We start from the raw sequence: 72,089 nt of genomic DNA, 5'->3' as shown, positions 1-72,089 counted from the left end.
ATATCGTCTATATAGTGACCATCCTAGCAGGAACAAAGATATTGTTTTATTTATTTATTTGCTTATTTTGGGCCAGGGTCCTATGCATTCCAAGCCCACCTCAAACTCCCCAGTTGAAGAAGACCTTCAACTTCTCTGATGGTTTGCCTCCACTTCCAAGGTGCCACGACACTCAGTTCGTAGCTTCTGCAGTGTTCAGGACTGAACCCGGGGCCTCCTGCATGCCACACAAACACTCTGCAAGCCGAGTTACATCTCCAGCCCCTGACAGGTGAAGCTATTCTAGACACTTCTGCCCCCCTCCCCGATTTGTCTATCACACCAGTGAAATAATGGCCCCCATAAAATTGGAATCTCCCAATATGGTCATGCTGAGGGAAAGGAAGAATGGAGGCAGAGAGGAACGTGGGTCCCAGAATGCAGTTTCACTCAGCTCTAACAACTGCAAGTCCACCTGACAGGATGGACTGCAGTGATAAAGGGTGGGGTCACACACTTCCCAGGACTGCTCAGCTGCGTGTACCGAGAGTCCTCTTATTGATCCTGAACTTCATGTCAGGACCCCACAGTGTGCTTGGGAGCTATGGGAGATATTTGTTCCTCTTCCTGGTGTGACCACACCACCGAGTACATCTTTCTCTGCGTCTCCCTGTTATCCACTCTCTAATTGACCTGTTGGGGTGTAAGGGATGACCACGCATGCCTAGGTTGCTGGGCTGCCAGACCCCAGTCTGTGACCCAAAGAACTCTGGTAAGAATATTTGTCCCTCCAGTTAAAATGTCAAGTGCAAGAATGTGTATTTTTACTTACAGTTGGATCCCAGGGTCTTAGGGAAATGCTTTCATGTCATAAAGTCTAGTCAATATTTACTGAATGTGTGAAGGACTCTTACATTTAGGGTTAACTCAAGTACAAAACCCTAGTTATTTCCCTAGAATAGTTATGTGAAAGAATATGCCAAGAATGGAGTTATAATCACCTAGTGTAGAAGCAAGAACTCAGTGTGTTTCCTTACACTTTCAGTTAAAATAGACCACCACATGGGGGCAGGGGGCATGGTTGCAATTCCTACTGATAGCCACAGGATGGCACCATTGCTCAGTGTATTTTCTCTGGAAAGCAGGCTGGTATCAAAATTCTCATTTGTCAGCCCTCCTTCCCCTCCTCCTCCTTCTCTTTTCCTTCCTCCTAACACTGTAAAAATAAGCCCTTTCCCCAAGCTCTGAAAGAGAAGACACCAAGCAGGATACATTGCTCAAGACACCTGACTGGATCCATTAGCTCTGTCTTCTCTCTGGCCCAAAGCCCAGAGCCCTGCTGTTCCCAGCCCGAAAGGCAGCACAGGAACCTTCAGGAATCAGCTCCCTCCCCTGCCCCTGACATTCACCTTGAATCCCTAATAGCCCCGTCTCAGCAGCCCCCACCTACCCTTGGGTCTGACTTTGAGAAACCATCAACAGAGAGGTCTCCCCTTGGGGTTCTGTGGCCTTCGCCTCCTATTGGCCTAAGAAAAAAATTGTGTGATTGATGCCTTTGAGGCTGTGGGTGGCTGATGATATTTTGTTGTTGGGGAGCAAATTCCCAGGGATGGAGCAGGGTTACTAAAACAAGAGGACAAAAGGATTTTGCTAACCTGACTGATGACCCTGCTCAAAGCCTACAACTGGGGGCTTCCCTTTCCTGGGTCAGCAGAGCTCTGAGTGCCTGAGTTTGAAGGCTGTGATCTGGTTCTAGCCATTTGCCAGCCTCGAGAGTGGAAACCAGTAACCATCTCCAAATAGGGAAAGAAAAATAAACCACACCCACAGGAATTGTGGGTACTCCCCCACTTCAGGCTTACTTCCCCTCTTCCAAGACGCAGTCTAACTCTGACACAGTCGCTGCAGGGAACATGAGCAGTGCTCATGAGAAGGTCATTCAGGGTGACGATTGGGACAGTCATCAATTCCTGAGGCCCAAGAGTGACTCACTTAGCTCTGATGTGCACAGATCAAAGGACGGTATTTATGGTTTAGACACAAGCCGACCATTCTTTGCCATAATAAATAATATAAAGTCCTCATTCTGCTGCCTGTCTCTACCCCAGCTATGCCTGTGCTGAAATGAACACCCTTCTCTCTTCTCTTTACCCTTTCCCATCTTCAAAAAGGTCAAGACATTCTTTGCTGGCTCTCAGAGACTCGGCTGCCCCTGTGCCATAGAGAGAGGGGCTCAGATGCCCATGTCCCCAGACAAGAGCACAGGCAGGTCTAGGGTGGGCTTGGAGCTCTTCTGAGAACTTGCCTTTCTTATTCTGTTTGAATGTGTCTCTCAGTGTTTGGGCACGCTAGAAACCCAGCTTCCATTTAAAAGCTTTGTGACCTCAGGAGAACTGCCATGCCTCCACTCCCCAGTCTATAACATATGGATAATTAATAGCACAAAGTCTGGCTTCTGAGAATGACAAGATTAAAATATGGAAAGTGCTCAGCACCACGCCTGTTACAGAACAATGCAGTGAGCTCTGTTCATGCCTCAACATTCTTGTGGTATTTCCAAGAATTTGTGGATGCAGTACAAGCTGTTCTGTGTGGCCTCCTCAGTGAAGATGTGCACCCCACACCCCGCCCCCAGGCCTCAAGACTAACACTCTTACCGGAACCAAATGGCCAGGAGGGTACTGTGAGCAGGCCCAGCTCAGTTTCGATGTGGGCCCTTCAGACCAAGTCCTACCCAGCTGTGAGGCAGTGTCGGGTGCTTCTGAATGATGTAAGAAGCCACATCTCTGGCTTCTAATCCCTAGATGCCAATAGTGGCCTTCTAGTTGTTACCAAAGAAGTGTCTCTGACACTTGTCTGCAGAGGGCAGTGGTTACTGCAGAGACTCAAGTGTGCTGAGAAACAGTGACTGCTGAGGGTTCACCAAAATGGGAAATCTACATCACACCCCCACCCCAAGGCTCAGGGAACATTGCAGAAGAGGGGGTCTGTACTGAGAATTCTGGAATTTTGGTTTCTTTTAAAAACCCCGAAATATTATAAGAATATGTTTTTGTTTTAATACCAACTATGGTGATACGGAGGCAGCATCTGCCTATGTCGTGCCCCGTGCTCTAGCAGAGGGGTGGTTTTGCCAGCTGCAGATACTTTTTGTGATTGTGTGACATTTGGAATTCTGGGGACTTTTTAGAGGGTAGATAAATGCTAGGGCCTGTTGGTTGTTGGTCATACAGGGGTGATTGTGTGCAGTTTGTTAGTAGTTGTGCTCAAAGAAGAAACAAAAGGGAAGAAATTAAATTCTGGTGTCTCTGTCTCTCTGTCTCTGTCTTTGTCTCTCTGTCCCTGTCTCTTTGTCTCTGTCTCTTTGTCTTTCTCTGTCTCTCTTTGTCTCTGTCTCTGTCTCTCTGTCCACTTCCTTCTTTCTCTCCTATTATGTTATGGGGGTGAGACAGGGGCGATACAGTGGTGTAGACCTGGGAGGAACGCTGTGGAAAGTCCTCTGGACAGGACAAGTCTTCTGTACCCATAAATTCAGATCAGCTGTGGCTGTTTCCTTCACCAGATCAAACCAGCTGATGCTCCCGCATTGATGGCTGTGACTCTGATAAAGCCCCACCCTTTCCTCCAGAGCTAAAGGGGCATAATGGGGTCTTTGGGAGGAGGAGGATCCTGGTCCTCAGTGGTATGAACCTGGTGATTTGCCTTCCTCCTGATTTGAGAGGTGGGGGACTGGGGTTGACACAGGGTTTTTCTGTGTAGTCCTGTATGTCCTGGAACTTGTTCTGTAGACCAGTCTGGCCTTGAGCTCAGGGCTCCACCTACCTTTGCCTCCCTGGTGCCGGGATTAATCCTATGTGCCACTCAGTTGCCAGCTTGGTAAATTGCCCTTGCTCAAGAAAATAACTCCCAAGTTGTGCTCATAGAAACATAAGACAACCCTAATGAATCAGAGTGGACTCTGGGGATGGGGGAGGAGCATACAGGTAGAAGAGGGACTGGGGGTGGGGCTCGAAGTGCGGGTGGGAAGGGAAGGGGATAAGAGAGGATAAAGGGGGATGTGGTCAGAGTGAAAAAATACTGTAAAAGAGTGACAAACAATGGCTAGGGAGGCAAAGATGCCTTGCAGGGGAAGCACTGGCCTGGGAACCAAGCTGGTAGTGGAGTGAATGTGTCTGTCCACCATGTCAGAGCTCATGGACTGATGATTTCCAAAGCCTTGTCGTCAGCACTTTGCCAAATAATCTGGATTTCCCTTGACCTCTAACTTCTGACAGAGCCAAACAGGTTCTCTTCTTCCAACTCTTCTTTTGTTTTTGTTTTTGGTTTTGGTTTTGGTTTGAGATAGAGTTTCACTATGTAGCCTGGACTAGCTTGAAACTCACTCTGTAGACCGGGCTGGCCTTGGACTCACGGAGATCCACTTGTCCCTACTTCCTGAGTCCTGGGACTAAATGTTGTATACCACCACGGCTGGCTTTTATTCTAATCCTAGCATTCTGATCACAGATTTTACCCCACTTAGTAACAAAATTCTCAGTGTTACAAAACGGCCACCAAAGGATTAAAGAGGTTGCAGCGTTCAAAGGAGCCTTCTGGGTGAGGTGCAGGGTACCACATCTGAGTAGATAGAAAAATAGGCAGATGGAGAGTAATGCAAGACTTTCCATCAAGCACCAGGCATGCAGAGCTGAAGCCACAGGGACAGTTGGGAGTTCTCTCTCAGTCCCTTGATGCACATACGGTTGGATTCAGGTCACTAGGGCTCTCCCATCTATCTCAGTGTTAACTGCCATTTATGGGGTCCAAGTGTGTCTTGGTGACTTTTCTATTCCTGTGATAAGACACCTTGACCAAGGCAGCCTATGGAAGAAAAGGTTTATTTGGGGCTTATAGCTTCAGAGAGTTAAGGGTCTGTGACCATCATGGCAAGGAATGTGGCTGCAGGTAGGCATGCAAGGTGCTGGAGCATAGCTGAGAGCTCACGGCTTGAGACAGAACGACAAGACAGAGCTAACTGTGAGTGACATAGATTTCTGAAACCCCAAAAGCCAGTGACACACCTCCTCCAACAAGGCTAGGCCTCCCAATGCTTTCCAAACAGTTTCACCAACTGGGGACCAAGTATTTAAATGTCTGAACTATATGTATAAGGGCCATTCTCATTCAAACCACCACAAAGTGAGGCCATTGCAAACTTGGTGTTATTCTGAGATGTTCACTAAGTCTGGGGGCCTGGGTTCCGATATGGTTTTAATATAGTCATGTGCCCATAGGTTCCCAGTCTACTTAGATGGGCTCATAGTTGGCCCTTTTTTGTTTGTACACATGAATTATTGGTCAGCACCTGCGAGTTGGTTCAAGAAAGGTCTTGGCATTTATGTGCCCAAGTGCAATTCAGATGGACTCTTAGCTCAGACTGGAGCTAACTGTTGATTTGTAAAATAAATTCACTCAAGAAAGGCTTACCCTAAAGGCAACATAAAATGTGGACCAACCACCACCTGATCTCCATGAAGGAGTCAGTGGATCCTAAGGCTCCATTCAGACAGTGGCCTGGAAATAACTCCCTGGGATCTTCCCTTGGTAAGGATGTGGCCTGGCCTTCTTGGGAGGTAATGCTCCTTAGATGCGGACTCTTAGCCTGAACCAAAATACACAAAAAACCTCTAGAGGCCTGAAAAAAAAAAAGTGCCCTGGAGGCACTGATACTCACTAAACAGGTTCCAGTTCTACCAGGCCACTCGCTGCCTGAGTGAGTTGCCTAAACTCTGTGCCCCACCACCCTCACTTGAAAATGATGTTGTTAATAACATCTGATCTGTAGAGACGTCTTCAGCATTAAATATCTTTGATTGGAAAAGTGCTCAGAGCAGAGCCAGGCACATAGGAAATAAACAAACCCAACGTGGCAGGAGATAGCACCTTCTCCAAGTACTGGTATCCAGCCAGGTCACGACCAAACATCTGGCAGTGGAGTCTCTGTGGGACCTTGGCCCTGTACAGGAGGGGGTCGGGGGCTTGGCAGGACAGGCTGTGTGTGTGTGTGTGTGTGTGTGTGTGTGTGTGTGTGTGTGTGTCCCTGGGGACTTTCTCAGAAGAGATTGTTCTGAAGATCAAAAAACTCAGTGCGCAGGCCCGCAGGCCCTGAGCTTTCTCATTTCACCCCCAAGGGATTTGTCTCTCTGTTAAGAAGAATATTGAGGAAGGAAAAATTTCCCTTCCCAATTTAGATTTGAGTAGGGGCCTGTGAACAAACTGACCTTAAACAGACGGAAGAGAAAGCCTACTCGAGTGTGGAAAGAACTAAAGGCCTATCTATATGCAAACTCAACGAAAGGGTTGGCTTTGAAAGGCGGAAATGGCATATTTACATAATTGTTTTTGGACTAGTGTGGAGTCCAGACTGGAGGCTTCTGGGCAGGGAGCAGGTGTGGCGCCTGATTCAGTCAGATAGGCAAAGTTCCCTGAGGATTTCTTGCTACATCTGCTATTGAGATTTCAGTCTGAGGCAAGGAAGAAGTAAGTTTGGAGAGCCCTAATATTTCCTTTCTGGCAGAGCCAGCAAAACTCCAGCCTAGAAGCCTTCCCAGACACAAAACTTGGAAGCTGCCGAGCTCTGCCAAATGGCTTGGATGACTTATCTGCTCTGTGCAATAAATCACCCTCCAACGCAGCAGCTCAAACAAACAAAAACCCAACATATATCATCTCCCACAGTATCCAAGCAGCAGGAATTTGGAAGTAGTTCAGTTGGGTGGTTCTGGCTCAGGGTTCCTCCTGGAGTTGTAGTCAGGACACCGAACAGCACGCAAGACCTTGATGGGGCAGGAGGGTCTTTTGCCACACTGATTCTTCACATGGTTATTGCAAGAGGGTTCCATGCCTCCACACATAGTTCGGACACCATGGAAGTTGCCAGATGCTGCCCCTGAGTAAGGCACTTATGCTATGTTTTGGTGGGCATGCGTCATGGAAGGAGCCCACACGGGAGCATATGGACTAGGAGACAGGGATCTCACTCCACCATGGAGACTAGCAACCACAGGCTTCACTCTCCCCTGCACCATCATGGCTCTGAGTGAGACTCAGGGCACCTCTGCTGCCCCTACCTGCCTCCTCAGTAAACAACACACCCTCTAGATCTGGCCCAGTCCCCCTCAATGATGGGTTTGAGACATCAGTAGGAGCTTAGCTTCTGAGCTATATACATGCTAGTTTAACAGAGTGCTTTCTTGTACGCTCAGGTTTAATCTCCAGCACCACATAAATTAGGCGTGGTGACACATACCTGTAATCCTAAAACTACGGATGTGAAGGTAGAGGAGCAAGTTGGAGGGCATCATCAGCTGTGTTGCCAGCTTAAAGTCATCTGGTACAACAGGAGACGCTGGCTCAGAAAAATAAAAATAAAGAGGGTTTGTTCCACTGTCCTGTCTCCATGTCAAGACTGGGACATGAGGCTTCCACACCAAAACCAGGCCAGTCGGGAAATGTGCAGCTGTGAATGGAGGCCCCAGCTTTCTGAGGGAACCAAGGCAATTCTGCTGGCTTCTGTCTCTTCTCAGTTAATGACAGGTTGAAAGCATTAGGCAGTTCTTCCCCCAGACCCCTGTTGATCCCAAATGTAGCTGTATGACTGACTTCTGGCATCTAGTGCCCTCACTATTCTGGGCACGGCTAGAATCTGCTGTTCTTGCAATCGGACCATACCTGTTGTTCCTGTCTTGTTGTCTCCAAGAGTCTTCCAGACTCAGCCTTGCACCCTTCAGTTGGAGAAACACCTCTGATGTTTTCTATTTGATGTCATCTCATCTCTGCATCTCGAGGAGGTGTTCTCTACAAAGCCCCGCTGGGCCTCACACTTGTGTGCCTTGCTCCTCAGGAGAACACCCTCCAGGGCAGATGGCTGCAGTGCCCAGTCTCAGCACCAAGAGCAACATGTTGGCATAAGGGGTTGGAAGGTGGAAGAAGGATAGATCAAGAAGGCTAGAGAGATGGCTCAGCGGGTAAGAGCACTCATTTCTTTTCCAAAGGCCCTGAGTTCAATTCCCAGCAGCCACATGGTACCTCACAACCATCTCTAATGGGATCCAATGCCCTCTTCTGGTGTGTCTGAAGAAACTGAGAGAGCAAGAGTGTACTCATTCACATACAGAAAAATAAAGAAATTGAAGGAGGAGGAGGAGGAGGAGGGGAAGGGGAAAAGGGGAAGGGGAAAAGGGAAAAGGGGAAGGGGAAAAGGGGAAGGGAAAAGGGAAAAGGGGAAGGGGAAAAGGGGAAGGGGAAAAGGGGAAGGGGAAAAGGGGAAGGGGAAGGGGAAAAGGGGAAGGGGAAGGGGAAAAGGGGAAGTGAAAAGGGAAAGGGGGAAGGGGAAAAGGGGAAGCGAAAAGGGAAAAGGGGAAGGGGAAGGGGAAAAGGGGAAGGGGAAAAGGGGAAGGGGAAAAGGGGAAGTGAAAAGGGAAAAGGGGAAGGGGAAAAGGGGAAGTGAAAAGGGAAAAGGGGAAGGGGAAAAGGGGAAGTGAAAAGGGAAAAGGGGAAGGGGAAAAGGGGAAAGGGGAAGGGGAAAGGGGAAGGGGAAAAGGGGAAGGGGAAAGGGGGAAGGGAAAAGGGGAAGGGGAAAGGGGGAAGGGGGAAGGGAAAAGGGGAAGGGGAAAGGGGGAAGGGGAAAAGGGGAAGGGGAAAAGGGGAAGGGGAAGGGGAAAAGGGGAAGGGGAAAAACGGGGATGGGCATGGCATGATAGTGCCACATGATGTCTGAGAATGGCTTTGGTACTGAAGCAACTATCAATGTGGTGAAGTATTTGTCCCCAGGTCTCTTGACCCTGCTAGAGGTTGTTCAAGTTAATGACAGGTCCAAAGCATTGGGCAGTAACAAATCTGTGGGAAAATCTTGTTATCCGTCAGTTTCTCCAAGAACACTGGACAGGGCTTCAAGGAAGCCAGACATCTGTGATTAAAGCAGGTCAAGGCTGTGGCACAGACAGGCCCCAGAATGAGACACACAGAACAAGGTTGAAGGTTACAGGATTGAGGCACAGGCTTCCCTGGGAGCTGCCCAAGGCTGCCTCCCCCAAACCCAGTACCCTGATGGCTTCCCCCAGAGTGACTGTTTCTCTGTCTTCTCTGATCAGGCCCTGGCTGGAGCTTTCTCCTCTTGCCTCGGGCATTAAATATTAACCCAGGTTCTGTTTTGGTTTAGTGTTTTGTTTATGTTATGTAATTAACCTGCCCACTGGGCTCAAGGAATACTGGCTTTATTTGAATAGGCAGGACTCACTTTTCTATCCCTCCACTCACGGCCTGATCTTATATTCCCCTTCTGCAAAAAAAAAAAAAAGTCATTCCTATGATTTTTGTGTCCTACCAAGCTGTTTTGCTATTGGCTTAGGTTTAAACAAGTACACAAGGGGCCTTCACTGGAACTTTCTTACTGTCTGTTAGCTTTTCCCAGTACAGATCACACTCTGCAAATGCTCCAACATCATGTAAGTAGAAGTGTGCCTTTCATCATTTGATATAGCATTTTATCCACTGACATTCCTATTAATACGTTTCCAGATGTTTCCATTCACACTACAAAGACTCTGCTTTACAGACTCCCCACATCTTGCTGAGCCTGGCCGAGTCTCAGGGATGGCACAAGTGCAACTGAGTGAGATGTGTCTGCATCATTAGTTCTCAGAGAGGATCCAATCTCTGCAATCAGCTTTTAAGCATTTGCCAGTGCCCCAGGAATATAGCTGCGCCCACATCCTAATAAGATGCTCCTGGGTTTCCTCCATTCTCCCTGTTGTTGACTTCCTGGTTCATAGTGTTAATGTGTTGGTCTTGGGAGTAGGCTTTTAATCAGGTTTGCATTGTCTGATATAAATTTTCTACAGTGAAGCCAGCCTCAAATCCAATCAGGAAGAAGTTACCCCAACACCCGCCACTATTGTGCTGGTTCACTCATCTTGCCTAGCTGATTAGTAAGTATTATTGCACAGGGTTAGTAAGTATTATTGTTACAGGGTCAACCTGCGATTGGAGCCGTCATAAACCCTACTGAAGAGGCTACTGCTGTTGTGCTATCGAATGGATATGATGTGCCTGTCTTAGTTAGGGTTTTACTGCTGTGAACAGACACCATAATCAAGGCAACTCTTTTTAATTCTTTAATCATTTTTTTTAGAGCCCATACCTCATCCCCCTCCCAGTCTGCCTTCCAACCACTCCCATACCTCCTCCCCCCACCCCCTGGGGTATCCAAGAGGATGTCCCCTACCCCACCAGGCCTCCCCACTCCCTGGAGCCTCCAGTCTCTTGAGGGTTTGGTGCATCTTCTCTCACTGAGTCCAGACCCAGCAATGCTCTGCTGTATATGTGTTGGGGTTCTCATATCAGCTGGTGTTTGCTGCCTGGTTGGTGGTTTAGTGTCTGAGAGATCTAGGGGACCCAGGTTAGTTGAGACTGCTGGTCTTCCCATGGGGCTGCCCTCTTCCTCAGCTTCTTCCAGGCTTTCCCCAATTCAACCACAGGGGTCCTTGGCTTCCATCTATTGGTTGGGTGCAAGTATCTGCCTCTGACTCTTTCATCTGCTTGTTGGGCCTCTCAGAGGGCAGCCATGCTAGACTCCTGTCTGCAAGCATACCACAGGATCAGTAACAGTGTCAAGGCCCTGAGCCTCCCTTTGAGCTGGATTCCAATTTAGGCCTGTCATTGGATCTTCTTTCCCTCATACTCTTCTCTATTTTTGTCCCTGCAGTTCTTTCAGACAGGAACAATTCTGGGTCAGAGTTTTTGACCGTGGAATGGCGACCCCATTGATGACCTGTCCCTCCACTGGAGGTGGACTCTACAAGTTCCCCCTCCCCACTGTAGAACTCTTCATCCAAGGTCCCTCCCTTTGAGTCCAGGTCTCTAGTACATTCTACAGGGTCCCCTCACCTTCTACCTCCTGAGGTTGCCTGCTTCCATTCTTTCTGCTGGCCCTCAGGGCTTCAGTCCCGTTCTCCCAACCAATACCTGATCATGTTTCCCCCATCCCCTCCCTGTCCCCTCTCCCACCCAGGACCTTTCTGCCCAATGTGACTGCTTTCTTCTCCCTCCTAAGTGAGATTGAGGCAGCTTCACTTGGGTCCTTCAGCTTAACCTTCTTGAGTTTTGTGGATTGTGTCCTGGGTATTCTGTACTTTTTTTTTTTTTTTTTTTTTTTTGGCTAATATCCACTTATTAGTGAGTACATACTATGCATGTCCTCTTGGGTCTGTTTATCTCACTCAGAATGATATTTTCTAATTCCATCCATTTGCCTGCAAAACTCATGATGTCCTTGTTCTCAATAGCTGAGTAATATTCCACTGTATAAATGAACCACATTTTCTGTATCCATTCTTTCATTGTGGGACATCTGGGTTGTTTCCAGCTTCTGGCTATCACAAATAAGCCACTATGAACATAGTGAAACACATGCCCCTGAGGCATGGTGGGGCATCTTTTGGGTATGTGCTCAAGAGGTATACCTGAGTCTTCAGGTAGATCCATTTCCAATTTTCTGAGGAACCCCAGATTGATTTCCAGAGTGATTGAACCAGTTTGCAATCCCACACGCGATGGAGGAGTGTTCCTCTTTCTCCGAATTCTCACTAGCATGTGCTGTCACCTGAGTTTTTGATCTTAGCCATTCTGATTGGTATAAGATGGAATCTCAGGGTCATTCTAATTTGCATTTCCATGATCACTAAGGATTTTGAACATTTCTTTAAGTGTTTCTCAGCCCTTAGAGATTCCTCTGTTGAGAATTCTCTGCTTAGTTCTATACTCCATTTTCTAATTGGGTTGTTTGGGTTTTCTGGTGGTTAGCTTCTTGAGTTCTTTATATATTTTTAATATATTTTGTCCTATTGACTATGTCCTTTGCCTTATAGAAGCTTTCCAGTTTCATGAGGTCCCATTTATCAATTCTTGATCTTAGAGCCTGAGCCATTGGAGTTCTGTTTAGAAAATTTCCCCCTGTGCCAATGAGTTCAAGGCTCTTTCACACTTTCTCTTCTGTTAGATTCAGTGTATCTGGTTTTATGTGGAGGTCCTTGATCCAATTGGACTTGAACTTTGTTCAAGGTGACAAATATGGATCTATTTTCATTTTTCTACATACAGACTGCCAGTTAGACCAGCACCATTTGTTAAAGATGCTTTCTTTTTTCCATTGTATATTCCTGGCGTCTTTGTCAAAGATTAAGTGTTTGTAAGTGTGTGGTTCTATTTCTGGGTCGTCAATTCTATTTCATTGATTGACCTGTTGTCTCTGTACCAATATGTGTGTTTTATCACTATTGCTCTGCAGTAAAACTTGAGGTCAGGGATAGTGATTCTTCCAGCCATTTTTTTATTGTTAAGAATAGTGTTCGATATTCTGGGTTTTTGTTTTTCCAGATGAATTTGAGAATTGCTCTTTCCATATCTTTGAGGAGTTGTGTTGGGATTTTGATGGGGATTGTATTGAATCTGTAGATTGCTTTTGGTAGGATGGGCATTCCTACTATGTTAATTCTACCAATCCATGAGCATGGGAGATCATTTTTTGAGGTCTTCTTTGATTTCTTTCTTGAGAGACTTGAAGTTCTTGTCATACAGGTCTTTCACAAGAAATTTTATATTATGTGTGACTATTATGAAGGGTGTTGTTTCTCAGATTTTTTTTCTCAGCCAGTTTATCATTTGTATAAAGGAAGACTACTGATTTTTTAAATTAATTTTATATCCAGCCACTTTGCTGAAGTTGTTTATTAGCTGTAGAAGTTCTCTGGTAGAATTTTTGGGGTTGTTTATGTATAGAACCACATCATCTACAAACAGTGATACCTTGACTTCTTTGCCAATTTGTATCCCCTTGATATCTCTCTCTCTCTCTCTCTCTCTCTCTCTCTCTCTCTCTCTCTCTCTCTCTCTCTCTTTCTCTCTGTCTCTCTCTTTTTAATTTATTGAGCTGGCTAGAACTTTGAGTACTATATTGAATAGATATGGGGAGAGTTGGCATCCTTGTTTTGTACCTGATTTTACTGGGATTGTTTCAAGTATCCATTTAATTTGATATTAGCTGTTGGTTTGCTGTATATTGTTTTTTTATTATGTTTAGGTGTGGGCCTTGAATTCCTGACCTCTCCAATAATTTTAACATGAAGGGGTGTGGGATTTTGTCAAATGCTTTTTCAGTATCTAGTGAGATGATCATGTGGTTTTTTTCCTTTGAGTTTTTTTATATAGTGGATTACGTTAATGGATTTTTGTATATTGAACCAACTTGATCATGGTGGATGATGGTTTTGATGAGTTCTTGGGTTCAGTTTGCAAGAATTTTATTAGTATTTTTGCATCAATATTCATAAGTGAAATTGGTCTGAAAATTTTTTGTTGTGTCCTTGTGTGGTTTAGGTATCAGAGTAATCATGGCTTCATAGAATGAATTAAGTAGTGTTCCTTTTGTTTCTATTTTATGGAATAGTTTGAGAAATATTGGCATTAGGTCTTCTTTGAAGGTCTGATAGAATTCTGTACTAAAGCCAGATGGCCCTGGGCTTTTTTTGGTTGAGAGATTTTTAAACGACTTCTTTTATTTCCTTAGGGGATATGGGCCTATTTAGATAGTTTACTTGCTCTTGATGTAACTTTGGTATCTGTCTAGAACATCATCCATTTCATCTAGATTTTCCAGTTTTGTTGAGTATAGGCTTTTGTAGTAGGAGCTGATGATTTTTTAAATTTCTTCAGTTTCTGTTGTCATGTCATGTCTCTCTTTTCATTTCTAATTTTGTTGATTTGGATACTGTCTCTGTACCCTTTGTTAGTTTGGCTAGGGGGTTATCTATCTTGTTAATTTTCTCAAAAACAAAACAAAACAGCTTTTGGTTTTGTTGATTCTTTATATCTTTCTCTTTGTTTCTATTTGGTTGATTTCAGCTCTGAGTTTGAGTATTTCCTGCTGTCTACTCCTCTTGGGTGTGTCTGCTTCCTTTTGTTCTAGATCTCTCAGGTGTGCTGTTAAATTGCTAGCTTAAGATCTCTCCAGTTTCTTTACCAGAGCACTTAGTGCTATGAATTTCCTCTCAGCACTGCTTTCATTATGTCCCATAAGTTTGAGTATGCTATGACTTCATATTCATTGAATTCCAGGAAGTCTTTAATTTCTTTTTTTATTCTTCCCTGACCAAGTTATCATTGAGTAGAGTTGTTCATTTTTCATGAGTATGTGGACTTTCTGTTGTCTTTGTTGCTATTGAAGACCAGCCTTAGTCGTGGTGATCTGATAGAATGCATGGGATTATCTCAATCTTCTTCTATTGGTTGAGGCTTGGTTTTTGACGGGTTATATGGTCAGTTTTGCAGAAAGTACCATGCGATGCTGAGAAAAAGGTATATCCTTTTGTTTTAGGGTAAAATGTTCTGTAGATGTCTGTTTGTAGATCCATTTGGTTCATAACCTCTATTAGTTTCATCGTGTCTCTGTTTAGTTTCTGTCTCAATGACCTCTCCATTAGTGAGAGTGGGGTGTTGAAGTCTCCCACTATTATTGTGTGGGGTTCAATGTATGTTTGGAACTTTAGTAAAGTTTCTTTTATGAATGTGGGTGCCCTTGCATTTGGGGCACAGATGTTCAGAATTGAGACTTTCTCTTGGTGGATTTTTCCTTTGATGAATATGAAGTGTCCATCCTCATCTTGCTTGATAACTTTTGGTTGAAAGTCTATTTTATTGGACATTAGGATGGCAACTCCAGCTTGTTTCTTGGGACCATTTGCTTAGAAGACTTTTTTTTCAGACTTTTACTCTAATATAGTGTCTGTCTTTGTTATTGAGATGTGTTCCTTGTATGCAGCAAAATGCTGGATCCTGTTTGCATATCCAGTCTGTTAGCTTATGTCTTTTTATAGGGGAATTGAGTCCATTTACATTGAGAGATACTAAACACAGATGATTGTTAGTTCTCGTAATGTTTGCTGTTGTAGGTAGCATTATGTGCATGTGATTTTCTCCATTTGGCTTTGTTGTGAGATGATTAATATATTGTTTTTTCTTAGGTGTCGGTACCCTCCTTGTGTTCAAGTTTTTCTTCTAGAATCTTCTGCAGGGCTGAATTGGTAGATAGATATTGTTTGAATTTGGCTTTGTCCTGTAATATTTTCGTTTCTCCATCTATGTTGATTGAGAGTTTTGCTGGCTATGGTAGCCTGGGCTGGCATTTGTGTTCTCTTGCATGACCTCTGACCAGGCTCTTCTGGCTTTTAGTGTCTCTGTTGAGAAGCCTGGTATAATTCTGACAGGTCTGCCTTTATATGCGACTTGGCTTCTTCCCTTGCAGCTTTTAATATTCTTCCTTTGTTCTGCGCATCTAGTGTTTTGATTATGTGATGAGATGATTTTCTTTTCTGGTCCAATCTATTTGCTGTTCTGTAGGCTTCTTGTATGTTTATGGCCATCTCTTGCTTTAGGTTGGAGAAGTTTTAGTCTATGATTTTGTTGAAGATGATTTTGGGCCCTTTCAGCTGAGAATCTTTGTTCTCCTTTAGTTGCCCTGGCAACTAAGTTTGCATTGGAGCCTGGGCAACTAGACAAACAGGCCCAACAAGATTATTCACCTGAGAGTTATATATATATGTATATGTATATATATGTATATATATATATATATATATATATATATATTAAAAAGTGGTGAGTGAATAGCGCTGAGATTTTTAAGAAGGGAAAAGTGAATAAGTAGCGCTGAGACAAGTCACGTGACGTGACTCCAGCTTAGAAACGCTGAACCAACGAACCTGCCTGCAGACAGGTCAGACAGGTTGCCTGCTACAAGGAGTTAAGACTGTCCTGTGTCAGAGAGCCAAAAGAATAGGCCTCCATTTTGATACAGATACAAATTTATATTAAAAAGTAAGTTAGTAATTAAAGCAATAGATAGGCCAGGATCCCTCAGACACCTAGATCTAGTGCCCAATATAGTCACTAGATAAATCTAGCGGAGGAATATTCTTCCCCCTGATAAAAGCCTTTCTTTCACAAGACCCTTGCAGGTTCTGGTCTTCAGAAGTGAAAAACAAGAGAACATTTTTTTTTTTCCAGAAAAACTGGAAAAAGAATGTTCCCTCAGACATGGAGACATGGGGACCCCATCAATTGATCAGGTTGTGGCCAGCAGCAGGTTACAGAAGGTAAGGGACACCCAAAGGCCCATGCCAGATCCCGTTGATAGATCTTATGTAAGAACATGAGACCCCACTAATTTTTACAAACGCACGTGAGGTTAAGCAGGGATCAGATGAGCTGCCCACAGCCTTTCTAGACATTCTGTCAGTATAGACAAGGCTTCAGTGGCTAGAGAGACTACAAGATAAGTCGTTAAAAGATTTAGTATAAGTCTGGAGAAGAAGGAATAGACAAGATAAAAGATTTAGTATAAGTTGCTGAGAAAGTCCAGTGGAAAAGAGGAGTAGAGAAGGTTTAATATAAGTCTAGGAGAAAGGAATAGAGAAGATTAAAAGATTTAGTGTAAGTTGCTGTGAAAGTCTAGAGAAAAGGTTTAGTAAGTCTAGAAGAGAGAAATAGAAAAGATAGACTAGAAGATAAAAGGTCTAGTGTAAGTTGCTGAGACTAGAGAGAGAGGTGAAGAAAGAGAAAGGTGACAAGAGAAGAATTTACAGAAAGCAGAGAAGGACTCCAGTCAAAAGGAGATAAACTCTTTGAAAAAGACCTGTGTGCACATTGCAAGTAAATGAGCCAGCTTCAGGGTCCAAGAGGGCCCTAACAAATAGAAGCCAGGGCCAGGAAATCCCAGGCCTTGAAAAACACCCCAAATGGCAAAGATATTAGCTCTGTGTGAAGACAGCTTTTGAAATAGACGGGGCGGCTTGGAGCCACCCAACTCTTGATAAACACAGGGGCTTCCTCCAGGCCAATGGGCCAAAATGTATTCATGGACTACCTGAAAATGGTGGACTAAGAGATGGGCTGGATATCCCATTCATTTATGGTCATCCTAGACTGCTCCTATCCCCAGTCGGGTTGAGACTTACTCCCTAGGATGGACATCCAGATACAATATTTCCTACCCGACGGGCTGCAACTAGCTGACAAGAATTCAATGGGTAGAGGACTGACTCCAGCCAGGAGCCAAGGTTACCTGCTTTACAGACAGGAGCAGTTTTCTCCATGCTGGTCAGAGACAAGCCAGCGCTACTGTGGTAGACACAAATGTCATCTGGACTGACTCCCCACCCCTGAGATCATCGGTGTAGAGAGCAACCTTGAAACCTGGGGCCGACAAGCAGATATGCTTTTGCCACAGCCCATGCCCGCAAGGCTATATGCCAAGAGAGGAAACCCTGATGAAACCGGAAGCTGTAAATATTTGTTGCCCAGGATACCAAAAGGGAGGGGACTCCAGCCTGAGACAATAACCAGACAGATCAAGTGGCTTGATACAGGAGCCCTTCCCGGCTTTGGGGCCAAAGAGATGGCCTCACTTAAAGCAGTGAAAAGAGAAAGAACTCAAATTGCTAGCCATCCTGCCAGCTACTATCTAGAGGAAAAGAGACAATGGTGCACACAAGAAGGGAGAACTATACTCCCCAGAAAGCAAAAGACTTACCAAGCTAAATGCACAGATGGACTCTTAAGATATGAGCGCAACCAAGCAGCCAAGAGATTTAAAGTGTATAAGAGACCTCAGGTTTTGAGCCAGAGAAATAATAAGACTTAGAGTAGATAAGAAATACCTAGGAAGAAAAAAAAACAGCCTAGAGGTTTCAAGTGTCCTAGGTAATTAGATCAGATAGCAGTTTTAAGGTAAGTCAGGAATTGTCAGAGATATTAAAAGCTCCACTGTTTATACTATCTCCAAAGCTCAGGACAGGTAGAGAGGACACTAAAACTAAACTACCTTCGGGAACTGGCGCTGGCTAGAGTGTCCCTTGTCCTTGTTCCACACCTAAAATGTCCCTTTTGTGTGAGAAATGATTTTTCAGGCTACTAAGAGACTTCCTGGTGCTGCTGACCATCTGACCTCCTTGAAATCCACCAACACGTGTGCCTGAACATCCAGATGCCAGAACAACCTCCTGCTGTTTAGCTCAAGGTCGTCTGCTATTCTACAAGGCCAAAGAGCAGGCCTTGACTCCTGAGACATCCCACCCTAGAGGCACAGGGGAAATGCTGCCTTAGAGGATGGGGCTTAGGGTGTATACACCCAAGGTTAAATGACAGCTTGTGATTACAAGATTGAAATTGGAACGTGAATCTAGAGTTATATATATATAATTCCTTTTTGCAATTTCTCTTTATTATATATGTGATTTTATGTGTATGTAGGCAACTATGTGCCACAAAATGTGTAAAAGTCAGAGGACAACTTTGAAAGTGTGTTTGAAAGAAAAAGGAAATGTTCTGAAACCCCTAGTCAATAGAATAGAGCCCAAGAAGCCCTGCTAACAGATACTTAGTTCCTAAGATTGATAAATGGTGAGCTTGAAGTCAAAGATTATTGTGTACTTGTCCAGCTAGTTCCCGCAGGTACTCTTGAACTGAGTTTGAGATACACCCTAGATGCTTCTGCACAGAGCCTATTTTCCTTGACTCTAGCTGTTACATTGAGACTAGGAGTGGCCATAGGTATAGAGACAGTTGTGGCTACATTGATACAGACACCTCATTATTTTCATCAGCTGAGAGCTGCCACTGATGTAGATTTGAGAGCCCTAGAACAATCCGTTACAAAGTTAAAATGTTACTTCTATGTAGACCATTCAGGAGTGACTAGAGAGTAAATTCAGAGAAAGGTTAGACCAGAGACAAAAGATAGAGAGGAACAGCAACGTTGATTCGAGAGTTGGTTCAATCCTCCCTTGCTGGACCCCTTGTGATTTTATTCTTACTTTTAACCATAGGCCCTTGAACTTTAAATAGATTAGTAACTTTTGTTAGAGAAAGGATAAATGCTGTTCAGCTTTTTGTGTTGCGTCATCAATATAGAGCTTTAGGTCAAGAAAATGATAATTATGATGACACTGGAGTTTAGACTTTTCTAAAGATCCAAATTGGAAAAAGTGGGGTGAGACTAGACTTATTAATAATTGAGTTTTTATGATTAAAAACATAACCAAATCAGAAAAAGTAGGGATGTAGAGTGAAAAATTATAAAGGCCACTTTATGAAATATGTGTAGATTTTTCGCCTTAGACCTGAGCAGGAAAAGTGCAGATTCCAGTACGCAGAACTGAAAATAAGATTTCAGGCCTTCACTTTCCCTGGGGCACACTCCGGGTGGAAAAGGCCCAAGGCAGGAAGGTATTCCTGACCACAGATAAAAGATGCAAGCCACGTAGGTGGGGCTATAGCAGGAAGAAGTAAAGATAGTTAATCTGAAATAGTTGATAAATGACAGGGTGGGACACAGTGACGTGGTAAACCATTCAGGGTGGGTTTCTCTGGAATGTTTCTCTATTCTTATGTTATGTATCCTTGGCAACCCCTCACCCCCGCCCCACTCCCCTGGTTTGTGGTTTTTCTCTTTAAAACGCTCCACGGACTGGATGTTGGGGTCGGACCCTACTCCTGCGTGAGTACGTGGTCAGACCGCTGGCTGCCAGCTCTTTTCCCTAATAAACCTCTGCTGATTGCATCCAGGTATGGTTTCTTGTGATCTTTGGGTGGTCGTGATTTCCTGAGATTTGAGGAAGGGTCTCCCAAGTATGGGGTCTTCACTATTATTCTTAGAATTGGTCTTTTCATTATGTCCTGGATTTCCTGGATGTTTTAGGTTAGGAGTTTTTTATGTTTTGAATTTTCTTTGACAGTTGTGTCAATATCTTCTAAGGTATCTTCTACACCTGAGATTCTCTCTTTACCAGATTATCTCTTGCATTCTGATGGTGATGCTCACATGTATAATTTCTGACCTCTTTCCTAGGTTTTTCATTTCAAGAGTTGCCTCCATTTTTGTTTTCTTTATTGTTTCTACTTCCACTTTTAGGTGTTGGGCTGCTTTGTTCAATTCCTTCACTTATTCAATTGTGTTTTCCTGTATTTCTTTCAATGAGTTATTTATATCCTCTTATAAATATCCTAAATATATATATTTATAAATATAAATATTTATATCCTCTTTAAAGGACTTTATTATCCAGGGCTTGCTGTGGTGGGAGAACTGGGTTCCGATGGTGCCAAAGTATATTGGCTTCTGTTGCTTATGGTCTTGTGCTTGCCTCTCACCATCTGGTTATCCCTGGTGTTAGCTGGTTTGGGTGTCTCTGTCTGGTGCCTGTCTCTTGTGTCCCTGGGTTGCTGCTCATCTCCTGGTAGGCCTGTCACCCTGGATATAGCAGACCTCCTGTGGGGCCTTCAGACTGTGGTGTCTTCAGAGGAGCAGATCTTCTGAGAGTCCTTCAGACTGATGGGTCTTTGGAGGAGCAGACAAACTGGCACTCTGCCCCAGGAGAAGATACTGGACAGAAGAGGAGTGGAATTCAGGGAACAGAGGGTTTGATAGGTGATGTGTCCCAAGACCAGTGGGTTCCTCAAGAGTCCCAGTGGGTAGTGTCTTCAGAGGAGCAGACAAACTGGTGATCTACCCAGGCAGAAGGCACTGGCCAGAAGCACAACTCTTATAAAGGACAACATTTAATTGGGGCTGGCTTACAGGTTCAGAGGTTGAGTCCATTATCATCATGGCAGGAACATGGAAGCATCCAGGCATGCCATAGAGGAACTGAGAGTTCTGTATCTTCATCCAAAGGAAGCCAGGAGAAGACTGGTTCCCATGTGGCTAGAAGGAGGGTCTATCACTCCAACAATGAGACACTTCTTTCAACAAGGCCATACCTCCTAATAGTGCCACTCCCTGGGCCAAGCATATTCAAACCACCAAACCCATCAAACCACATTTTTTTTTTTTTTTTTTTGAGACAGGGTTTCTCTGTGTAGCCCTGGCTGTCCTAGAACTCACTTTTGTAGACCAGGCTGGCCTCGAACTCAGAAATTCACCTGCCTCTGCCTCCCAAGTGCTGGGATTAAAGGTGTGCGCCACCACCGCCCAGCCTCAAACCACATTTTAAATAGCTGTGTTTATGGACTTACATTAGTATTGTAAATCTTGGTCAGTGAAGCCCCTTTTGGCAATGATCACAGATGGCTTCAGAGACTGATAACTGGTCAATGTACTAACAGTAAATGATTGGTTAAATGTCCAACCATATGGAGTATCAATCCCACCTCACAGAAAGCTTAAGGAATGTTATGGAAGAAAGGGCAGAGCCAGAGGGAGTCAGAGAGTAGTGTGGACATGAACTTTCAGGGATGACATGGATGTGGCTCTTTTGAGCTCACAACAGCTGTGATTTATTACCTGCACAAGATTGGGCTGGTCAACACTCTGTCATGAAGGGAAGGGACTGTGGGCTCTACCCCTCCCTGAAGATTTATGTGCAGTTAGTGATTGATAGAGGAAGGAGAATCTGTTTCTTAAGTGGTGTAGCCACTGGTAAGAAGCCTGTGCTCCTGTCAACAAACCTTACTCGTGACTTATTAGGTCATACATATGTACACAATGGTGTCAGTGTGTCCTGTTCTCACTGCCTTCTGGGAATCAGCACAGTGGCAGAAGCAGGGGGACATGCCTCTTTCTAGCTATTGAGTTTCAAAATCCTGGAGTGAACTAAAAAGGATTTACAGAACAGAAAAGGGTCTAGAAGAAAAGCATCATCTGTAAGAAATGAAGAACAGGCAGCTCCCTCTGCCCAGCCCTGCTTGTACAACCATGGCCAGCTGGGTGATGGAGGATGTGAGAAGTAGGAAAATCTCTGTCAGGAAGGCTGAGGCAGGTACACACAGGTTGCGACCAGGGTCAAGGGCAAGCCAGGCTGCAGCCTGTGGACCCAGGTCAGGCCTGCCCAGAGCACCTTCCGGAGTACCTCTCAGTTCTAGCTGGTTTTTGCAATGTGGGAATCTGGCCATATGTTTTTGGATCCTTCACAAAAACCCAAATTGAAGTTTTATTTGGAAGCTCTCTTTAAAAAATAGTTATGGAAAACAAAGCATGTTTTAAAATAAGCGGGGCATATAAAGCCTCTTGATATCCAGTCCCCATGTTTCAACACGATGCACAAGAGCCAGTCTCCTCATTGTGTCCACCCACTTCTCTGGCCCCATTATCTCAAAGCAAAACCCAGATCCATCATTTCCTTTGTAAAGTCAGAAACTCTTAAGGTTCTGTCTGCTTAGTTGCATCCATTTGTTTGGTAGGGTTGCTGTGGTTCATGTATGGAGGTCAGAGAACAATGTGGAAGGCAGTTCTCTCCTACCTGTGGGTGTCCACGGTCAAGCTCAGCTGTCAGGTTTGCATCCTGGATAGCTCGTGCCTTTACCTGATGAGCCATCTATTCAGTCCAGGATATGTCACGGAGTTCTCTACATGGCTAACACAGGGATAGAACTCTGATATTCTGGGTTTGTCCTTTACAAAAGAGAAAAGATCTTGAGTAAAGCTCCCGGTTAACTTGTAACAGATTTCATTCTGACCTGAGCTGTATGTTCACCCTGAACTTGGGGCATATGTTCATCTGAACCAGGGGTATATATTCATCTGGACTAGAGGCGCATATGTTCACTAGAGCTGGGGGTGTATGCTTGTCTAAACGGGGGGGGGGGCATATGTTTTTAGCAGAACAATTTTTACTATATTTGCTATTTTGTTAATAATTTCCTGATTTTATATTTATTTTAATTTTCATGTTTTGACATCTTTTCCCATTGTCTCTTTTGCTTATTCCTCTCTTGTAATACATTCTCAGCACTAACACACAATTATCCTAAAACAAACAACAGACTCTTTTTTTCCCCCTATAACAACAATCATTTCTCTTCCAGGAGGGGAAAGGGTATTGTCTACCCAATAAAGGCAAAGGGTATTCAAGTGAATTTTAAAAGATCATATAGTGGAAAATACTAATGTATTTGTTTAATACATTAGTACATATTTAATACTAATATATTTATTATTAATGATAAATGTTAAGAACTTTAAACATATACCACCTTGAATATAGCTGCAAAATGCACACAGTCCACTGGAGGGGTAGGGTAGCTCAGTGGTACAGTAGTTTCCTAGCATGCTCAAGGCCTTAGGCCCATCCTAAGTTTGATCTTGGGATCAAACTCCTATTGTTTCAAGCTTGTACTGCAAGAACTCCTACATGCTGAGCCATCTTGCAGGGCCCTATAGTAAGAAATGTTAATGAGGACGGGAGTCCTCATTTCAGCTGCATGATAACAGAAACCCAAATACAGGTTAGTGTCTCTCCTGCATCACAGGAAGTCCCACAGGAGGCCTTCAGGGGAGGGCTGCAGAGGACAGCAGGGGCTCAGATTCCTCCAGCTGTGCTGTCCTTAGTCTCATTTCAAAAGACAGAAGTTGTGTTCCCAAGCATTGATTTTGCATTCTAGGCACATGTGAAGTGTTGAAAGAACTCATGAGCAACAGCATCTCAGGAAACCCCACCCAATATCCTCCTCCCTTCAGGTCTTGTTAGGCCTCAGCTATGCCTCATGGCCACTCCTGACTGTAAGATGTTTGTTTGTTTGTTTTTTTGTTTGTTTGTTTGTTTTTAGCTGTGTGCACTTCCATCCTGCACGAAATTAGAAAACGTCTGACTATATGAGGTATTGTGTCACAGAGCAGCCCCTTCCCTCACAGGTCAGTAAGCTATTGTTGCAGGTTCGATGCCTTGTGCCTGCCATCACCTTCCTATGGAAGCCCTCCCTAATCCTCAAGTGATGCCATTTGGAAATGGGGACTTTTAAAGGAAATTTGGTTTACCAAGGGACACATGGGTAGCGTTCTTATGCTGGGTTTGGTGGCATTATTTAGAGGAAAGAGATCTCTCTTTATGAGCATGCCACATAAACATGCATAGCCCAAAAGTAGTTGTTGACAAGCCAGGAAGTGCGACCCTCCACAAAACTCCACAAGCCAGGATGTGGGACCCTCCACAAACCCACAAGCCAGGAAGTGGGACCCTCCACAAAAGTCCACAAGCCAGGATGTGGGACCCTCCACAAAACCCACATCAGCCAGGAAGTGGGACCCTCCATAAAACCCACATTACCCAGGAAGTGGAGTCCTCCACAAACCCACAAGCTAGGAAGTGGGACCCTCCACAAACCCACAAGCTAGGAAATGGGACCCTCCACAAACCCTCATATGCCAGGAAGTGGGACCCTCCACAAACCCTCATATGCCAGGAAGTGGGACCCTCCACAAAACCCACATCACCCAGGAAGTGGGACCCTCCACAAACCCACAAGCCAGGAAGTGGGATCCTCCACAAACCCACATCAGCCAGGAAATGGGACCCTCCACAAAACCCACATTACCTAGGAAGTGGGACCCTCCACAAACCCTCATATGCCAGGAAGTGGGACTCTCCACAACCCCACAAGCCAGGAAGTGGGACCCTCCACAAACCCACAAGCCAGGAAGTGGAACCCTCCACAAAACCCCACAAGGCAGCAAGTGGGACCCTTCACAAAACCTCACATCAGCCAGCACCTTGATGTTGGTCTTCACAGCCTATAAAAACCAGGGAGAAATAAATGTCTGTTGTTCAATCCCATTTGTGCCAAGATGTTAGAGCAGACTAAGAAAAATCAGCCAAGAACAACCTCCATAACCCCAGCTCTAGGTTATGGGTCCCGCATATGCTCTGCCACAGGGCGTGGCCGCTCAGAGAGGCAGGATGCAGGAAGTTGACCATGCTTGCCCCACGCAGGTGTTGGGCTGTAGGGAGCCCAAAGACACTGCCCCTGGGGGTGAGGAAGCACAGTCTGAGGTGCAGGACAGCCAGAGCTAGTTCAGGGGTCCCCGAGCCTTAGAAGAAGCTGGGGTCGTCTAGTTCTCAGACTCTCGGACATCCAGAGGCCACTGGATGAGCTCTGCCCTGGAAGAACTGAGAACTGAATGGAGGCCTGCAGACTGGATCTAGCCTGGGGCGAGGGGGGGGCATGGGGTGGGGGGAGGGGGAGGCTCCAGTTGGTTCCTTGTAGCGGTTGGCTTGGACTTGGGCTTGGTGGTGGCCGTGGCTGGGAGCGCAGAGAGACCTTCTATAGGAGATTATACTGGCAGCTCTATAGACAAAGGCCTTCTCCATGGCTCCCCACCGTGGATCCCAATGAAAAGAGGTAGTCTAGGATTTTAAGACATTTATTGTCATGGCAGAAAGTGGATGAGTAAAACCTCGACCCACTTCTCAGGGTGGGCCTGAGGTTAAATGCCTTTTACAGGAAGGAGTGTCTGGGAAGGAAAGCTTATTGGCTAAGCCCTCTAGGCCTTTAGGTGCCTCATTAGTATGAAGATCTGTCTTGAGCCTATGTGACCACAGGTCACATCCTCTACCTGTGGAAGGGCTTGGGGCGTTGCCCTTATAAGACTGATGGCCACAAATCTATGGGGGGGGGGGGGCAGGCTGTGGCTATTAACAGGGGCCTGGTGACAGGTGAAACGCCTACTGTCCCTTCAAGGTCTCTAGGGTTTCTACCTTTCACAGTCCCATACCCAGCCACCCCAACCCTTCCCCCCAAAACAGGGAAAGGCAGTGACGTTGAGATGTGCAGAATAATGTGGAAGTAGAACCAGCCTAGGCAGTGCAGTGGTTGCATGGCAGCCTTGAGTATGACTTGAGGTTTACCTGACTTGAACTTTCCATCCCCTGATGATTTTTTTCAAGAAAAGGTCAGTGCACACTCTGTAGGAGGAGGGGTTACATGTCCAGTCCGCTGTGGTTTTATTCATGTCTACTCAGGCCAGCTCGAAGTCTGTGATCTCTGAAGAGATGCCCACAGTGTGCCTGGCATTGGGAACATCAAAGCAGATCATGGATGAGCTCTATCTGGGAACATGACCGAATCTGATTCTGTTTGTGGGAACAATGTACCCAGCAAAAAGCCTCCTAGGCTTCCCTGCAACTGAGGCTGGTCATGTGGCCGAACAGCGGATATCCAGATGATGTCTACAAAGAGATTACTCATAGGGCTCTCCCTGCCTTTTCTGTCCCACGAGGGTAGACACAGCAGCTGAGCTCTGGCAGCCTCCCTGGAGACTGGCAGTAATGAAAGTATGAAGCATCCTGGGAGTCAGGCTCTGGCAGCCATGACAGCTCTGAGCAGCCTTCCTGCAGGAGCATTTTGCCCAAGAGAATAAATCCAAGATATGGGACCACATTTGCTCAGGGCTCCTGCTGTATACAGGCAATTCAAATCCTACCAAAATTGGGGATCTTTGGTGAAATCCACACTCCCCATATCTTCTTACATCTCTGCCTGATTATGTAAGGATGAGGATCTGAGTTGGGCCCCAGAATTCCCATAAAAGAGCCAGGTGTGCCCACAGGCTTGGATTTCTGTGTTAGACATGCATATATCCCTGGGGCTCGCTGGCTATCCAGCCTAGCCTGTGGTGCACTTCAAGTCCTAGAGAGAGACTCTGTTCTCAAAACACAAAGTGACAATTCCTGAAGAAAGACACCCACGTACATACACACACATACAAACATATGAACACACACACACACACACACACACACACACACACACACACACACACGGCAAAGGCAAACCTCAAAGAACCAGGCAAGTATTTTGATCAAAATCAAACAGAAGAAAGGCAGAGGTGATTTCCAGAGTCACCAGTCACTCAGAAGGTCCCCTGATCACCTCAGCAAGGCTTCCACTGCACAAGTGAGAAGACAGTGTCCCAACGCTCTGTTCTGAGGGTTGTGTCAGAGAGTTCTCCAGGATTTCTAGAAGGTCTGATCTCTGCACAGGCTTGTTTCCCTTGCCACACTGTAACTTCTGTAGCAGGCTCCTGGCCCACCAAGGGGTCCTACAGCCCAGCCTGGCCACTAAAAGCACATTCCCTTCTCTGGAAACTTTCCAAATTTCTCTCTCTCTCCAAATTTGTTAACGTCAGACTTTTATATTGTAAAATGTTTGTTCTTTCACTGTGTTCAAATGTTACTTTTGTATTTTACTTTTTGATTTTCAATGTATCCATAGGCATCCTCTTGCTGAATTTTAATTTTATTGAATCATGGATTTTCTTTACAAATGCTTAACACGTGGTTCTCTTTATTGGGGCTACGTAACCTGGTTTTCTCTTTCAGTCACCTCTTACCCTCTTTGCCATGGTCTTATCCTGCCTTCTGCTTTGGGTTGTTGGCTCACTATTTTCCCAATACCATAAAGTGAATGCTTTCTAAAGTATTTTTTTTTATCAACTACCAAAAAGAAGAAAAGTTCAAATTGTAAAATTTCCTTAGAGTGCAATTCTGTGGACACTCCAGGGACCATGGCAGTGTGTTCTAACCGCCACTGTTTTCTGAGTAAACTTTCCTGCTCTGGATTTCCTTCCTAGATCACTTGTTGATTCAATGAGTGCTTTTAAATGTCCAAGTAGTTGGTTTATTTTCATTTGTTTTGTTGTGATTTTATTCCACATCCTATGTTCGTCAGAGAATGTAGCACACTTTGTCCTCTTTTAGAACTGACTGTGCTCTTAATTGTGGAAAAGGAAAAAAGACTTGTTAGAGAGGCAATATATTTTAAAAGATTAAAAACCACTGATCTGGGGAATCCTTACATATGTCCATAATGAGCCACTCCCAAATCTTATACCAGAATACAGGAGATGGATTTCACATGCCAGGATGCACTGTTCCGTGAACAGAGAGGATGACTGAAGGGGTTAACATGAAGTCAACAGTTAATGGTAACGAAATATCACACACACACACACACACCATCACTGAATTTAAAAATGACCAGACAACTTCTACAGAGGATGAAGAAGCTATTCCTCACATTTCAAAAAGAAATTGTGATATAATAACCAACTTTCGAGTTTCTTAAAGACATGTGTTTACCATTATACAAAGCATACACCATCATTTAAAACAGGAACATAGCAAGACCAATAGGCCAGTTCCTCCTTCCTCTACCCACTTGGCAAGCTCAGGGCCCCTGCAGTGACAGGGAGGCCCCACAATAGAAAGCCTTCTACTGCTCCTCCTGACCAGAGTCCATATCAACAGGGACATCTTGTGCACAGCAGTGATCCCCAGAAGCCAAGCCAAGCACTCCAAATGTCTCCATCAAGCCTCTACTAAAATACTATAGAATGAGTTGTTGAAATAGCATGTTTCCAGAGGCTGAAGAGATGGAGATCAAGTGGATTTTGTCTTAAGGGCCTTCTTCTAGCTTGTAGACCATTTCTTGTTGTGTTCTGGGATCTCAGAAAGTGTAAGGAAGCCCCCCCCCCCCCCAGGGAATTTTCCTAAGGACATTGATGGTTAACGTTTGTTGTGGGAAGTAAAAACAAAACAAAACAAAACAAAAACGAACCTGCAGACTTCCTGAGCTACTGCCAGCTACTCTCTGTCTAATATCTAATATGGAGTATCTAATATCTAAATATTAGATAGGGAAATTTCTGCTTCATATCACCCTTTCTGTTAAAATAAAAAAAAAAACTTTCTCTCAAATATAAATTGAGCACAACTATTACCATTTTGTAATTTATAAGTTATAAGAAGGACCTAATACCCAGTCCAACATTTTTTTTTTTGTCAATAAAATAGAACACTGTCCTCTATTCTAACTTAAAAGATTATAATTCTGCACCTGACTTATGTCCTGGCTTTAGATTGTATGTCATCCAAAAACCATCCTCTCAAATCTGTTCTGTCACAGTAAATAGCCTGGGTTGGCTATGAGACTATAAGTAGTCTTTCAAACCCATCAGAAATCTGAGAATGACCAACATAAACTGAAAATATATAGGAAGCCTAACACAGCTTCCAGAATTGAGATAATTTGTAGAGGTAGCTGCCTACCTATATAGCCCCAGTATGTCAGAAAGTTGGAGCATCAGTCTTCAGCCTTCTGGTCCAGGATCATCTGACAGACCTTTGAAAAACAGGAGTTTCTAAGGATGAGCCTATTCTGTCTCTGCAGAACTAAGCTGTCCTAACCTGTAATTTGTGTCCTTTTTCTGGACAGTATTTTGTCTGTAGATGAATCGAGGCAATTCTTGCCTAGTGACTCTCTCACCACAACTGGAGCAACTCCATTGTTGCTCAATTTCTTCTATGAATCCAAGAAAAGGATGATGTCAGAGCACACTTGTCTCTACAACGAGTGAATAAATAACATTAAATGTCACATTCTGTGGATTTCTGTCATTTTTGGAAACCAACTATCTATGTAAAGTAATCTGGACTGTTCTCTGTTAACTATTCTCAGCTATTTCTAATTAAAATATCTGAAAACACCCTAACAATAAACTCAGAGCCATGAATTTGCTATTTGGCCCTTAACTCGCTGGCTTAATCATCTCAGATCAATTTATAATAACAGTTATAGAAGGACTGGGTCTAAGCCCTGTACTTTTAATTTTTTTTGTAACAATAGAAGAAAGTTATACCAATGAAACCCTTGATTTTACATCAAAATAAATTCTGTATCACTTAAGAAATTATGACTTCAACTTAGTAACAATTATAAAGATTTCTACCAATTGAGATTATGGCTATACCATCAATTCTAGCTATTTCCTCCCTGTTCCAATTATGACCATTTTTACATTGCCTAGAAAGACAACCAATAATAACCACCTCCAGCCCCAAAGCCCGGGAAACTGTGGCGGCAACTCTTCATAACTTCTTTAAGCTGAATATGGGTGTTGAGATATTTTGAAGGAGCAGGGGAAGGGTAGAGAAAATAGGGGAGTTGGTTGGCCTTAAGAAGGCCAAACCAACAACTGATTTAGTCTCTTATGTCTGTGTCCTGACTGGATCTGACTGAACGTCCAAGACATCAGAAGTTCAAGCAGGTCAGTTCAGCATGTCTGACGAGGAGACTCACCAAGGCTGTATATTCTGTAATATACAAATCTCAAAACAAAACTTTAGTATCATCAAGATAACTTTCTTGTTTGATTCTCTGGAATCTAGCCCTCTGGGGGTCTCCCTTCATCATATCTGATCCATATAACCCTGGAAGATGTATATACACTAAACACCTTTTTCTAAAATTTCAAAGACAAAACCTTTTTCCAAAATCAGAATATCCTTGAGCCAGTAATCAGAAAACTCTTTATTTAGACCTGTCTCCCAGAGGAATAATATAACCACAAAACTCAAAATCACACCCGTTTTGAAAACTAAAACAATCTCAAACAAATGAAATAAACTAAAATACCGTATATACCTATCATTAGGCCTTATCTTTTTTGCCAAGCAGGAATATAAGCCAAGATTCCGGTGGAGCCCATGTTAGACAGAATTTGAGTATCCTGTGAGGTATATAAAGCAATCTTCATACCATCTTACAGTTCGACCCTCTGCCTAGAGCAGCCATCTTATTATACCATTTATCTGTTTGGCTCTCTACCTGGAGCCACAGACATTTATTTTATAACAACCTGTTATAATAACTATCTGTATATAAATCTTTCGCAAAAGTAAATAATCTCAATATTATAACTTCAAAGTTAAATCAGTATCTGTCCTAAGAAGTAGGCTTTTTCATTCTCCTTCTCCCTCCCGAGTCAGAGCAGCCTGCAACTCCCCACAGCAGGGGACCTCAGAGCTGCTTTGTTTCGGTTCCCCTGGTTGAGTCCATGGGACTCATTTTAGCGCTACTCAGCTACTCGCTTAATAAAATAATAAAATAAAACTCTAACTCTCAGGCTAACAATCTTAAATTTCTAGTAGATTCTTGCCCTACACGTTGGTTCACCACCTGTTATGGGAAATATTTAAAAAAAAAAAAAAAAAAAAAAAAACCCTCCAGACTTTCTGCACTACTGCCGGCCACTCTGTCCCTGCAAGGGACCGCCGCTACTCTCTGCCCACCAACTCTCTGGCTGAGCTGGAGCTCCTGTGTTCCCTTCGCTGCCATGCCAGCCCCATGCAACAACTGTCCACCCCGCGGTCAGCCATTTACCCGGTAAAAACTAAACTCTTGAAGCTTATTGCGTCACGCTACCTCGCCGATAAGGAGCACGTCACACTCAAGATTCTTCTGACAGCGTCTTTTATTGTTACAGCTCTTTTAGTTAGAAGGATGCAAGATGGAGAACAAAGGAAGGACCCCAAGCCCCAGAATGTACTGACTTATATACTATCAAAGAGACATGATCTGTCCTCATTGGCTTACAGACTGGGGTCTCATTTACATATCCACTGATAGTACTATCAGCGGGAAAATTCGCGCCTACGAGTGCGCACAGCTGCAGACACCAAGGCCAAGAAGAACCAGGAACAGGAAGCCAGCGCCATCTTCTAATGGCGAGCGTATAGCTACTTCAGCAAACGCAGCATGGCTCCTAACAGCTTATAATTAACCGGTCAGATTTATATATCAGTAAATTATCAATTCACAAGACGCCCATACAGATTAGACAAGTTATCCCAATCATTCTATCCCTACACGATATTCATAACTACCTGTGGCTATTTAAGACCCCATGGAATCAGGATCTTCTTCCTGTCCGTCTGCCTCCATCTTGGCTCTTTCTCCTTTCTCCTCTATCCGTGTCTCTCTCTACAACTCTTAGCTCTGCCTCCCTTTTCCCTGTCCAATCGCAAGCCTCCTGCTACACTAACATATAAATAGATTGGACAGGGAAATTCCTGCCATAAATCTTGAGTGTTAATTTAACTGGATTGAGAACAGCCTAGAAGAGCAATAAAGCCCGTGTTGGAGTCTGTGAGAGCCTTTACAGAGAGGATCTGGTCACCAGGGCTCCATCATAATAAATGATTTGCTCTGCCAATGGTTTCAACATTTCAATAGACTATTGGGAAGTGATGAAATGGGAATCTTGGTTGGAGGAAGTGGGCAGCTGTGGGTGTACCTCCAGGAGCTGTATCTCGTCCTGGCCTCTTCCAGTCCGTTTCTCCAGGCCCTTCTGCCACAATGGACTGAGCCCTCCAAAACTAAGTAAAACAAGCCTTTGCTCCTGCCAGTTGTTGCTGTCAAGTCCTTGGTTGCAGTGAGAGAAGAGAAACCAATACAGACACTGATTCCATCCATGACTGCTGCATCCAGCACTGTGCCAAGGATAGCCTGACTAGGGAGGGGAGGAATGAAGAGAAGACACACAGAAAGTGGGGTCAGGTGGACTAGTCTCTCCGACAGAAAAATTGCTGCATTTCATGTGTTTATTATATATACAAATGAATAGAGAGGTGGGGTTATTGAATATAGCTGTGCAAGATGGGGTTATTACACACAGGTAACAAGGAAGCAGGGTTATTAAACACAGCTGAACAAGAAGGCATGTTTAGCTAATCCAAGTAGGAGTAGTCTCTGACCCATAAACATCCAAAAAGAGATGGTTCTGAGGTGAAGGTCCTTGGCATGGCCAGCTCACGTCAATAACACACCCTCCACTCAGGCCTGCACACACTTGGGGCTTCCTCCACCCTCCGACCCTCTGACTTTGCAAAGGCCTCACCTCTCAGTAGTCAGATTATAGGCTAGGATTTCAGTATGGGGACTGGGATGGGGTACACACAGATTCAGAACTCTGGACTCTTCTGGATCTCTGAATCCGATCTAATCTACAATGGCCTTGTTTCCAAATAAGGTCACATTCTTAAGTACTGAGACTTGGGATTTCAACATACAATTTTCTGGGCACAGAAGTCAGCTCCTGACAGGTAACCTAGCAACAGCTCACAGCGTCAGTAGTGAGGACAGGAAAAAAGACCAAGGGAGGAAACTCAGCCAAGCTGATGTCTGGGGAACTGCCAAGCTCACTCTTCCAGAGGTCATCAACAGGGCACATGTCCCACATCCACAATGAGACCACTGTGGTTTGATCATTACACCTGCCTACTCTGCAGTACACCCCAACACCTCCTTAAGTCCGAACACCTACACAGCCACCCACAGTGAAAGTTGAAGCAGAGGTATCTGGCCAACCTTGAGCCACAGACTCCCAGTGAATTTCCAGCAAACAGGAACTAGCAGAACTATAGGCTCAGGTGGAGGTGGACACCTGCTGTAGAGTATGTGGGTCCCTCACGGGTGCCACACAGACAGAAGGATCTCATTACAGGACCGTTTGTCACATCCTGCGCACCTATGGCTTTCAGTGTGTGGAACACTGTCGATATCCTCTAGAGATCTTAGCAGTGTAAATTATTGACCCCACCCAGACCTACCAAGAAACCACAGTTGCTGGACCCAGTGGACTTTGCAACAACCAGGGTGGTGGTGGGGGGTTGAGAGGTTCTTTATCTTTTCATTTCCCTTGTGTATAGCTCAAAACAATGCTGCAATATTTAAAGTGTACAATATGGTTACTTTTGATATGTGAATAATATACCCTCATGAAATCACCACCATCGTCAAAATAACTCATATGCTCATCACTCCTTGAGCTTCCCCACCCCCCACCCCTTTGTCATCATCTCTCCTTCTCCCCCCAACTCCCACACACTCCCAGTGTCATCAGGGAACACTGATCAAACACTATAGAGCAGTTTACAATTTTTATATTTTACAGTCTTTTATACATGAGAATAATAAATCTCATGTTAGCGATATGTAGGATATGTAGTCATTTTTTATAGTCAGTGTTCCATGATATAGACATGATTTTTTAACTATTTCTGTACCCTCGGATCATTTCCATTTCTGTTCACTAAGTAGAAGCAGAGCCAATGGTGGGTACAAGTTTATCTCTGGAAGAAACTTTAAAACCCTGCTTCCTTTCTGTTTGTTTGTTTGTTTGTTTTTGTTTGTTTGTTTTTTATTTCCTTTCTATTTCTATTTTAGGGGGTGGAAAGATGACTCAGTAGTTAAAAGCACTTGCTGTTCTTGCAGAAAGACCCAGGTTCAGTTCTCAGCACCCACATGTCCGCTCACAACTGCCTATAAGTCCAGTTCTAGGGATTCATTTTCACTTCTGACCTTAGCGAGCTCTTGCATACACACGATGCAAAAACATACTCTCAGGCATGCAGAGGAGTGGTTCTGATGCTTTGACTTAATCGGGAACCTGTGTGTACTGACGCTGAAGATCCCTGTCCCTAATTGGTATTGATCTATCAATAAAGATGCCAGCAGCCAATAGCTGGGCGCAGGGTGGGACACTTAGAGTTGCGTGGGTAGGACACCAGGACTAGTGGAGAAGAAGGTGACATAGTAGCAGAAGAAGATAAAGCCAACCGCCATGTGAATTTTCAGGTAAATGGCCACTGGCCATTTCCGAAATTGGGCCTAGAGTAGAAGGGGAAGGTTTAGGAGTGCCTGGTCACTGAGTTAGCCAAGGTATTTTAAGATTAACTGGCGTATGTGTGTTTCCATTCACAGATCTGAGATAGCTCCTAGGCAGGTGCACACCTGTAACTTCCCAGGAGCTCAAAGCAGTGCAGCCAAAAAGAAAAAAAAATCACCTCAACACAGGTATACACACGTCTACATACAATAAAATTAATATTTGTTTGTTTTTATTTTATGTGTACGGATGTTTTGCCTGCAAGTATGTATGTGCATCATATGTGTGCAATGCCCAAGGAGGCCAGAAGAGGTCACTGGATCCCCTAGAGCCCTTAGACAGTTATGAGCCACCATGTGGGTGCCGAGAACTGAACCCGAGTCTTCTGCAAGAGTGGCAAGTGCTTTTAACTACTGAATCAACTCTTCAGTCCTGAGTCAAATTGTTTTACAAAGCCATCGTTCTGTGTTGCAGGCCTTCCAATTCCTGCTCACATCATGTTGGCGTTGGGATCATAGCCATTCTGACAGATATATAGTGGAACGTGTAGGCTTTATTTACATATCCCTAATGCCTAAAACCCGACTATCTTCTGTGCTCATTTGCCACATCTCTTCTGGTAAATTATCCGTTGGGACACAGGACCCCCTTTTACTGATGTCTATAGCTTAATAAAGTTTCTCGTTTTGTGTGTTAACCAGATTAGCCTTCAACTCATGATACTTCTCTCTCTGAAGTTATGGGTGTGGTCCACCAAACTTCCTGGCTTATACTAGTAATAACTGATAATAATAACTTAAAATGGATAATAGTTTTAGAGCTAAAATGTCCAGAAGAAACTGTAATGGAAAATCTCAGTAGTCTTAGACTTGACAGGTTCTTAGGTATGATCAATAGTCATAAGCTTTAAAAGGAAGCATTGCATATCCCATACAGACACACACATGGGATATATGTTTTATATAGCTGTATATGTATATATAAACATATATACATTATATGCATTATATATACACTATACATTACAAATAATTTATATATAGCCTCAGCAAATGTGGTAGAAGTTGGAAAATTAAGAACTCTTTCTCCACATTGCCTCCCTTGCTTAAAATGGGGCTGAAGAGCTATTATTTTAAATACGCAAATATACACTACAAACATAATCTAGAACTTAGAAAAACCAAAACAAGTCAGCATGGTACTATATGCCTACAACCCCAGCATTTGAAAGGTAGAAACAGGCAGATTAAGAGTTTAAGGTCATTCTTGGCTACATAGTGAGATTGAAGTCCTAGAAGGTTACATGAAATGTCTAATCACAGCACGGAGGAGATGAGACAGGTGGGTTTCTGTGAGTTCCAGTCCAGCCTGGTCTATATAGTGAGTTCTGGGACAGCCAGGACTACATTGTTAGATCCTGTCTCAAAATAAATAAAAATAAAACACAAACAAACAACAAAGCCTGAAGAAAAAGTAGGGCATAGTGGTGTATTGCCAGAATTTGAGAGGCAGAGGCAGGAAGATCGTCACAAGTTCAAGGTCAATTTGTTCTACACAGTGAGTCCTTCCAAGGCAGCCAGATCAAGGTGAGACCCTGTCTCAAAGAACTAAATAAACAAAGAAATCCATAAGCATGAACTATAATTCATAAAAACTGATAAAACATAAAACAGTTGGGTAAAGTAGGTGGATATGTGATTCAGTGTGTATTCAAAATGTAACATGATTCCTTTAAACTGATAAGAACTTTTAAATAAAAATAAAGTTCCTTTCATGCTAGCAACTTAAAAAAAAACATGGAATGAACATTTCAGATATATCCATTGCTAATTAATGTTTTTTTTAAAGCCTACCATTTATAGTTATTCATGTAATCAATAGAAAATGTCCCAGAAATATGGGCTGTTTTGCTTTCCCAGAAGAGCAGAGGGAGGTGAAGATCTCTTTTTAGGCACTGCATGAATACAGCAGTACATAAGAAAACCTTACAACCCTGCATATGGATTCCCACTGTGCCTACCTACAGATACATTTGTTTACCAGTATAAAACAGCTCACGAGGTAATTGCATAAACCTCATAGCAGATTTATAAAGATGACAGGATTTCGGGTGATTTTCTCTTTTTAACATTGTTTAATGTTTTATAATGAGCACTATTTTCTAACTAAAAGGTAATAAAGATATCTTTAGTTTGAAAAGAAATGGAATCTAAGGAATGTTGCTCATGAGGTGAGTAAGGATGCCTTTAAATCTAAATTGGGAGCTGAGGAGATTTTAAAACTAAGCTTAGTGGCAGAATTGGTGTCCATGAGGGACCAGGCTCGATTTCCAGTTCCAGACCCCCATGCCATCACTAAGTTATGAGAAATGGAAAATAAACAAATGGAAAATAAACCATGTTCCTATTTATAATTATAGTACATTTGCATACAAATATAATAAAAGGCAAATTCCCCAAGCTATAAATATCTTATTATATAACACTAGAGGACCCTTTGAAAACAAAATACTTCCTGCTAAAATATTTACTTCCTTCTCTTGTTATGAAAACTACAGATTACAGTGGTACAAATGGAAAATGTGGGGGCCCTATTTTCAATGAGGTGGAGAAGCTGCTAGAGTCCCCACCAGCACCCCAGAAGCAAACCTGCTGGGTACCACAAGGTGGGGAGTAGAAGGGGCCAGAGGTACCAGGTACTTGCCTGCATAAGATCAGATCAATACAGTTCCCCATGGTAGAAGCTTAGATAATGGTGCTGCGTCTTCATCTAGATGTTGTGGTGGCACAGGCCCAGCCCCAGAGACTGAGAATCCTTTAGAGGTAATCAGGCAATGCAGAGTATCAGGGAAGGGGGGCTAACCTCCAGCTAAGATACGTCCCACAAGTGAGCACCTTGGGAAGATAGGCCTAGGACTGTAGGTAGGAACCTTGTGTGATGAACCCCAGCATAATAAAATAATAACTTTTGTTATAGTAACTATGCATATTCTACATCCTTGCTCATGACAAATACAATAATTTAAAGAATAAACATGAGAGAGCTTTCTTGAAATAAAGATGATTTGAATCTGCAAATCAAAAAAATCATATTTATTCTAAGAAAATCTACATAAGTAATTCAACACTGATATATTCCTACTAAAGTTATGCAATGCCAAAGATAAGAAAAATGGTTCATATCACAGCAAACCTGCACACTAAACGCAGATGCAGAATGGAGCTGGTCTGTAACCTTCAAAAGCCCAGTCCCAGTGATCACTTCTATCAGTGAAGCCCCACCACCTACAGACAGGCTCTACAGTCTTCCTGAACAGGACGACCAGCCAGGAGGTCAGTGTTCAAAACATGAGCCCCAGGGAGCATTTCATATGAAGTCACAATAGCTCCACGCAACATAAATGTACTTTGTCAGTCATGGACCTAGAAGTATCAGTCAGGGTGTTGGCAGGCCCTGCTCCCTGAGGATGCTCTGGGAAGGACCTTATCCCTCTTCCGACTCTCCTGGGCTCAGATGCTCTTTGATTGCACCAGGAGACCTCCAGTTTTCAGACTGTTGTGTTTTATAAAAAGATAAAGGGGAGAGAGAGAACTTGTTTGGTGTAAGTGCAGTAAGGTGTGGGGGAAGGGGGTGCCTCCATGGCCCATGCCGAAGCACCCACACACGGTATAGTATAGAATAGTTTATTCAGGGCATGGGAAGGGGAGTTGAGAGGGTAGTAGAGACAGAGAAAAACAGAGAGAAAAAGAGTAGAGGGGTAGAGGCCGGCCATGAGCATGTGGAGAGAGAGGGGGGAGGGGAATGGGGAGAGGTGGGGAGGGGAAGAAGAGGACAGAGGGAAAGCAAGGAAGGCAAGAGACTGAGGAGGAGGCAAGCAGCCCCTTTTATAGTGAGTCAGACACACTAGCTGTTGCCAGGTAACTGGGGGGCGGAGCCTAGACTAAATGCTAACACAGACTGCGTCCTCTCTAGCTCTTTATGTGTCTGTGTCCAAATGTCCCCTTTGCATGGTATTATTTATAATAAGGCCCACTCCACCGACTTACCTCATTTTAACTTGGTTACCTCTTTAAAGACCTTATTTCCAAGTAAGACCTATTTGAGAACAACACACCCTTTCCCTCTCCTCTAGAGAAAGACACTTCAATCCGTAATTCTGAGATAACACAGATACAACGAGTCCAGAACACAGCAGCAAGAAGAGCAGTTAGAAAAACAAACAAACAACAACAAAAACTGAGGTAAGCCTTAATCGTCAGCAAGGGAACCAGATCAGCAGTGTGACACCAGCAAGTGTGGATAATAGCTTCAAATGGAAACTGGGTTTGAAAAAAACAGTAAATTCAATTTCCTAATGGATTTTTTTTTATCTGTCACTGGTCTTAATTCTAGAATAATTTATCCTTAAAGAACAATTATATCTTGACTTGAAGAAGCAACCAGTTTGATGATTCTGAATTTTGCTTTTTTTTTTCTACTGTTCATTCAAGTAAAAATTACTGTTTTTCATGGAAAGTGACATGAAGAATATGATCCTAGTTTTACAAAATTGTACTTGTCCTACCTATGGAGTCCTAAGTCCTGCTTCAAACGATGACGAGGGTTACCTGGGCACAAGGAGACTTATAGTAAAGGGTTTTCAACTTTGTTATACAATTCTGTATACTTGAGCCTTTATTGTGACTACGTTGCTTTGAACAAAACCTAAAAATCTATTCTCTCTCATCCTTTCTCCCTCCCTCTCCCTCTTTCTCCCTCTCTCTTCCTTCTCTTCCTCTCTATTCCTCTCCTCTCTTCCTCTCCCCCTCCCCCTCCCCCTCCCTCTATTCCTTCCTCTCCCTCCCTTCCTCCATCTCTTCCCTCTCCCCCCAATTAGGAGGTACTTTGGATACTCTAAGGGACCCAGTCCAGAAGTTGGAGGCAGGGTTGGGGATGCTGTGGCAGCAAACAAAAGATGTCAGCATTGTCAGCAGGATGTTCTCAAAGTGGCTTCTGTCTCACCGTGTTGTGATAGAAGAGTCCTTTAACTGTAGGTGCACCTCATCCCTTCAATAACAGCTACACATAACCCCTGAAGAGCCACATAGCCTCCAAGGTCAGCAGAATGAGGCAGAGCTGCTGCTAACATTTGAAAAATTAGGTATAAGCCAGACATGATGACACATGTCTTCTCAGCACCCAGGAGATTGAGGCTGAGACAGGAGGATCAGAATTTTAAGGCCTTCCTGCATTACATAGTGAGTGTGAGAGTATCCTGAGCTCCATGACATGCTAGAAAAGGAGATGGTGAGAAAGAAAAGGGGAAAGGAAAGGGGAGCAGAGGGGGGAGTGGAGGGGGGAAGAAGGGGAGAGGAAAGGAGATGGGAGGGGGAAAGAGGAGGACTTGGAAGAAGAGGAGAGAAGAGAGAATAGGAGAGGGCAGTTAAGGAAGGGAAGGGAAGAGGAGGAGGGAAGGAGAGGGAAGAGGGCAGGGGAGGGGAGGGGGAGAGGAAAGCGGAGGGGAAGGGGAGGGAAGGGAAGAGGCACCTGGGTACATAATGGTTATAGTGCCCAAGTTTTACAGTTCCTTTTTCTGTCTGTCTGTCCCAGGTGGTTGGCAGGAAATACACATTTGATTACTTCTCTTCCTGTTATTTTGCCGGGCACGCAGACAGCTGGATTGCGTAAAGCTGAGCACACCGCGGAAGGGTGTGGCTTCAGATCTCTGCTTCCTGAAATCTGTTGCCAGAACTTCCATTTGACCTTTGTCGCCTCTCATACAGGCCGTCCTAACAGGAGACACGGATTCAGGGTTAAAGAGATGAGCAGAGGGCGATGCCAGGGAGGGCTGCCCAAGAACAGGTTCCTAACCTGGGCAAGCCCTTCCTGTTGGCTTGGAGAGATTGGGCCTACAGGTGTAGACATGCTTAAAAGGCATGTGGCTCTGGGTTCAATCTCCAGAAGTGTAAAACGCAAAGAAAGGTCTTTAGTACAATACCACAAACACAATATAGACATTGCTAGTCAACACACAGAATAGTGCCCCCACCAGAACCCTCATATTGCACTTTCACCACCACGCCCATTTCCACAATGCTCCCATCGCTGCCTTACCTCTGGTAATCATTACTTTGGTTACTTTTAGGAGAGATGTGGTTGGTGTAGGTGCTGGTGCGCATGTGCGTGATATAAGCGAGTATGCAGATAGACCCAAGTGGTACTCCAGAGCAGGCTGTTAGGTTTACTGCCTCCCCTTTCCTCACATCTGATTGCCTTGAGACAGGTCTCTCACTGAACCAGAAGCTCACCATTTGGCTAGACTGGCTGGCCCGCAAGCTTTCCAGATCTGCCCACTCTGGCCCCAATGCTGAGGTTATAGGCTCCTGTAGTCTTGCCTGGCTATCTACATGTGACCTGGGTGTTTAAACTCGTCTTTGTGGTTGCAGAAGGGGCATTCTTACCCACTAAGCCATCTTCCCAACTCCATGAATCTGCTTTTTGTTATTTTCATTTCAAGAATGTCATATATAAATCAAAATCAGAACAAGTGCTATTAAATGAAATAATACACAAAGCACCTTTTGTGTGTTTTTCCCCCTTAGAAGAACAGTTTGTTTAGCCCTTTACCTGCTGAAGGGTACCTGGGTTTCAGCCTCAAAAGCCTTTCTTTCTCCAGATTTCTATCCTGCCATATCCACATAGGTGGTTATTACTGCCAGTTATGATTTATATACAAACACTTGAGGAGGTCAATGGTGGTGTGTACACACTGCATTAACCAATTCAATTAACTTCTCTGTTATTAATTTACTAGAATCCTTTTAAGTTTTGTACGCATCATCAAGAATACTCTTCATCAGGAAAATCCGAGGCAGTGAGATGGCTCAAGGGATTAAGGCACTTGCTGCAAAGAGTGAATTCAGTCCCCAGGACCTGCCTGGTAGAAGAGAACTGATTCTCCTAAGTTGTTCTCTGACCTCTACACATAAATTGTGGTGTATCTCCCTCCAGGGGCCCCAAAATAAATGTAAGTTTTTTAAAAGAAGAAGAAGAAGAGGAAGAGGAGGAGGAGGAGGAGGAAGAGGAGGAGGAGGAGGAGGAGGAAGAGGAGGAAGAAGAAGAGTCTGGCTTACAGTTTCCTATCTCTGAGCATGCATTTGCTTAACATTATATAATTTAGACATGGGTTTACTCCCTGCCCTTGTTAGGGTTGCTGAGGATGGCATATATGGGCTGAGTGTGCAGGGATGGTGATGTGGACAGGGTTAATCCACATAGAACAGGCTCCTGTTGAAGGGTCTGAAGCACTATCAGGCCTTTGTTGTTTTGAACAGCAGCTAGTGGTGTTCTGTGCACAATTTTACTTTATAATTTTCTATGCATACTGTAATATCTGATCACAATTTGAGTCTGAGATGCCATCCATATATTCAGACAATCTTTCATTTACTTTCATGGATTTTTAACAGCTTAATTGAATTTTAATCTTGTTGGAATTGGTTCCTAAACATACTTTATAGTGAGTGGTGGGGTGCCAGGAGCATTATTTGTTAGGGTTACTCATGTCGCTGCAGTGGCTGGGATGACATTTACCAACTACAAATATTATAACTTATGAAAGTTATGAAGTCAACTTCTGCTTATTGCTTGATTTTTTTTTAATTAAAAGACTTCTTGTATCTGAGTATATGCATGTATGGAGCACACACATACAGATGATGTGGGGGCGGGGCACACATCCGGAGGCCAGAGGACAACTCTGGGTTGGTTCTCTCCTTCCACCTTCCTGTGGCTCTGGGCATCAGCCAGGATGCACGGCAAACACCTTCAGCAGCCGAGCATCCTGCTGGAGCATACTGCTTGATTTTTATCACTGCTGTACCCATGACCATGGCGAAGCATTTCGAGGTACATATTAGTGAAATTGATGCCTACTTCTCTGATCCTCTTAAGAATTATGTTGTACAACCTTCGAGATGATTCAGCAGGCAGAGGTGCTTGCCACTAAGCCTGATGCCCTGACTCCATCCCTGGGATCCACACGATGGAAGGAAAGAGCCAACTCCCTCAGCTTTCCTTTGACCTCTACTCCAATGAAATAAATAGATATATAAGTAAATATATCTATACATTTTTTAAAAGAATTAAGAGTCAGGGACTGTGAAATGGCTCAGCAGGTAAAGGTACTTGCCCCCAAGCCTGATAACCTGTCTGATGCTCCAGACCCACATGGTAGAAAGAAAGAACCAACTCCCACAAGTTGTACTCTGGCCTGCACAAGCTATCGTACCATGCACAATTCTCACATACAAAATAATCAAATACATGCAATGAAATTAAAAATAATTATTATGATCTAGAGGATGTGCCCCCTAGAGTGAGGATACTTGAGTTGGTGCATTTATCAATTTTTAATAAAGGATCCAGGATGGAACCTTTGGTACTTATAAGCTTGAATGACCCAGATAAGTACTTCCAGGGATTTTTTTTTTTTTTTTTTAAATTAAGTAAGTAACATGAACGAATGTTGAGTTGGTAGTTGTGTTAAGAATTCAAAACAAAGGAATCAGCTGAACTGAAGTGCTATGCTGGTGTTGGGGCATACCTCATCACCTTAAAAAGAAATGAAGTCTTAGCTCAGTAAACATAAATAATCTTAAATAGAACATTATGCAGTCATCTAACTGAGAGGCATGCTAAACACAGCTGGGTAAGGATTAAACTCTTTGTATGTGGACTGTTGGGGGTTAACAAGACTGATCTGATTTTACTAGAGACAGCTAAGGTGAAAGAGAAGATAATGGGGGTGGAGTTGTCTATACAGTCATGGGATGAATGTATGTGGAGACAGGACACACACCTACACGGGCTCATTCATAAATGTGTGTTCATATTTATTATGGCCAACAGCATGGAAAATTAGCACTTCTGAATTTATATGTAAAAACAATATTAAAGGCCTGGCCACGTGATAACTGTGTCAGAGCCTTAATTGCCATGCTGAGTAGACTGAAAATAAATACCGAGTTGTGAGTGGTCACGAGACATCTTAAAAGGAACAAATAAGCAACCTTGATGCCATGGTCCTGAGGCAAGAACCAGGTGTCAGGTACAGTTTCATATCAGAAATCCCCAAGTACCAGAGGCTTGAAATGAGAGGAGACGATTTCACTGATAGATACATACGGTTTCTAGGGACAAAAATCAAAAGACAAGTTTGAAAGGTGGCATTCATATTGATGAGCTTTTCTCCTGAGGAACAGCCTGAGCTGAAGTGCTACGCTGATGTTGACTTTGATGATCTACTTAATATACCATGTATGGATGGCTAATGTGTCATGTGTAAAATCAAAGGTTTAGTTTGAAAAAGATATTCATGTTGTAAGTGATTTTTGAAGATTAATACAATAAGGTGTTATATAGTAAAGTTTACTGTATTTGTTTATTTGCATAGGGTCATGCACTTAATGCATATTTATATGTATATATGTACAATGTATAATGTAACATAAATATTACACAATTGGGGTAAAGTACATAAAGTACAACATATGTGTGTTAATACAGTTTAGAAAATATTTTTTAGATACTGGCATTGCACTTGAGAAATAAAAACCAGAGGCTCGAGAAGGCTCATTAGAACACTGGCTACTCTTCCAGACAACCTGGGTTCAATTCCAAACATCCACATGGCAGCTCACAACTGACTTTAACTCCAGTTCATGCCCCTTTCCTGACCTTTGCAGGCACTACACAAACAGCACATGGTGCAAAAGACATACATGTAGGCAGAACATGTACACACATAAAATAAAAATTATTATTATTATTTTTAAAGGTTTATTTATTTATTATATGTAAGCACACTGTTCCTGTCTTCAGAGACCCCAGAAGAGGGCATCAGATCTCATTACAGATGGTTGTGAGCCACCATGTGGTTGCTGGGATTTGAACTCTGGACCTTTGGAAGAGCAGTCAGTGCTCTTAACCGCTGAGCCATCTCACCAGCCCCAATAAAAATTAAACAAAAGTATTTTAAAACATAAATGTAAAAAGATTATATATTTTTTTAAAAATGAAATAAGTATGGATATGAAGAAGAGAAATCAGGAACTGGTTTAAACTAGACTATCAGCTTGGGTTCTGATGGTAGGATTGATGCTGCTCCTGTTTGTTCCAGTAAGACTGAGTTTTCATTTTTTGGTTTATAAGACCCATGTATTTGCTATGCTATGAGGGATCTTCAGTTAGGTATTTTAGAAAAATTGGAAGAAGGATTAGGATGGAAACAGTGGGGAAGTAGAGGGCTGAGGCAATGTTTCCACAGGCGATGAAGGTCAGTTTAATGGTTGACCTCTGTCCATGTCAGGGTGGTGATTACCTGCTAGATGTCAAGAGTCAGAATATCAGACATCACTGTCTGGAAACACGAGGTAGGTGAGATGGTAGGATATGAATGGGAAATATGAGGGCAAATATTCTGTCTAGATTGTTAGAAACTGAAGGCAAGAATGCTTAGGCAACAATGACATAGCATGTGAAAGGGATTTTTCAAGATCGTCTGGCTCTCCTGGATTCAAGTAAGAATACTAGTAGAGAAAGAATGAGGATCAAACACAGGATATGGAAAAGATCTGTAATTGAATTGTAGGAGAGATATGGGACTTTGAAACTAAATGCATTCCTATGGGTTATTTGAGTCTGTTCATAAAGACATAAAGGGCGAAGAATTTCTACGGCTGCCACTGATGAATGGAAGAATAAAATGGAAATAATTGAATTAGAGTAATTTTGTCAACTGAGAACCCGAGGATGTATATTACTATCAATGATATAATTATAATTAATTTTAGGTTGTTATTGAAGCTTGTGGAAGAGAATAATAGGGGGCTTTTCAGATCAAACAGAAGAAGTGTAATAGCAAATAGAAAAACTTTATGGAGAATAATAGATGTACTTAATCTCTTAGGTCACAGTCTTACAGAGTTGACTTCTCTGAATAAATGTTTAATTGGAGAAATCACAATGTAATCATGACAAGAAAAATGGCTAGTATCAGCAAAGTTTTTATTAGATTATATGTTCTCTTCTGGACTACACTAGAGCTGATTGATTGGAAGTCAGCCACACTAATTAAAATAAGATTCTTGGTAATAAACAGAAACATAGGGAAAATGATGCATCAACGAAGCATCATTGTGACTCCAGAGCATCAAAAGCCAAAACACTGTTTCAGATGCTGTGAAATGCCAGCTGACTCGGTGAGCAGACCTCTCGGCGAGCTGATACAATGTTAATGTGTTATCCACGAAGACCTTTTGCTGTGGGAGGCTTCACAATGTTGTGGCAGGAAACTCCCTCAACTGCATGGGGCCACTGCGTGTATTAACACCTTTACCCAGTCACACTCAGTCCCCGAAGAAGCCAGATGGCTCCCAGGTCAGCAGAATGCATCAGAGCCCATATAACTTGAGTCTAGACCGGCATTAGCTTTACTGTTACGTAAAAGCAGCCAGCACACTCACAAACCAGCCAGGAGGTTGAGCACCTGCTTCTTGGTCCCCAAATAAGGCAGCTGTCTTATGCCACGTCCCTGAGATCACAGCCATGTGACCAAGTTCTCTGCTGCATCCTCCAAGCCAGCTTTTCCCATAGGAAAGGCATCCAGTTCGTATGGCTGGTATGTGCTTATTTTTAGTCCCTTTGTACTCTGTTCCTCCATCAGCAGGAAACACATCTCTTCTATTCTTTCTGTACTTTAATGGGAAAATGGGAAATTGCCTTAGCACTAAAAATAAATAAAATCCAAGTCTGAATAAGGGCCTAATGGGTGCAGCCCATAGGCTCTGCCACGGGCCTGAGGATCACATGTCTCCAAGGGGCAGAATCACCAGGCAGGTTGTCATAGTAACACAGTATTAGAGGCAGGTGGCAAGCTGTCCACAAATGTCAAACACAGGGGACTCAGCAGGAGCTATAAAGATAGTACCTGCTGGCAGCCTGTGATCCTTCTTGAAAATATTGTCTGTATTCACTATTTTATGTCAAAAAGACTAATATTAAATGTACAGAAAATCATTCTTGAAAATCCACAAGAAATCAATTTATTTCAAATGAAACATTGCAAGTCATATGTTCTCAAGGTTCAGACTCTAAGTCCTAGAATTGTCAGTTATAATTTGTTCATTTCATCTTCGATAATACACCTGACATTGGTGCTAATTATCCAGAGAGGCTGTGGTCTCTGTGGCCACATCCATTCAGACAGGCAGAGGGCCCATTCTACACCCACTGCCCTGACATCTAGACTACGCATGCTCTCTTTATGCTAACTTCTACACACCAAGGATACATCTCTATAAGAATTTCCTGGGGAGGGGAAAGTGTTGTTCCTAGTGGTACAGACCCTTAATCTCAGCACTAGGGAGGTGGCAGGCAGATCCGTCTGAGTTCAAGACTAGGCTGCTCTACATAGCAAGCTCCAGGCCAACAATAACTATATAGTGAGATCTTGCCTCAGGAAAAAAAATATATTTTAAATGCTACTCTGGGCCAGCAAGATGGCCTAGCAGATAAAGGCTAACAACTTGAGTTCAATCCCTGACCCTATGTGATGACTTCAGGTTATCCTTTGCCACCCTTCCATCCCCCCTTCCACACACACACAAACACACACTGTAATATTTCTAATGTTATTTCATGCAGTCAGTGAAAGCAGATGACAAGCAGATAGCAAAATGAATATTCCTCTTTCTCCTCACCAGTCCAGTTGTCTCCTAGTTCCCCAATGGAAGCTGATGACAGCTTCTACCCTATGCAGTTGTCAGCTATATGTGTTATGCATAGCCATCTTTATTGGAGTGCACATGTGCATGTGTGTGCATACGTGTGTGTGTGTGTGTGTGTATGTGTCTGTGTGTACGCTCGCACACTCACTCATGCCTCTCTATGGCTGTTCTCATCTGTGCACATATATTGAGGCCAGAGGTCAATCCTGGGCACTTCCTCCATTGTGCTCCACTTCATTCTGTGAGGCAGGATCTCTCACTGAGCCTGGAGCTCACCATTTCAGTTAGACTGACTGATCATTGAGCTCCAGGACTTTGCTGCTTCTGACTCCTCAGCACTGGGTTTGCAGACATCTGCCACCATGCCTGGCCTTCCTATGAACACTGGGGATGCTGACTCAGGTTCCCATGCTTATGAAGTCGAGTCATCAGTCCAGCCCTGCTCAGTCATTTATGTGTACGTCTTCAGCTTACTCCTCAGCCTGCTGAAGTCAGGCTTCTGCTATCTCTGTAACATTAACATGCTCTTTACCAGACCACCAGGGAGCCCCAAACCACATTGAATAAGTGACAGGTTTCAGCCAGCGGTGGGTGGTAGCGAATGCCTTTAATCCCAGCACCTGGGAGGCAGAGGCAGGCAGAGCTCTGATTTTGAGGCCAGCCTGGTCTATAGAGAGTGAGCTCCAGAGCAGCCAGGGCTGCACAGAGAAAAGCTGTCTTGGAAAAACAAACAAACAAAAAACAGTGACAGGTTTCAACTGTCAGTTCTCCATGTCTCTGCTTATGTTCACGGTAGCTGTCTGTCACTTGTGTTCATCCTCTCTCACACCTCTCTGACCTGTCTGTCACCTGTGTTCATCCTCTCTCACACCTCTCTGACCTGTCTGTCACTAGCTCTATTATTTTCCTTCATTCCTTGATGAACTTTACTTTCCCCTTTTCTGAGGTTAGAGTGGTCCATCCTTAGCAAACAAGGACTTTCATCCTCGTGGTTTTGCTTTCAGGTGTTACCACATCCAAATCTTATTCTGAATCCCAGCACAATAGGTCTTCAAAGTTTCCCAAACTAGGGCTCAGAGTGTAGCTCAGCGGTAAAGCACACACCTGGCACACACAAAGCCCAGGTTCAATGCTTCAGTTCACAGCACTGGAGTGTGTGGGGCTGGAAATAAATAAATAGAAGTTCCTCAAAGTAGATTTGCTCCAAATTGAAGACACTGTCTTGTTGTCAAGCCCTGTTTCTCTGCCTGGGTTACATTTCCTGTCTGATGAAGTCCCAGGGTGGTGGTACTAACAGAAGTGACACCACCCTGGGTTTTCCGGAAGAGGAAGCTGACCCTAGCCTTATAGGACTTTCTTGATTTGCTTAGAAATCATGGTGTCAAGAGATTCCGAAGACACTGTACTCAGAGAGGAAATATGACTGCTCTCCCTTCAGACTGTCATTTCAGAAGCCTTTGTCTCCCCAAATAGAAAAAGGAAATGGTGCTTCTCCTTTGAATATATGATGCCGGCCTTGAGTGGGAAGAGCCGAAGAGCACAGGGGTCTGAAGAGTAAATTCAGTCAGAGCTCCCCCAAACTTTCTCATGTGCTCTGAGAACATAAATGAGGCCAACTCACTGAGCGAGCAGTCTGCTTTGGAGTTTTAATCTTTAGGAGCACACTTCCTTCCTGCACCTCTAGTAAGCACTATTTCAGTCTTCTCTGGAAACCCCTGATTCTCTTCCACAAGAAGGTCAAATAGAAGCATGAGAAAAGCTAGTTTGACTACTTTGTCCTCTGAGATGAGCGGAGGCAAGAACCCTGGGTAAGGAGAGGAAGTCAGTGCCTCTTAACCGCTTCTTCCATGTCAAAGAAAAACAAACCAAAACTCAGAATTACATAAATGTTTTTTTAGTAATCCTCAGGAAGGAGTCATACTTGGAATGTTCTCGTATTTCAGGATGGAGCTTTAAATATAAGACCACTGAATGAGCCTTTACACAGCATTATGCCTTCCCAGAAACTATTGGGTTATATGCTGGTGTGTTTGTAATTTTTTTCTAAAGAGATTTATAATTTTTATCAAATTCTCAAAATCCCTCAAAGGTAAGCGTTACTCAAAGGATAATCTGTTTATTATCAGTTACTGTGTAACAAACCACCAACAAGAATGGTTTTACTCAAAAAGATAATTTTTTATCTGATCCTGTGTAACAGGTCATCAACAAGAGCAGAAACACTACTTGCACTGTTACCTCATGGTCCCCATCAGGTAGTGATTCAGCTGAGTAACTGCTCAGTTGCAGTCGTTGTGCACCCAGAAAGTCAGCTGAGGTTGCTGTCATCAGAAGATCTCTTTTCAAGATGGCTCACCCACATGGCTTTTGGCAGGTCTCCGTTCCTTTTCACACAGACCTCCCCAAGGAACTGCTTGAGTATCCTCACAAGGTAACAACTGCTGTTTCCCCTAGCCCTGCCCAATTCCCTGGTGAGTGAGAGAGAAGGTAGGAAAGCCTTCCAGGACTGTATCCGGAGTCCTAAAAGCAAACGCTGTTAATTCTTCCACAGGCTATTCTATGAAAAAGACAGCTCACTCTCATTCTCTGGGGGTGGGGGTGGGGGTGGGGAATTTGGTTCCACTTTAGAAGTGGAAAGTATCAAAGAACCTGTAAACATATTTCCAAATTACTAAAAAAAGAAAATAAATCATACTTTATATAAAAAGAAAATTCACACTTGCACATACACACACACACACAACACACGGGTGTGTCCACATTCTTGCCATTTATTAAATAAAAGTTGGTGAGCAGTCAAGAACAGAATGTTAAAAGATCCACCTTGTGGGCTCTGTGAAGTCTTTGTGTCCTTTTAAGTGACCAACTATTACGTGGCATGAATGGCCCACTGAAGGGGAGTCAACATATTAGTGGAAGTATTTTGTTATCTTTGTGGAACACATCAGTGTATCAGTATGCTCTCCTATTGCTTCAGCAATATACATGTAGTGGGCTGACATCATTTTAGAGAGGAGAGAGAGAGAGAGAGAGAGAGAGAGAGAGAGAGAGAGAGAGAGATTTACTCACATGTCAGACAACTTAATGTTAGGATGCTGGCATCTGCTTGACTCTGATGTGGAATCCAGGACAGGAGGGCAAGATAACATCACCAAACAGGAAGCTAGGAAGCATAGGGTCCTGTGATCTCTCCTGAGGACATGCTCCCAGTGACATGACATCCCCCTACTAAACTTTACCTCCTAAAGGCCCATACTGCCTCCCAAGATTGCTACACAAGGGGCTGGAGCTCAACAGTTAAGAGCATGTGTAGCTATGCCAAGGGCCTGGAATAGGTTCCCAGCACCCACATAATGACACAACTGACTATAACTCCAGTTCAATGGGATCCAACACTTTCTTCTGTCCTTGGTAGGTACCAAGGAATGCATGTGATGCATATACATATATGCATACAAAGCACCTATTCACATAAAATAAAAATAAATCTAAAATTTAAAAATTGCTAGACCAAGCCTCTAAAACATGAAATCTTAGAGGGCACACTCAAACATGTCAATCATAGCACCAGAAACCCTATATGGACATGACCCCCAGATGCCAGTTGGATTTAAGATCAAAAGTAATGTATCATTCTTGCAAGTGCATGCCATAACCCTCTCTTTCTTTCTTTTTTAAAAACCAAGTGTCGAGGCTGGCCTTGAACTCACCATTCTCCCATCTCTGTCTCCCTAATGCTGGAATCACAGCACGAGCCACTATACTCTGCTCTCAATATGTTCTGATGTACTGTTCCAATGTGCATTTGGAGATATTCTCAAATAATATGCCCATCCGCATACCTCAACTGTCTTTAATTTCATCAGTAAGAGTCATTTGTATTATCACGTTAACCACAAAGCCATCAATTACACCAAAAAAAAGTCCATTTTTTGATCTGTAGCTTACTAATTACCAGAATAAACACAGATGACTTAGGCACTTGCAGGGGCTATAGTGGATGGCCGTTCTGATGATATGCTAGCTGATATTCTTGGTGGGTATTATATATTCTCTTCTCTTCTCTTCTCTTCTCTTCTCTTCTCTTCTCTTCTCTTCTCTTCTATTCTATTCTATTCTATTCTATTCTATTCTTGGATGGTAACGCTGTGCATGGTGGCACATTCTTGTAATCCCAGACTTAAGAGGTTGACGCAGGAGGATTGAGAATTTGAGGTCAGCCCTGGCTCCATAATAAATTCAGAATCACCCTGGAGTGTACTGACTGAACTGAGAGTTTGGTTTTTGTTGTTGCTGTTTGTTTGATTGCTTTGGTTTTGTGTTGGTTGTTTTGTTTTGTCTTGTTTTTTTTGTTTTGTTTTTTTTTTTTTTTTTTTTGAGACAGGGTTTTTCTGTATATCCCTATCTGTCCTGAAACTCACTCTGTAGTCCAGCCTGGCCTCGAACCCAGAAATCTGCCTGCCTCTGCCTCTGCTTCTCTGTCTCTGCCTCTGCCTTTGTCTCTCTGCCTCCTGAGTGCTTGGGATTAAAGGTGTGTGCAGCTATCACCCAGCTGAGAGTTTATTTAAACAAACAAGTAAACAAAAATGTAAATAAATAATGTAAATAAAAATAATAATAGTAAATGTAAATAAAAATGTAAATAAATAAAAACAGTAAAATAGTATGTGCCATGGTTAGGAACTTAGATGTCCCCCTAAAGTTCATGTGTTGAGGCATGGTATCCAGACCATCAGTGTTCAGGGGCGGGACCTTTGGAGCCAGTGCGAACCATATGTGGTGGGGCCTATTTGGATGGAGTAGGCCTATTTAGAATACACTGGATCCCTGGTGGTCTAGTGGTTAGGATTCGGCGCTCTCACCGCCGCGGCCTGGGTTCAATCCCCCTGTCAGGGAAGCCTCTCTTCTTTCTCTCTTTACCTTCACTCACCACCTCCCTCCTCTCAACACCGAACCATTTTGGCCGGTCGGTGGTGGCGGCAGAGGCAGGCGGATTTCTGAGTTCAAGGCCAGCCTGGTCTACAGAGTGAGTTCCAGGACAGCCAGGACTACACAGAGAAACCCTGTCTCGGAAAAAAAAAAAACCAACCAAACAAACAAACAAACAAAAAAATAGAATATACTGCCCTGTCCTTTTTCCTTCAGTACTTCTCTGCCACCATGAGATAAAGGAGCACCTTTCTGCTCTAGTCTCCCCAGCATAATATTGTGCCAGACCCCAGGAATAGCGAGGGGCCAAGATGCTAAGGAATAAAACCAAGAGGCAAAAGAAGCTTTCCTCTTTTAAGCTGTTCATCTCTAGAGCTTTGTTGTAGTGACAGAAAGGTGGCCCTGCATGACAAGGAAAACTGGCACTGAGAAACAAGGTCGCTGTGACTACACCTGACGTGTTCAGAAGCCTTGGGAACAGTTCACAGAAGAGTTCACGGAGTTTAGAGAAGCAAAGTAGACAATTGCATGCAATCATGAGCAGAGCTCAGAGGGCAATTCTAAGGCAATGTCAGAAGACCAGATGCTGGCACGGACATGGGCAGTAAAGGCCAGGCCAGCGAGGCTTCAGAGAAAAATGAGGGCTGTTAAGGCATGAACTAAAGGTTATTCATAACAGTCTGGCAAAGATCTTGTCCTGAGTAGAGTTTCTGTTGCTGTGATAAAATACCACCACCAAAGGCAGTTTGATAAAAATAGGGTTTATTTGGCTCACATGTCCTGAGTCACTGCCCATCGAGGGAAGCCAAGGCAGGAACCTGTTGGTGGGAACTGAAGCAGAGGCCATGGAGGAACTCTGCTTGCTCCCCCAGGCTTGTTTAACTTTCTTTCTTTCTTTCTTTCTTTCTTTCTTTCTTTCTTTCTTTCTTTCTTTCTTTTTGAGTCAGGGTCTCTGTGTATCCCTGGCTGTCCTGGAATTCTCTCTGTAGACCAGGCTAACCTCAAACTCAGAGATCTGCCTGCCTCTGTCTCCCCAGTGCTGGGATTAAATGCATGTGCCACCACTGCCTGGCTTAGTTTACTTCCTTATACACCTCAGGACCACCTTTCTAAGGGTGGCACCTCCCACAGTGGACTAGGTCCTCCTATATCAATCACTAATCAAGAAAAGGCCCACAAACTTGTCTATAATCAATCTTATGGAGACATTTTCTCAATTAAAATTACTTCTTCCCAAATATGTCTAGGTTTGTATCAAGTTGACAAAAAAACCAACCACTACAGAACTTGTCTGCATTCTGTCTATTCCCTGAGACTTTATTCAAGGTCAAGTTTAAAAGCGATGGTCTAATTTATTTGGTGGAGAAAATTTTAAGCAGAACAACATTCAGGCTATGACATGAGTGTCACCAGATGCTTTAACTTAATTTACAATGGGAACCAGAAACAAAAAATAAAACAAAGATTTGAAAATTTTTCCCATTAAAAACAATGCATGCAAAGTTGGAACCAAAGTGGTGGATGTTGTTGTGAAAGAGATTAATGCCATTTAAAAAAACCTCAGCTGGTTGAGTGTTTGCCGAGCATGCTTGAGACCCTGGTTCGGTACCCAGCACTCTGGAAGTAAAACCAAGAAGGTTGGATTACAGTGTAAGATCATACTCAGCTATATAATGAGTTTGAGGTCAGCCTGGACTACATGAGACACAGTAGACTTAACGTTGGCAAGACCCTACCCCTGTGGCCTCAAAGTATAACGGTCTAAATCCAGTTTCATTCAGCTGCTACAGGACCACATTGTCTCCTAGACTTTGTTCCTCTGCATTCAGACATTCACAAGTCACTCTAGCCTTGATCCAAAGGGTCCATATTCTGTTCCTCCTGGTGACACACCTGGATGCTATCCATGTGGTGCTGACTTTGCAGGCATGCACAATAAAAGACCCATGGGGCCACAGAGGCATCCCAAGATTCCAAAGGAAAGCCTGGGCGCCAGCCACTGTGCAACAAGATCAGATTCCCTGCAAGGAGCCACTGCAAGGATAAAACCTGACAAAGTCCGAGTGAATCCAAAGCCGAGATGGAGACCCCAGGAGAGTGCGCATGCCTCAGGTAACAAGGAGAGTCAGCCAAGAGAATGACCCCATAGGCTTCAGCCGTTGACGCCACCCGAGCCCTCTGGAGCTCTGTGTGGCCCACTGTTGGCCACAGCTACATGATCTAGTTTGTTTTGGGGTTTCAGTCTTGCATTGGTCTGGTTTTTCCTACTTGTCTCTTTTGGAGAGGGGATGCATACAGTATGCCATTTATAGCTTGGAAATACGCAACTTCGTCTTTACAAGGTCCTTGATGCTGAGTTTTCTGTGAGTCTCGACAGATCTTTGGACATGGACTTTTATGCTATGCTGAAACTGTTAATATGAATTATGGGAATTCTTGGAGATGACTAGATACATTTGTATTCTGAGACAACCATGAGCCTTTGGGGATTAGGTGAAATACTTTAAATCTTAAGTATCTCTCTGAAGTTGATGGCTTGAAGCCTTGGATCCCAATGCAGTAGTGTTGAGATATAGGGCTTTTGAAAAGTGATTGTATCATGGAATCCACTTATGAATTCGTATCTTAATAGGATTTTTGGATAATGGCATTGCTGTGGTTAGAGCCTGGGCCCTGGCTCTAACAGCCTGGTCTCTGTTGATCTCTCTCCTCAATTGGACAATTAAAGCCACAAATAATAGAAAACAGAAAAAAAAAAAAAAACAGTCAAGAAGAACAAAGAGGTCCAGTCTGTATCTGTGATCCTAACATAAGGTTTTGGTTTAAATAGGCAGCACTAGACTTGCACAGCTAACTGGTCCTACTCAAAGTGTGGTCCCACCCACCATTCTCAGCTCCAGAAGTTCCTGTGAGGTGGTGTGTCAAACAGTGTGAATTTTCTTTCTGGGAGACAAGTGCCCTCTCTCAGGATAGGCTTCTGGCTTTTTTTTGTTGTTGTTGTTTTGTTTTGTTTTTTTTTTTTGTTTTTGTTTTCTCCCAATGTGAGAGTCCTAAGGAAATTCTAATTTTTTGACTAATTCAATATCCAAAGAGAGAGAGGCATCTGTCTTTAGAATATCTTTATTCCTTTCAAGACTGTTACAACACTGGAAGCCTTAGGAGCCTCCTTGGAGCTAGCGGGTCACTGGAAATGTGTGTTTCATACCCAACATTCCCTACTCCCATGGCGTGCCCAGCTTTGCTCCACTGTTTGCAGCCACTGGTCCTTGGCTGCAAACAGTGTACTTAACTCCAAGCCATAGTGTACTTAAACCTCTGAATCCATAACCCAAAAATAATCTCTGCTGGGTATTTAGTCAAAATGGCAAATATCTGCCCAACACACTGTTTCTTCACAAGACACAAATGGGAAATTTTTATAACATGTGCAAATATAAAGGAGCAGTGTCTAAACAAATACAAAGACTTGCTATAGACCAGTAAGAAACAGACTCCTAATCCTATGGAAAAGGTGCAAGAGATGGGAATTCGTGAGAAGATACATGTGCTTACGGCCACATCGCTTAAGAGTCCCCAAACCAGGAGCACCGAGTCATTCATCGGGAGAAGGAACCGTGACATGTTGTTCATATACAAGGGTAACTTAGAGCTGTCGCAGGGTCAGTAGAAATGATTCTCAAAGCACATTAGACACAAAAAGTAAGCTACATTAAGAAAACACACAGCAATGACAGCTATATTCAACACAGAGCTATGCGCACAGCCCTTGGCTCACACAGAACTATGCGCTCGGCCCCTGGCTCATAATGGTTTAGTTCACAATGCTTTGACTTGACAATACTGCAAAAGCAGCAGACATTCAAGAAAATCACACATCAGCAGCTGGGCCTGGTGGAATATGCTCATAATCCCTCCCTCAGAAGGCTGAGGCAGGAGCAATGCCAGTGCAGTGTAAACGTGCGTCTTTTCCCAGGCTAGTGAGTTTTCGCGTTGTCATTAGTCTGATGTCGTGCACAGTTCCTTAGTCATGCGGCTGTGCACTGTGTCGCCAGAGTGCTTTACATCCAGATAGTTAGCACTGTGTTATAAAACAGGCTGTGTTCGGTGACTCTACTGGACCGATTTCCGTGTTCTGAGCATATTTGGGTAAATGAGATCACGCTATCATATTTATTAGGTTAAATCCATTAAAGGCACTTTCAAGTTGCAATATTTTTAACCTATGGAGGTTTTACTGAATGTTCACCAATGCAAATTAAAGAGCACCTATAGCACACAATGTTTGAGGAGCCGTGTAAAATAATACATGAGAGGACCTCATAGCTTGCTCACTGGTTAGTGAGCGTGTGGCTCTTCCAGAGGAAGTTCAATTTCCGGCACCCACGTTAGGTGCTTACAACTGCCTGTGTCTCTAGCTTCCTCTGACCTCCACGGACCACACACATGGCAAATACAGACACACTGATTGATACATAAGTCAAAATAAGATAATTTTTTCACACATGACAATAAAAACTACCAAGTGTGAGATACTTCTTACCTCTATAGGGAAAAGAGGAGAGTGAATCAGGGTCAGGTCTGCAAAAGGGGCTTTAGCTTCGTGCTGGGGACTCAATGGCAGAGGACTTGCCCAGTACATTCATAGCCTGAGGTTCCATCCAACATGACAAGAAGAGAAAAGAAAAGAAAGAAAAACTCTGCTTATGAATTGCCTGGCTGTACTGGTTCTGTGTTACATTCATTCATTCTTGTTTTGTTTTGCTAGCCAGAAGGGGAAGATTCAAGACGGAATTTCTCTGTGTAGTCCTGGCTGTCCTGGAACTTGCTCTATAGATCAGGCTAGCCTTAAACCTGGAGATCCACCTGCCTCTGCCTCCCAAGTGCTAGAACTAAAGTGTGTGCCACCACACCCAGCCCATTCTTCTTTGGTTTTTGTTTTGTTCTGTTGTTGTTGTTGTTGTTGTTGTTGTTGTTGTTGTTGTTGTTGTGTTGGTTTTTAACCAGGATCTCTCTATGCTGGCAGGCTGAGTTTGAACTCATGATCCTCCTGCCTCCCTTATATGCTGGTATTATAGGTATATAGTACCACACCTGGATGTATTATTAGTCTTCTTATTTTTTATTTATTAAATATGATTTAAAAAAACCAAGTTTAAAGATAAACAACAAACATTAACTTCTAGTTTCCAGTTTTCCTCTCGAGTTAGGCTCTCATTGCTGGGTAACAACTTGGCCAAAAGTTATCACTACATAGATTTATTATCTCGCCACTTGGGCCCTATGACAGAGCAATTAGATTCACAAACCTATTACACATAATTATGCATTTTAATTTTTAAAATTATTTAGTTTATTTTTTATGTATAATTGTTTTTGCCTGCATGTATATCTGCATACAGTGTGCATGCCTAGTACCCACAGAGGCATGCAGATTGTGTCAGACTCCCTGGAACTAGAGTTACAGGTATCTGTGAGTCATGGTGTAGGTGCTGGGAACCGAACCCCAATACTCTAGGAAAAGCATCCAATACTCTTAATCAATGAGCCGTTTCTCTAGTCCCCAAGTTTTCTGTATTTCAGAATAAATTAAGAAACCAAAATTGATAAAGGATAATGGGTTTATTTACAGTTTGTCCAAACAGTAGACAGTCTCCTGGCCTCCCCCTGCCTTTCTGGTACATGTTATAATTTTAGAGAAAAGACTAAACAAAAGCCATAGATGTACTTATACTAAGTTAGCTGTGAGGTTTGCCCGGGAGTTGTGTGGAATCTCTTCATCTGAGGCAAATCTCTCTCCTGCCTGGCCCAAGAGCTGTAACTCTTTTACTAGCACGGTGAAATTTTAATTCTTTTTTTTTTTTTTTAATTTTAATTCTTTAGGGTCAATTGTTTCAATAGTTTGAATGTAGAAGGAAGGGTCACAAATGTCTCTTTTTAGAATACAGTTCCTATAGCCAGATGTCAACACAGGATCACAGTGACAGCTCCTTCATCTTCAAAGTTGTCAACATAGCATTTTCCAGTCTCTCTCTGGCCTGTTTCCATCATCTAAATCTGACCCAACCCCAACCTCACACACCCCTCCCCTTGATCACGTGTGCACCTGCATTCCTCTCATAAGAACCCTTTTGATGACACTGAGTTTGCCCACGTAATCCAGTATAATCTTCTCACATCTCAAAATCCATAACTAATCACATCTGCAAAAAGCCCCCTTTGCTTGTAACAGGACATTTTCACAGATCTGGGGGATTAGCGTCATGGACATCTCTGAGGTACTTTTCTGCCTACTACAGATGTTGAAATATTTGGCAAGCCCTAGTGCTGTGACTCTTGTTGCGTAGCTCAGGAAAAAGCCCCTGTGCTGCTCAGCTCTAAATCGGGTCTCTGCCCTGGGGAGATGGCCCAATGGTCAGAGCCCAACCCCAAGGTAAATACTAAGGTGGCAATGTCATAGCTGGGAACTCCCCTCTGAAGCATGGCTTCAGAACCATGAAAGAAAATGACTCTATACAACCACAGCTATGCCACAGACCTTTCTCAGAGCAGCCAGGCTTGGTTATAAATATATGTCTAACCCGACACGCTCCTGTGTAAAGCCCCTTCATGGTTCCCCCATGCTTTAGAAAGGGAACAAAGAAAGTCCTAGAAGAAGGTTTTTCAACCTCAGCCCTGAAGATGCTGAGCCAGGTGGTCCTCTGTGGCCAAGGGCTGCCTTGTGCATTGCTGGGACTTTCAGTTTCCTTAGAGTGACTCACCCTGACCCCACACATACTTACAACACTCTGCTGAATGTCCCTAGAGGGCAGAATTGTACTCAACTGAGATGCTCTGTTCTGAGAGAGCCTCCAGGATCTGGGTCCGGCTACTGTCCCACCCTGTGCTCTCTTCTCCAGCTACCTTAGGAGTGAAAGGTGAGGACTGTCTCAGCAGAGCTCACTGTCCCTCCACCTCTCTACCTCTTGTCACCTAGATCTGGTTCCTGTGTCTGAGTCAAATGTTTCCCACTTACCCCTGTCCCACACACCAACCCCTACTGTCTCACCACCCACCCCCCTCTGCCTATGCTGCTACAGCCTGATCCTCTGTGCACCCCTCTTCATAACGGCCTAATCACAGACTCACTTCTTAGGAGCTGTGCCTCTGGAGTTGCGCAATGGGTAGACATTGCTGCCCAATCTTCCCCCGCACTGCATCTATCAACCAAGACAAGAACCAAAGTGTAAAGAATGGTGGGCGGGTCAGCCCCTCAGGAAGGAGATTAAGTGTCTACTTGAGTCTTGATAGAGATGGTTGGCCCTGCTACAGATGCCTGCGGGACTCATACTCAAGCAGGTAACTTGAGAATGATTTGAGAAAGTCTTCTGAGGACAGTGAGCCCAGAGTTCTTACACATCAGAACTCTTCCCTCCACCCCCAGGACTCCTGTCAAATTATGGCCTCCCTGTGGGATAGTCAGCACCAGGAACTTGGTACCTAGCAATAGTTCACTGAGAGAAGATGTCTCAGTAAAAAGAAGCTATTCTTTGTCAGCCCAGATGTAGCTCTCCCAGATCAGAGACATCAAGATCCTAGAATGTTCTGTGTTGCCTACCCAACCTGGGTCGGTGATATGCAAGCAGCACGAAAGACTTCACGCCACTGAAACTCAGCAAAGCCCCTCGGGTGACCCCAGTTACAAAGAAAAAGACCTCAGACTCTAAAATGGAAACTTCTGGACAAGACTGAAATCACAAAAGCCTGCCCCAGGGGGGACTGCCAGAATTTCCCAGGACATGAAGTCAGTCCTCCTGCTTCTCTATGTGGGGGGTTCAGCAGGCTTCACCCCATTCCCCACAGGTTCCCAAATATAAGCCCCTGCATTACACAAGACATCAATCTCTGAGTTAAGTTTCCTAACTTTGTCAAGATATTGAGAAATATATAACTGTTGCATTATTATTCCTTTAAGGTTCCTTTAGATAAGTATATATGTGTATATATCTTTATATATATATGTATTGTACATATGTATTATATCAATTCTGATTATATAATGAACATGTTCATTGTAAAAAAAAATAAAAATGTTAAGCAACTCAAAGAATTTTTAAAAAGCACCTTTTTCTACATCTCTTTACCCAAATACACACACAGTGTGTCTTTTACATACCAGGCAAATGAATTTAAAAGGAAACTTCTGTTAGGTCATTGATAGCAAACCTCCCTGACTTGTTTGAAGATAATCTACTCAAACAAGCACCAGGAAAGCAGAATGGTGTGGTTAAATCGTTATAGACCAGAATTCTCAGAGGCTTCACAGCCTGGGGTGAGGGTCCTCAGGGATTAAAATGGGAGATGAGCAGTGTGTGTGTGTGTGTGTGTGTGTGTGTGTGTGTGTGTGTGTAGGGGGTTACAACTTTTATTTTCTTCCAGATGCATCTGCACAGTTTGGTCAGTTTCAAGAATTACATAACTGAAGTTTTCTGTATCATCCAACTCTGTGCCTGTGAAAGGCTTAAAGCTTCTGGACGGCCCTGAGTACCTCTCACATTCTGTGAAGAAGGCAGGAGAGTCTACAAATGTCTGGCCCCGAGGGCTCCACTCATGACAGCAGAGTGTTAGGCCTTCTGCCCAGCACGGGAGCCTCTACATGCATGCTAGGACACAAGGTCCCTATCCCCCGAGATAAATGCACTCTTTCATCTAGGGTCAGAGCTGAAAGGGAGATTCCAGTATCCTCATCTTTCACAAAGACTGTGTCAGAAACCACATTCCTGGGCAAAAGACCAAGAGTTGCCTGTGTTTTGGGGGTTATCTGGGGCAAAAAGAACAGGAGCACTGCAGAAGGGCAGGGAGAATTTAAATTTAGGAAGGTTCCTGTGCAGTCAGCCATGAGCTTGCACCCCTGCTGGAGAGCTGGTGTTTGCTTGCCCCACCCTTATGTTGGCCTTGTAGCATATCATAACGCAAAACCGCATTCAGTCCAACTTCAAAGTTTCCGTCCACAGTCAATCACAGTATCAGCACTGTTTAACAAAGTTCAAAGTCTCTTCTGAGGCTCACGCAATCTCTTAACTGTAATCCTCTTTTTAAAAATAATAAAGAAAGAAAGAAAGAAAGAAATCACATACTTTCAACATGCCACAGGATATACATCATGGTTCCAAAAGAAAGAAAAGGGAGGACGGTGAGGAAATGCTGGACAAAGCAAGACCAAAAACCAGCTGGGCAAACTCCAAACTCTGCATCCCCATTTTCTGATGTCAAAGCACTCTTCAGATCTCCAACTCCTCTCAGCTTTGTTGATTGTAACACACTCCTCTCTCTTGAGCTGTTAGCATTTTTCCTCAGGTATCCCATGGCTCTGGCATCTTGGGGTCTCCAAGGCAACCCAGGCTTCACCTTCACAGCAATGGCCTCTTGTGGAGAGCCTTTGGTGCCTCTTATAGAAGTTTGCTGCTTATAGAAATTTGCCCAGGGTGGGTATTGGGTTACACTTCTGATTGAGCATTACCAAACTTACAAAGCCTTTGATTAACATTTTAAAAAATTGTATAAAAGCAAAAAGGAAAAGGGGGTATGGGATAGGGGTTCTCTAGGGAGGGGAAATGGGGAAAGGGGATGGCATCTGAAATGTAAATAAAATATTAAAAAAAAAGAAAAGAAAAAAAGAGATTTGCCAAGTATTTGTCATGGGGCTCACTAGGAAGTAGGCTCAGATAAGAATATTCACCTTTGGGCTAACACACGGATCATGGTAAACACAGCCAAGGAACGTGTGACTTCCCCTTTGTCTTGTTAATCCTGATAAGCGCCCCCCCCCCCAGACCTATTGATTTGGGGATTTTGTTTATTGTTTTGTTCATTACTACTTGATGTGATCTCTTTGTTCTTTGCCTTATTCGACTATTTTGTCTTTGATCTAAGAACTGACTGTACTCTCTGCTGGTACCTAGAATGGTATAAAAGCTGGCTGGGAAAAATTAAACCCACTTCAGCCTCAGCACTGGCTGGAGTCATGTTATAATGTTTGTCTAATTGTCTTTTTCTTTTCAGTCCTCAGGCCTGCACTTGAGACCCTGTTGACTGACTGAGCTGGCCTGGTCAGCCTCTCTAGGCCTCCATGCAGAGACACCCCCAACACATGTCTGTCCACAGCAGCTTTTCTTAGCTGTGGAGGGATATTCCACAAGTCCTTACTTGTATCTTTGAGTCTAAAGACAGAACCGCAGGATTTAAGCTGTCAAAGTCTGCAGCTTGCTGAGGCTGGAACATGGCCCCATTGTTCAAATACATTTTTTGTCAGCTTTTCTGTTTTTTGGTTTTTTGTTTTGTTTTGTTTTGTTTTGGTTTTTTTTTTTGTTTTGTTTTGTTTTGTTTTGTTTTTTGTTTCCTTTACTGCCTAAGCTTGGCTACCTTGGAACTCCCTCTGTAGGCCAAACTGGCCTTGTGGAAGACTGCCTGGTGCTGCCTGCTCAGGGCAGTGCTAACTGGCTTCCTTCTTAGTCTCCATCTTCTAAGGGTCAGCTCTGAACACGCCTTTCTGCCTAAAAATTAATGTATGTGAATGTGTGTGTCTGCTTGTCTATGTGTACCGTATGTGTGCAGGTGCTGGCAGAGGCCAAAAGAGGGCAGTAGACCTCCTAGCATGGTACTTACAGGCAGTTATAAACTGCCTGGCATGGGTCCTGGGAACTGAACCTGGGTCTTCTTCAAGAGCAGCAGCTACTCCTGCAACGCCTTCTCTGCAGCCCCTTTCTATCATTAGACGCCAGCCACAGATGCCTGCTCCCCACAGACAGGCTCAGCCTTTTGTGATACAAGTGCATCACACTCTTCAGCCTATACACCCTCACTCTGTGTTCTTACTGCTCTTCCTGTAAAATTAGCAGTCTAGGCTGAAACACCTCTTTTAAGTCCTACCCACGGGAACATTAACCGGGAAGAGTGGCTGAAGGATGACAGACAGTGATCTCTTTATGTTACAGAAGAAGATGCTGAGGCTGTGGGAAGCCGGCTGCTCTGCTCAAGGCCACGCCTGAGAGAGGATGCTAGCTGACAGCCTCCCGATAGCTCTGCATGACTCCTGCCTTTGCACATTTCTTCCTGGCTGAAATATCACAAGCCTAACTACAGAGATGTGAGGAGTTCAACCCACCCAGCTCCCTTCACATCACCCTAATTGACACAGCCCAGGAATGACAGACACCATTTGTCATGAAACAAAAATACCCCAGGATGCTGGAAGCAGAGAGTACTTTCTGTGCTGGCAGCCTGCTGGTCCCAAAGCACCATAGAGCCCTTGTGTTCACCAGGGCTGCAGGGAGTAAGAGCTGCTTCTGTAATTGGGTTAGTCCTGTGGGTTCACCCCCTCCTAGCTATCAAAACAGATTAGACAGAAAGGCACCACCACATGGACCACAGCTCAGGTGCAGGCTGAAGCCAAGAAAGAAAAAAACACAATCATTAAAGGGCCAGAGTGACTGCCTGTGTCCCCTGACTACTGCAAGCACTAACAATCCAGCCACAGCTCAGAGGGCCCCGTGAGCTGCAGGTTCACGATGGGACTCTGGATGCAGTGCAGGGAAGATCCCAGAAGCCAGCAGGAGTCCGGGGGTCCATATTCACCTATGTGCCTGACAGAGGAGCCATCCTAAGTTGCAAATTTAAAGCAAGCAAACAAACGAAAACAGCAATCATGTGACAGGTCACAAGAGAGACAAGAAAGGAAAAGCCTTCTCCTGCTTTAAACAGGAGCCCTTCTGTTTCATTTTGCACTGGACTCCACTAGTCAGAAAGCAGGCTCTCCCAAAGCCCAGCAGCTTCTAAACTCTAATGGGTGAGCTGGGAGACAGTTCCCATGGTGCCTATTAAAGCAGGGCTGTTCTGGTTGAGGCCTGGAGTCTTAGCTATTCTCATCCTCAGCAAGCCTGACACTCACCTATACACATTATTTAATTGTTCTAAATGAAAATCCACAGAGCTCAGACCCAGAACCTCAGGGCAGGTGGGGAGGTGTTCTAACAACATGGGACAATGCTGTCTGTAACCCTGACTTGTACTCTAAGGGCTACTGGCTCTCCCTTTCTTCCCAGATGAGGACAGAGAGGCCCAAGCTGAGGGCCCTCTTCAAGTGGTGCTCTCTCCTTGTACCCTGAGCAGCTAAGCCATCTTGGAGGTTCCCCTCACTGCAGACACCATCATGCCCAGTCCTCCACATTCTCTGAGCACCTCTGGTGGTAGCCCAGTGCCCTTGGGGAGTCTGAGGAAGGATGGAGGGGTTAGATCATGCTCCAAGCATCATGAGCCAACTAGCATCCTAAGAGCTCAGAATTGTTCCTGTAACTTGTGGGAGACAAGTACCACTAGATCAGCTGCACAAGTGCTAAGCCTGCTTCCCTAACAGTCTCCACCTCAGTAAATAGCAGGCATTCCCTTGGCCCAAACCTCTGCACCCATCTGTGGTACAAGTGCCACCATCATCTTGATTTTACAGGCCACAAAGTGGGACTTAGCCAGGTGTGGTGGCTCAAGGCCGTAAGTCTAGCTCTTTGACAGAGACAGAAGAGTGTCTATGGGTAAAATCAGGATGAGAGTGGCATGTCCACTCCTCTCCTTCCCCCACCATCTACCCACCTCCCTCAGGCAGCTCATATCTAACTCTAACCCCATCCCAAAGGACCACCCACACTCACACCAACTTCCTCAGCCCTCCCATGACTTATCAATCACCTATGACTCTTACTCCTCTCCCATCATCCCCTCTTACCCAACCCCATGCCCACTGTCCTCCCCCAATGCCCACAGTCCTGTCCATAGATCCCCTTGAGGGGTCCTGAAGACCCTACTGGGGTACATATCCTCTTTTTCTACTCTGACATGAGCCAAGTAGAAGACAAATTGGGTTCTTTTTCTGAAAACTATAGAAAGAAATTTCTCTACTTTCCTCAGCCCCACCCCTTAAGCCAGGGAGATGAGTAGTATACCTTTATGTGTCCCTAATCTCAGAACAGAAAGAGTGCATCTGGTGCTCGGCCTGATGCCATGCAGACCACAATGAACAAAACCACGGCAACAGAGCAGCAGAGAAAGGTTCCCACCATTGAACCAAACTTCACTTACCAGTCGGGAGATCTGGGGATTGTCTGCTTCTCTGCCCAACCAAAGAGTGACTGTCTCCTAGAGGCATGCAAAACAAACAAACAAGAAACTGCCTACACTTACACTAATTAAAACCTCGTTAGGAAAATTACATGGGCCCACAAGGAAACCTGCCCTATTCCTGGCCAAGCTCACTGATGCCAATACCAGATATACTAATCTAGATGCCTCTACTTGGGATCAGGACCCTCTGGATCGGCACTCACTTTATTAGCCTGTTTGCTCCAGAGATTAGGCAAAAACTCTGGCAATTGGAAAAGGTCCTTGACACTCCCCAGAAGAACCTCCTAGTTGTAACCTTTAGAGTATTTAACAATACAGAAGATGAGGCAAAAACAACAACAACAACAACAAAAAACAAACAACAAAACAGAGAAAGAAAGGACCATAGGACCAAATACCAGCTTATGGCCTCAGTCCTTCATAATTACCCACTGCTGAGTCCCTCACCCACTAAAAAAAAAATTAGTAATCTGTTGACTAAGTTCTCTGGGACCTGCTTCAGATACAACCAAGCAGAACAGTGGGCTCAGTGCCTGCCCTAATCCAGGCACCAACACAGGCCTGTCCCACTTTCAGTCAGTGGTGACACTGGAGGACAGACTGCCCTCAGGGACACTCTGGCACCCTCTGAGGACTCCCAGCCCACTTCACTGCAGCTATTGTAATGAAGAGTCCCAGGTTCACAGAGCCCAGCTGAAGATCCCAATTCACCCACTGAGGATGGTGGCTGGACACAACCTCTCCTTCATCCTGGACAAAAGGTCTTCATTTTCTCTTCTCACTTCCTGGAAGGAACCAACCACTGAATCTAAGATCACAGTCCTGGGGGCCCTGGGAACTCTTAATTCCAGGAACACCTCATCCTTACCTTGCCAAGTCAGAAGCCTAGTTTTCAAGGGCTCTATTTTAGTTATGTCCGAGTGCCCCATGCCCCTCCTAGGTAGAGACCTCAAAGCCTCTGTTACTATTCCCACACACAATGTCACTACAGTGTTTTATCTTCAATTAAGCCTTGGTGAGCCTTCCCTTCCCTCCATTCCCCCATCTACCCTCATCCCTATAAACTCTCCTGTCTGGAATTTGGAACAACCCCTCCCGATTGCCCAACACCACAACCCCATTATTGTTACCCTAAAGGACCCTTTGTCCTATGTTACTCAAAACCAATACCATTTAGCACAGACTATCATCACCTGCCTCCTGAAAGCTCATCTGACAGCTACCAACTCCCATCACAACCCTCCATTCTTAGACTTTAAAATCCCAAAGGAACTTTCCACCTAGTCCAAGACCTCTGCAAGGTCCTGAGGCCACCATACCCACCTACCCTACTGTCCCAAATCCTTACACCTCTCCTCCATCCCACTGATGGTGGCCCATATGACTGTCCTAGACCTTAAAGACACCTTTTTCACGATCCCACTCCACCCACAATCAGAACTCTTTGCCTTCATCTGGGCAGACCTCGACACTCTCCCTCTCTGCTCGACAGTGAACCTGAACGATCCTGTCCATGGCTTCTGAGACATTCTGTAACGCTCTGGGCCAGCCCTACAATGGGACCTCTCAACCTGGATCCCCATCCCACCACCTCTTACAGTATCTAGATAGATGACCTCCTCTTACACAGTCCTTCCAAAGATAGTGTCTGAGTGTGTCATTGCTCTCCTTGAAGCCTTAGCCATCTGGGGTTCCCAGGCCTCAAAAAGATAAAGTCCAATATGCCAGATTACTGTGAGCTACCTCAGCCTCTCCCTTTCACATCAGACCCATCACCCTCTCTCTCTCTCTCTCTCTCTCTCTCTCTCTCTCTCTCTCTCTCTCTCTCTCTCTCTCTCTCTCTCTCACACACACACACACACACACACACACACACACACATGCACACATACACCCCAATAAAGACCCTTTTAACTACCCCGTGTCAACCATCAAAAGAGTGCTCCTGTCCCTGTTAGGTCTCTTCACCTTCTCTCACATATAAATACCCAACTTCTCCCTCACCACCCAGCCCCTACATGAGGTTGCAGAAGGCTTTCTGGAGGAGCCTCTCCTGTATCCCTCCTCACTAATTCAGTCACTCAGGCCTTCACTAAAGCATCTACCCCGTCACTACCCAACCCTGTCAAACATTTCTTTCTTACCATTTTTGATTTTTATTGAAGATAGATTCTTCTCTCATATAATGTATGATTACAGTTTCCTCTCCCTCTACTCCTTCCACTTCCTCCCCTCACCCCTCCAATTCTACTCCTTTTCTGTCTCTTATTAGAAAAAGAACAAGTTTCTAAGAGATAACAACCAAACATGAAAAAATAAAATATAGTAAGATAAAATTAAAACCATCACATCCAGGTTGGACCAGGTAACCCAATAGAAGGAAAAGAGTCCAACAGCCGGCACAAGAGTCAGAGACACACTCATTCCACACTCAGGAATCCTATAAAAATACTAAGCTGAAAGCTATAATATATATGCATAGGACTTGCTGCAGACTGATATTGCCCCTATGCCTGCTGCTTCAGTCTCTGTGACTCATATAAGCCTTGCTTAGTTGATTCAGGGGCCTTGTTCTCCTGGTGTCCTGAATCCCCTCTGGCTCTGACAATCTTTCTGCCTTCTCTTCCATGGGATTTCCTGAGCTCTGAGGGGAGAAATTTGATGGAGATATCTCATTTAGAGCCATGTGTTCCAAGGACTCTCTTCATGTAATGTCTGGCTGTGGGTCTCAGCATCTATTCCTGTCGGTTGCAGGAGGAAGCTTCCCTGATGATAACTGATCATTGAGTATATCAGAATATCATTCAGAGTCATTTTACTAATCTTTTTTTTTTTTTAAGAGCGGTAGTGCCAAACCCTTCTTTCTGTTCCTCTAAGTTAATCAGGACTAGGCCCCAGCTCTCCTCTGACAACTAGCAGGAGATACCGACAATCCCACAGCATAACTTTGTAAACAATGGCATTTTGTTATGTGGTGACGGTCTCCTTGCCTGTAGGTTCCAGTTGCTACTGCCCTAATTATTCCAGAGCTAACAAAATCTCTTCCCATGATCCATGAGCGGTCTACTCATCCCATTCTCTCCAATATCTCCTCAGGCACCAGGCTTTCTTCCCTCCATCCCCATCCTGGGTCCAAATATTACATGCATGCCTTCTTGTCTCTAACCTACCCTTCAAACCCTGCTCCACCCTGAACCCTGCACTCTCCTTCCAACCCTCACCGATAGGATTCAGTGTACCCTCACACTCATGCACACAGATGCTACACTCCATAGCCTGGGCAACGTCTCAAGGCCAAGCTACTTTATAAAAAGACGAATTTGTTGTTTTGGTTTTTTCCCTGTGGAGTAAGTCAGTCACCCAAATTTCCCTGGGACTTCCCACCCGACAGTATGGAAGTTCAGTGTCCTGAGAAAGCCTTCTACTCTGGAAAACCAGGCTATCGTTCCTCCTAAATTTCTACCACAGTGATAGAACTGTTGGAGTTCTTATTTTTCTTTCACATGCTTTCTTAGACCATCCCCGAAAGGGAGCTTATTTCATCTTGACTTTCATCTATGCTCTGCAGTTTCTTTCTTGGTTCTGGCAGATTAACTGTTGTTAGACGTATACTAGATTCCCAGCTATTAGGCCACCTGCCCCAGGCAAGCCTGTCAGCAATTGCCAGTGGATGAGAGCATAGATGTGTTGTGATACTGCGGGAGGTGCTTTCAGAGACCATAGGACTATCTGTGGCCATACTGTCCAGAGAGCAAGTGTCTCTCACACGAAGGGGACACATCAAAAGGGGCTGTTTTCCAGGAATCTGATGTGGGTCTGTGTTCTGCCTCACAGCTGGTGTGTGTGAACACCACTCCAGCAGACAAGAGAGGCACCAGGCTACATTCCATCCTCACTGTCATCAGGGTTGTGGGGGTGGCGGAACGTAGCCTAAGATGGGGCCCCAGCGAGTGAGAAAGGATACAGGCTGGGGCCAAAGGTGGGGTTCCCAAACTCCCGGACACCCAGACACTGCTGGGAACTGGGAGGATTCAGGAACCAGAATGGTGACAAGCCCTGGGCTGGGGGAGGGGGTGCACAAGGAATTGAGAGGTGTAGGGGGTTGCGGGGGTGCCGGAGCCACAGCTTGGGATCAAGCTCGGGGCTGGGGGCGGGGGGGGGGGGGGGAGGAAATACCAATTTAGCTCGGGGTGAGTGTCCATCCGGAGGGCAGAGGGGCCTTCTGTGGGAAACTTAGGTGGCACTGCTTTGTATGACGAAGGCTTCCCCCCATGGAGGATCTTGATGAGAGACAGTTCTTACTTGTCTAAACTGTTTATTGGTAGTGGAAAATGGATGTATCCAACTTACTCGGGGTGGACCAGAGGTTAAATACCTTTTTCAGGAAGGAATGTCCGGGAATGGCAGCTTATTGGCTAAAACCTTAGGGCCCATCTAGGTATCTCATTAGCATGGAGAACTCTGTGCTCTATGCTATGTGACTAGTTGTTACAATCTTCACTTTGTCACATGCTCCAGGACAGGAACTGGGTCAAGAGAAATGCCTACTGTTCACAGATAGGATAATTCCTGGGGTTTCTAAATCTGCTCAGCCTTCCCAGTTTTTGTCTGGTGACACAGTTCCACTTACACCCCACAACTCTGCCTTTTTCTTTTTTGAAAGGGGTGGTATCATTTGAGTGACTGTCTCCTAGGTTATTTGTAGTAAAAGTTTGTGTAAGGTGTAAAATAAAACACCAGCAGGGTAATGAGAGGTGGGGGCTAGGAAGACAAGGGATTATTGAACCAATTAACTGTTCAGTAAACTAAAATTAAAACTTGGACAAGTGTCTTTCAGCCACCCTAGATTGAGCAACACCAGGTCTGTGATGTCCTTAGATGTCTGGAGCTGCACTCGTGCTACACTGACTGGCTCAGCGTGTGTCTACCCTACACCAGCAGGCATGGATAACCCGTTGAACCTCATTCACGATGGGGATCAGGGATTGCAATTATTCCCCATGAACGAGGAGCTCCCAGTAAGTGCAGGTCCTAAGCTTGCATTCACTAAGCTTTGTACACACCGCCCATCACTACTCCTGATTGGATGGTTTAGTGAAGCCCTCGGATGACCCCCGCTGGGGTTGGGCCACTGCCCTGGTGGAACCACTGAGAAGACGGGTGGAACTTGACTGAGAAGACGGTTGGACTTGACTGAGAAGGAGGTCGGACTTGACTGTCTAGAGGAAGTAAAAGTCATCAGGAAACAGCTAAAGATGGCTACAACCCTATTCCTGCCTCATCACCTCTTTCTAGTTTATCATTTTAAAATTCAACCAAAACAGAGGAATGTTAGCACCTTAGCATTCCTTCTAGGCTCTGCCAGCCTAGCAGGTAGGCCTGGCTTGCTATAAAAGGGACTGTTTGGCCACAATTAGCTCTCTCTCTCCTCTCTCTCCCCTCCCCTCTCCCCTCCCTCTTTCCACATGTTCCTGGCTGGCTTCTCTTCTCTCCTCTCCTCTCCTCTCCTCTCCTCTCCTCTCCTCTCCTCTCCTCTTCTCTTCTCTTCTCTTCTCTTCTCTTTCTCTCTTTCTCTCTGTCCTTTCTCCTCAACATGCTTTCCTTCTCACTGCTGGAAAATCCTAGGCCTAGGTAAACAGTTCTCACACAGCTTGGGCACTGGCCCACAGCTCAGCCCTCTAGTTCACCTCATAACAACCTGGTAATCTAGCCTGGCTGCCTGTTCCTACTCTCACTCAATGAAAATGTCTTTGCCACTATTTCCAGGCTCCCTACTGGGATGCCTCCTGGTCTTAAAAGCTGCCAAATTCACCCATTAAATTTGGCCCCAATACCCACTAGGTAATAACTCTAAATGGCCACTTAAAAGTTTTCAACTCTCGCCAGCTATCCAAAAATAATGGAAGGTTTCCTATGTACAGGCTCCCCCACCCCCCACCCCACCCCCTTCTTCATTCCAAGCCATTTTACATTTTATTCCTTGATCTATCTAGCTCACTCTCTGCTCTCTGCTCTCTGCTCTCTGCTCTCTGCTCTCCACTCTCCACTCCCTGCTCCTTTGACTCTAACAGTACTCTCCAGATTTTGTTTCAGACTTAACTTGCTCTGCAGCCACCTCCAATGCGAGCTATTTGCTATAGCAGGCAGTCTTACACTTCTCCTACCTGGGAAATTTTTATCTCTGATTTCTTTTTGTTCTGGTCCACACCAGCTCCAAGCCAGCTGTGAAGAGAGAAGAAATTCCTGTGTACCACACAGGCAGCTGAGCTGCTCCATGCACTGCACAGACCCACCACACCGCTGCTCAGACCCACAAGGTGGCAGAGGCTACCTGCGGTAACAGGGAGAGATCTCCTCACATGCACATAATACCCTGTCTGCCAGGCATTGTCCATTTGTCTTTTTGTATGTTTGCCTCTGCTCATACATAGCCATGCTTCTGCTATTCCATTCTAAGGTATAGCAAATATGTGACTTTCTACCACAGGCAGAGCTATAGTTCCAGCACCATCTTAGCTAAGGGCACTCACATAGCTGTCTGTAGCATTAGTGCCATCTTAGTTGAAGGCAGTCTCATCACTATCTGCCATTTTTGTTATGGGCAGATAAGGTTTTTATATGTTTATAATAAATTTAATATTGACTTCAAGATTTATGATATTAAAAAGGTTAAAGATCACTGCCTTAAAGATATGTTTAGCCTTGGTTTTACTACTGTCATTACTGTTATTAAGTTACAATGTAACCTCTTTGTTTGCTAGATACAATGTAAAGCAGGTAATTAAAAACAGACACAAATTGTCTAGCCCACATATGCTTAATAGATACTAGTTCTCAATCTTGTCAGAAATCTGCTAAATATAAAGTTAAATGTTTAAGCTTATTACAACAGAGACTCTCAAATCCTAACAATGACCCCCGATACACACAAAGTCTCCAGGAAGATATGGACACAGGAA

General features: G+C 44.1%; 2 long non-coding RNA genes and 1 other non-coding gene across 5 annotated transcripts; 2 read left to right on the top strand and 1 right to left on the bottom strand.

The window, feature by feature from the left end:
- The first annotated feature begins 38,227 nt into the window (after positions 1-38,227).
- Positions 38,228-41,331, top strand: LOC143442946 (uncharacterized). 3 transcript variants are annotated; one of them, XR_013111572.1, is made up of 3 exons: positions 38,228-38,529; positions 39,165-39,317; positions 39,878-41,331. It is a non-coding gene; the product is annotated as an uncharacterized LOC143442946 (long non-coding RNA). The 3 variants fall into 3 exon arrangements; XR_013111571.1 differs by having other exon boundaries at positions 39,165-39,383; XR_013111570.1 differs by having other exon boundaries at positions 39,165-39,525.
- A 7,896-nt stretch (positions 41,332-49,227) lies between these two features.
- On the bottom strand, positions 49,228-56,789 carry LOC143443038 (uncharacterized). The gene is made up of 3 exons (XR_013111725.1): positions 56,525-56,789; positions 50,125-50,218; positions 49,228-49,523 (listed from the first exon to the last, which is right to left on the bottom strand). It is a non-coding gene; the product is annotated as an uncharacterized LOC143443038 (long non-coding RNA).
- Trnae-cuc (transfer RNA glutamic acid (anticodon CUC)) lies at positions 51,880-51,952 on the top strand. The gene has a single exon. It is a non-coding gene; the product is annotated as a tRNA-Glu (tRNA).
- Positions 56,790-72,089: the final 15,300 nt, after the last annotated feature.

The sequence above is a fragment of the Arvicanthis niloticus genome, chromosome 7 (genome assembly GCF_011762505.2).
Source record: "Arvicanthis niloticus isolate mArvNil1 chromosome 7, mArvNil1.pat.X, whole genome shotgun sequence".
NCBI classification, from domain to species: domain Eukaryota; kingdom Metazoa; phylum Chordata; class Mammalia; order Rodentia; family Muridae; genus Arvicanthis; species Arvicanthis niloticus.
Note: the sequence above shows the minus strand (reverse complement) of the source record. Positions and strands in the feature narration are given on the sequence as shown.